The 72089-nt window shown below is 31.0% G+C and overlaps 5 protein-coding genes and 3 non-coding genes across 18 annotated transcripts; 5 read left to right on the plus strand and 3 right to left on the minus strand.

Moving 5' to 3' along the window:
• Positions 1 to 14961: 14961 nt before the first annotated feature.
• LOC137818956 (Terpenoid synthases superfamily protein) lies at positions 14962 to 24322 on the minus strand. 8 transcript variants are annotated; one of them, XM_068622647.2, is made up of 5 exons: positions 24194 to 24322; positions 22078 to 22197; positions 21220 to 21434; positions 19168 to 19344; positions 14962 to 16142 (listed from the first exon to the last, which is right to left on the minus strand). In XM_068622647.2, the coding sequence occupies exon 5, from the start codon at positions 16121 to 16123 to the stop codon at positions 15212 to 15214; it is 912 nt and encodes a 303-aa protein (XP_068478748.1). In that variant the 5' UTR covers positions 16124 to 16142; positions 19168 to 19344; positions 21220 to 21434; positions 22078 to 22197; positions 24194 to 24322; the 3' UTR covers positions 14962 to 15211. The 8 variants fall into 8 exon arrangements, with proteins under 8 accessions (XP_068478748.1, XP_068478764.1, XP_068478728.1 ...); XM_068622663.2 differs by lacking the exon at positions 21220 to 21434; XM_068622627.2 differs by lacking the exon at positions 19168 to 19344.
• A 3641-nt stretch (positions 24323 to 27963) lies between these two features.
• On the minus strand, positions 27964 to 28045 carry TRNAS-AGA (transfer RNA serine (anticodon AGA)). The gene has a single exon. It is a non-coding gene; the product is annotated as a tRNA-Ser (tRNA).
• Positions 28046 to 33020: 4975 nt separating this feature from the next.
• TRNAS-AGA (transfer RNA serine (anticodon AGA)) lies at positions 33021 to 33102 on the plus strand. Its single transcript has one exon. It is a non-coding gene; the product is annotated as a tRNA-Ser (tRNA).
• Positions 33103 to 35539: 2437 nt separating this feature from the next.
• TRNAS-AGA (transfer RNA serine (anticodon AGA)) lies at positions 35540 to 35621 on the plus strand. The gene has a single exon. It is a non-coding gene; the product is annotated as a tRNA-Ser (tRNA).
• A 4639-nt stretch (positions 35622 to 40260) lies between these two features.
• Positions 40261 to 45076, plus strand: LOC137822378 (uncharacterized). Of its 3 annotated transcripts, none has more exons than XM_068627266.2 (3): positions 40261 to 40429; positions 43007 to 43126; positions 44105 to 45076. In XM_068627266.2, exon 3 carries the CDS (start codon positions 44107 to 44109, stop codon positions 44821 to 44823), a length of 717 nt encoding a protein of 238 aa, XP_068483367.2. In that variant the 5' UTR covers positions 40261 to 40429; positions 43007 to 43126; positions 44105 to 44106; the 3' UTR covers positions 44824 to 45076. The 3 variants fall into 3 exon arrangements, with proteins under 3 accessions (XP_068483367.2, XP_090153682.1, XP_090153681.1); XM_090297556.1 differs by lacking the exon at positions 40261 to 40429 and adding an exon at positions 40476 to 40581; XM_090297555.1 differs by lacking the exon at positions 40261 to 40429 and adding an exon at positions 40588 to 42556.
• Positions 45077 to 51981: 6905 nt separating this feature from the next.
• Positions 51982 to 55082, plus strand: LOC137831539 (putative exonuclease domain-containing protein At3g15140). Of its 2 annotated transcripts, none has more exons than XM_090296890.1 (6): positions 51982 to 52254; positions 53218 to 53454; positions 53797 to 53877; positions 54249 to 54365; positions 54485 to 54608; positions 54774 to 55082. In XM_090296890.1, the coding sequence occupies exons 3-6, from the start codon at positions 53816 to 53818 to the stop codon at positions 54972 to 54974; spliced, it is 504 nt and encodes a 167-aa protein (XP_090153016.1). In that variant the 5' UTR covers positions 51982 to 52254; positions 53218 to 53454; positions 53797 to 53815; the 3' UTR covers positions 54975 to 55082. The 2 variants fall into 2 exon arrangements, with proteins under 2 accessions (XP_090153016.1, XP_068495362.1); XM_068639261.1 differs by having other exon boundaries at positions 51987 to 52254; positions 53218 to 53420.
• A 1017-nt stretch (positions 55083 to 56099) lies between these two features.
• LOC137808398 (uncharacterized) lies at positions 56100 to 56906 on the plus strand. The gene has a single exon (XM_068609480.2). It carries the CDS (start codon positions 56100 to 56102, stop codon positions 56904 to 56906), a length of 807 nt encoding a protein of 268 aa, XP_068465581.2.
• A 7190-nt stretch (positions 56907 to 64096) lies between these two features.
• On the minus strand, positions 64097 to 65237 carry HB52 (homeobox protein 52). The gene has a single exon (XM_068629903.2). The coding sequence runs from the start codon at positions 65061 to 65063 to the stop codon at positions 64347 to 64349; it is 717 nt and encodes a 238-aa protein (XP_068486004.1). The 5' UTR covers positions 65064 to 65237; the 3' UTR covers positions 64097 to 64346.
• Positions 65238 to 72089: the final 6852 nt, after the last annotated feature.

The raw sequence follows: 72089 nt of genomic DNA on the forward strand, positions 1-72089 counted from the left end.
TTCAACTTTGTTCCAAACATAACATGAAAGCAAAAAGTACAAAGCTTTAAGTTGAGCCATTGAAACTTGTGTCTTTGTAGATGAGAACCAAATGTATTGATCCTCGTATCAATTGTGTTTTTACAAGGTCGAATATCTTCTAAAGAGACTCTTCAAGCTTTCAAATTATATTCCAATTATAAGTTTAGGGTCAAATTCATTACATTTTTTCTTGTAATTCTTCTATTTATAGTTTTACCTTAGATTCTTTTCTGTTAATTTCCTTGAAATTAATTTGGTGTGTTGAGAGGGTGACTAGGTATAATATTCTGAATTTTGATCCACGAATTTGGTGTGTTGAGGTGTGTCATCAATTGTTGTTGTTCCGTTTCAAACTGTTACTTACATTTACAAATATAAATGTCTATTTACAAAACTTTTAGGCAAAATATGTAATAAAATTGTTAATTTGACATACGCTTATGTGTTTGAGATGTAATTATTATTAGTGAAGTCAGATATTTTAATATAATGATATAAACTTTAATTTCAAAGAAGAGTAAGTAATTAAAATTATTTAAGCTTCAGTAATCTAAATATTTAAGATGGGGTGTTTTGCGCAAAGAGTAACATTTTTTCACTTAATCAATTGCTTTTTTTTAATATTTGTGAAGGCAAATTAAATTAAAATTTTCTCTTAGAAAAGTGCTTCTAATTGAATTTATCCTTAATTTCTTGGTAGTTATGTTTAGTTAGGCCTTTTATTAAGAATGTTAACGATTGAATCCTTAACGGAATCAAACCTTTTACAATTCAACCTAAGTTTTTAAGAAAGATTTTCAATTACTGATTTTTCTTTTAGTTTATTTTATAAATAAAGTGGGTCTAAATAGTATCTAAGATTGACAATAATAATTGTTGTTGGTGTTGATCGCTCTTTTCATGATCACTATCTCGCGTTCGGTCGTTCCTCTTTCGTGCTTCAGTTATTCAGTTCTTTCACTTTTTCAGGCTTCAACCCTTCAACTCCTTAACACTCGATCGAGAGTAAACTTGCAGAAGGTTCTCCAACGATCAGTGAGTACTCTATATTGAGAGTGTGTGATGTAAAACTGATAAAGGTGTACCTTACTCCTTTGTAGAAAGCTTATTTATAGTATTTGATAATGAGTTATTTGATTTATGGGTCATATTTGATGCATATCTTGTATATATCAGTGTTAGTTGATTTTCGAGGTGTTACGAGATTTATAGGGAGGTTACCCTGATTTATAAAATGTTTCCTTACTTGTCATTTATTATCAATTTGTTCTTTAATGTGGTTTATCACCCGATCGGTCGGTCAATGATGTTAAGTGACGTGGTTCATTCGACCTTGACCGATACACTCACTAATTATCTAAATGAAAATATGAATAAAAAAAGAAAAAATATATAATCAAACAAAATCAATTAAACTAAATAAGCAAAGATGAACTAAATAAGCTTTGTTCCTACGATTGTCGCCGTTGTTCACTACCCCGTCGTCCACAAATATGAAAATGAAATTAAAGACTTTTTTTGTTAATGTTGTTCAGGAATGAAAACGAAATTAAAGTTTGAGTTTAATAATTGATTGAATATGGCTGAAAATTTTGGAGAATTAAATAATAAAAGTTTATGTAATTAATAAAAGGATATGGAATTAATAAAAAAAAATGCGAACGACGGACAATCGTAAGAATAGAGCAGAGCGTTGACGGCGACGGTGGAACGCTAACGGCGATAATAGAGTGCAGTGCCGATGGTGGAACGCTAACTGCAACGGTGGTGGAGGGTGGAGTACAACGGTGGCAAATTGAAAGAGAGGGAAAACCAATTTAGTTTTTCTGGATTTGGGGAAAACTGTGAGTGGAGCACACCGTGGGATACATAGTGAAAATTTTGTTAAATAGGTAGACTATGCGTCGATGCATAGTTTATATAAAACTTAATTAATCAAAAACTAAATTAAAATTTTAAAAATTTAATTCATTTTATTTTAAAAAATATTTTAAATTTATACAACAAATAAATGAATTTAATGTATAAAAAGAAATGCATTTAATTTATAGAAAATAAAATTAATTAATTTTAAAATATATTTAATTTATACAACAAAAAATTCCTTTAATTTATAAAAAAAAAAATTTAATTTATATAACAAAAGTAAATACATAATTAAATTGATATCACGAATATAATAAATCCTATTATTGAAATTGATTATGAAATTCTCTTTTAGTCTTTATAATCGAGTTCTTAGTTCAACTTTTATCTTATTAATTGCAATAAAAAACACAAGTACATATGCTTCCACCCCAAAATGTCAATGGGTTAGGGTTATGAACTTATAATCCAAAATCTAATGATCAACTTTATTTCATGATTCTAAATCATTTTATACCAAACTCAATCAAAATGGAGGTATATATATTATATTTATTAAGAACTAAGTCTACTAAAATTACCATGTCAAAGACTTATTATTCATGCAATGAGAATTGTTTTACATAGTACAACATTTATGTTCTTTAATACGAGGTCAATGGCATACAATAAAATAACCTAACTCTATGAATCTGTTATTTAGTGCATTAGGAAAGTCTATTAACACACATATATGAAATATTTCACATGAGTCATCTCATGACTCAAAACTTACTATATTATTATGTGTTTCAGTTGGAAAACATAAATTTCTTTTGGAGATCATATTCAATAACAATAACAATTACATTTATAGAATTAAGAATTAAGAATAAGTTACTTACTCACACACTTAGTCTTAATATATATGTTTCTATCATAAATATTCTCGATAAATCTTTAAAATGATCTTATGTTTTATTTATAACAAATAACATCTTTTAAATCACAATGTATATCAAAGTAAAATCACCCGTTCGTTAACCATTACACAAATATGATATTCAAATTTATTTAAGTTATCAATATAAAGTTTTATCTCACTTTTTATTTTCTTAACTTTACTTTCAAATTTTAAGATAAATTGATTTTGTATTTTAAATACATCCATTACATTTTACATTTATTAATTAGTTCATGTTAAATTCATATTCATAAATTTATGTATATTTTACATAATATTTACAAAATTTAAATATGTATTTTTTTAACTCAATTATTATTTTTCCACATCCTTCAATTCTTTGTAAGATAATTTCTTTAAATATTTTTTAAATTAAAAACTTAATCAATTTAATAAATTTAATTTAACCAATTTATATCAAAATCTAAATACTTATTATAATATTATAAACTAAATTAAAATAATTAATTTTAAAAAAAATTAAAGTATTTTATATAACATTTATAAAATTTAAATACATTTTTTCTTTTACTCAATTATTATTTTTTAACATTTTTTCAATTCTTTTTAATTTTTACTTGCGTTGCGTCGGACAGTCCACGAAAAATTACTTTGCGGCTAATTGACCGTTTAATTACACTATTTTCATAAATATTGTTTAAAGGATTTTGTATATCAAGTTATGAGATAAATTTAGTTTTTCACTCAACTACTATTTTTTAATCAAGTAGTAGGACTCGAAACCAAGCCCCCAAATTAATATTCCAAGGAAACTGCAACACTCAGGATTTGAACTCAAGTCATTCCAGTGACCCAGGGTAGCATTAACCACTAGACTAGAGAAATTCTCTGATTATACTATCATTTTTATTATACTTATTATTAATATAATTTATACATATTAATATAATTATTATTAATAATAATAAAATAAATTATACTTATTAAATTATTATTAACATTATTATTAATATTATTAAAATCAATTTAATAAATTTAATTTAACTAATTTATATCATAATTTCAAAAATAAAATAGTTATGACAATATATAAATAAAATAAATTTAAAATAAATAATATTTAAAATAAACAAATATTTTATATAACATTTAAATAATTTAAATATATATTTTATTTTACTAAATTAATTTTAAATCAAACGCTTATTTAATTTAATAAATCTAATTTAATTAATTTATATTCAAAATTGATAAATTAAATAATTTATTATAACATTAAAGAAATAATTCTAAAATAAATATAATAAAGAATTCAAAATTAAAATATTTATTATACATTAAAAATATTTAAATTTTAAAATTCTAAACATGCGTGCGCTATAGCAGACGCATATGCGTGGGTTCTGTGGGCAACGCAAAACGGACGCATATGCGTGGGCCGCGGCCGACGCAAAATTTTAAAAAAAAAAAATAAAATTAAATCAATATATGCGTCCGTTTTGCGTCTAATGTAAATCTTGCGTGGACTTTTACTCATTTTGACCGACGAGAATAGCGTCCACAAATGACCCACGCAAAAATTTGGAAGCTAAATCAAGTTTTTCTTGAAGTGAGTATTATAATAAGTCAACAATCGAATTCTGACAGAATTATGACATTATAAGTTTTTATTATTAAGTTTTTACTGTCTCATATATAAATAGTGACTAATAACTATACCTATAAAAATACAATTATGACAAAAAAAATTTAAAATTTATTCACTTTTAATATTATTGTGCTTGCAAATATTTATTACTATATATTAATTTTATCTGAAGCAAAACAATTTATGTGCATCTAAAACATTTTTATGATTGTAATGAATTTCATTTTTAATTTTTACTATTTAGTTTATTTCATTTAAGTTTTTTATTAGTAAAACGTGTTCCATTTTAGTTTTTCTAAAATACTTTTTCTTTACAATTATTTTTTCACAATCAAGCCACATGTTGTTCTTTAAAGTATAGTTGCTTTTAACGAACATTATTTTGCTTAAGCATCTTATTATTTATTTTGTGACGACTCTTCATTATGTGTAATTTGCGATAGATTACTATGCACACGTTCTTAAACATTTTTATGAAGAAAAAAAGACTTTGGAACCATATATTTGGTGTCACAAATGATGACGAAGTGATATATGTTCCGTCAAAAAAATTTGTTAGAATTTTTTCAATAATGTATGAAGTCATTTTAAAGAGAGAAAAGAAGAGGAATGTGAGAAAATAGAAAACTTTAGAAATTATTAAAAAAACAAATGAAAGAAAGGTCAGTTTTAATGATTATTTTTAAGGGGATATATAAATCGGAAGAAAATAAATGAAGTTAATTACTTTACGTGTACTATATTAAAAAATAAAATAAAATATGTTCTAAAAAAATTTTATTTATAAAAAATTATAGGACAGATTCTCCGACCACATCATTTCGAACTACTTTCAACATGCATAAGTGAAAAATACCAAAATACTCTTAATGAAATGAAAATTAGGATTTGGGTAAAATGTGCACCCAATCCAACAACCTTCATTCTTCTTTGGTAAGTGAGGGGTGCGAAAGTTTACAGACTTAAACAAAGAGCAGTCCAAGCAAATTCATTGTTCTTGTGACTGAGCCAGCAGCGGAATCTTACAGACACCACAGCGAAAACAGCGTTGAGGCACCGCGGCAATAGAAACAAAGTCACCGGAGAAGGAGACATATCGCAGAAGGTGAATCGGAGTTAAGAGTGAGACGGTTCCTCCACCACCACACCAACAACACCTCCTCTGCACCTAGAACACCAACTTCCTTTGCACCTCAACCCTCATAAAGAAGACAATGGCAGAATGGGACTTTAAAAGCTTTGTTGATGCACATCCAAATTGATACGGTGGAGGGAGCAATTGCCAAATTATAGATATGGATTACAGATTCTAAATAAGTAAACATATATGCAAATTTAAAAGTCCATCTAAATATGTGTATAGCAAACTATAGAGAATGTGTTTATGAGTATAAATTTTGTTTTGTACATGTATTTGAAACGTATTATTGGAGGCTTCTACTTCTTAAACGGAACCGAACTAAACTCAGTTTTCTTCAATAGTCCTGCGACGATTAGGCACCACATAGAAGCCTATTGCGGCGTAAGGTATGGCATAACACCTACCACACAGAATTAAAACCAGAAGAATAGTGATAAAAAACACACTCAAAGCAATGTTTGAACCACAGAACCATCTTCTACCATCTCCATTGTTCATTGCCAAGGATCGGGTTAGGAACGGTTCGCAGGGTGAGCTTGAACTCATAGTTGAACTGGTGCTTAAAGTGGTTGAAGTTGAAGATGACATTGAAGTTGTCGTAAATCCAAGTGAACCAGAAGAATACGAAGAAAACTTTGATGATGAGTTGGTTGAACTTTCTCTGGGAAAACCATCCCTTTTTGCTTTCCTCTTGCGGTTCAACTTCTTCGCCTGCAAGAACATTAGATGTGCCAGAAACGTGTTTATTAACTAACAAATATCAACATTATGTTAACGGAAATGCTGCTAACAACATTTTTTCTAACATTCACTAATGGATGATCAAGGTTTTAGATTATAGCGTGGTCACAATTTGTGGTTTTGACAAAATCTTGATGCAGGAAACTATGGATGAATACGACCAATGCTAATCCAAAAACCTTAGAGTTCGCAGTAGAAATTGCACTTGCAGATCGTTTTTGGAAACCTAATGGATCATCTATGAAGAACATAATAATAGCAACAAAATTTGTGTTTCATTATTTTCCTTCTCAGAACCGAAAAAACCATTAAATCAAATTATGCAGTTTGTCAAAAGCTTTTTCTATTTCAGAAACTACGTATGAAATTATGCAAAAATGATTGTAAGAAATGGAAGGAATGAAAAAAGACGAACCAACGAGGTGTGATTCAGAGCCGCCACAAGAGCACGACGAAGAGAGTTGTCACTGTTAGTATTACTATTATTATTATCTGTGTCCGTCTTTTTGTGGTGACTCGCGTTTCCTTCGCCACCCTTGACCACCGTGAAAGCAGACGTGATCACGGTCGGAAAGACTTTCTTCTCCGGCACGGCAATGTAAGTGAGAATCGGAACGGGTTTTTTGGGTTCCCGCGAAACGACGGCGCTGGGATTGAAACATCGGAAGAATCGACACATACGGAGCTTGGATTTCCTCTTTGGGGACTCCATGTTCGAAAGAGAAGCCTTGGAAGAGAGGTTTGAGACAACGTTGGCGGTTAGAGAAACCGTGTGGTTTTAGCGTTTAGGATTGAACGGTTGGAGGAGAAACAAAAGGTTGTTTGGGTTGGTGTGGTGGCCATTGTTAAAAAATGTGAACGAGAAGTAAAACAAGAATTGGAAATGGGAAAATCTGATACGATACAACGTTGGAAAATTTATGCGAAATGTTGTGTTGCTTGGTTTCTATAAATTACTACGCATTTGTGTGTGGTGGTGGCGTTCATGGTTCCCCTTCAAAAGCTCTCAAAAGAGTTTTCAAAATGAAACCGAAGGAGGGTGATTAGAGAGAATCTGAGTTTTAGTATATAAAAGGACAAATCATATTTCACATTTGGCATGTTAGAATCAGGGAGATATTGTTTTTCCAAATTAAAATGTACCAAAATTGGAGCACAGAAAATCTATATGATTAGAAATGCCCTAAAAATTGCTATTTGGATTTTCCCACTTTATAGGAAAAACATTCTGTCTTTTAGATTCTGTCTGATGATTACTATTTTTGTTATTTTGAGGGAAAAATTAATATTTAACCTAGTCAAGACTAGTTGAAGTTATTCAGCAAATAGAAAATAATTTACAAAGAAGGCTTTGTTTACAAAAGGACATAAACAAATACGAAATTACACATTTTCTAATCATAAATCATTAAAAAATATTAAATAGAAACTAATATTAGAAAGAAAAAATAATTAATTATTATATTAACTAAATTAAAAAATTATTTTAAAGAAATTTTAATTATTAATAAATAATTTTTAAATTGATATCTAATTAGATATTTAAAATTTGTAAATTGATATTTAACTTAATATCTAATTTAATCAATATAATAACAAATTATTTTTATTATTTAAAATTAATTTCTATTTAATAATTTTCTTGCACTAAATAATTTCATCTTAAATTTAGTAATTATAAATAAAATGCACAAACATAAGTTGAATAAATTCAAAATTAAAGAAATTTAAACAAATAAAAAAATCTTTCCCAATTTGAAATTTAAGAATAATTCCATCTTAAATTTAATAATTATAAATAAAATGCACAAACATAAGTTGAATAAATTCAAAATTAAAGAAATTTAAACAAATAAGAAAATCTTTCCCAATTTGAAATTTAAATCTCTTAAATGGTAAATCTACAAGAAAATAATTAAATAAAAATAATTTTAAAAACAAAAGATAATTAATTATTATATTAACTAAATTAAATATTATTTTATAAATTACAAATTTATTTATATTTAAAGTATAATTTCTATTATTACTAAAAAAAATATAAACTAGTATATAAATTGATATCAAGTTTTAATTATCACATAATAATATAAACTACTTTAAATATTAATAATTTTTTATTTTATAAAATAATATTTAATATAGTAACTAATATTTTTTATTTCTAAAATTAATTTTCATTTAATAATTTTTTATGGTATATTTTATAGAAGTATGTACATATTCTTCTTGAATAAAATATTAACCTATAAAAAAATATCAACCAGTTCCAAAATCAAATGAGCAATCACAAATTTCATAACTAATTAAGGCAATGTAATACAAATTATAAACACATAATATCATTTTTAGGCAAAGAATATAATCTCTATATTTATTCATTTTTGACAAATCAAGGTCGTTCCTGAGGTATTCAAAAGGTGCCCTGGAACTAAACCCATATATATAGGAAGGGCCCCAGAAAGTATTACTTTTGATATTTTAAAATTTACATTTAAAGAGTATTAATTTTGATATTTACATTTAATTTAATTGTAGTTTCAAAACTTTTAGTTTTCCACTCAAATTAAACTCCCAATTAATAAATTTTTAATTTAATCAAAACTAAGAATTCTAACAATCGCATAGAAGGTTTCCCTTTTGCATTTTATTAGAAGAATATAGTTTAAGAGTATCCACGCACACCAAACATAAATACACCTTTTTCAAAATTCTCCTTCCGTAACTCTCTATTTTAGGGTGAACCATTGGAACACAAGAAAAAAAAAATCAAATTTTCTTTATCTCTTCTAAAAATTCCAATTAATCAATCTCTTGAAATATAATATCACTACTAATATCCAGTCTAAGTGATCTCATTCAGATGTATATTAAGATTTTAAATTAAAATATAAATAAATGTTTATGTTATTTTAGTGATATAAATGAATGTATTTTGTCTTTTTTAGTGGTGTGAAAGTATTACTACTCTAACATTAACAGAAAGAATATTTTGACACTCCTAAAAAGATCCTCTTACCTTACTTGAAACATTACAAAATTTATAATGGATTTCAAATTCCAAGGTAAATGACATGTGTTAAGAGGGTCTTATACCTCTGGAGTCAAGACAGTAAAGAAGGAAGGAGAACTCCTAGAATCATTAACCACTTATGTCACTCAACTTTCAATACCAAAGGAAGATAAACAATTATTAAAAAGAATTTGTTGATATATTTGAAGAACCCACTCAATTACTTCCTTCGTTACCAAGAGGAATAATTATTAAAAGAATTTGTTGATATATTTGAATAACCCACTCAATTAACTCCATTCAAGAGAGATATGATCATAAAATACCACTGGTGAAAGGTACAAATCTAGTAAATAAAAGGCTTTACAGCTATGCCAAAAATCCAAAGGATGTTATTGATAATTTCATACAAAAATATTTGAAATTTGATGTATTGCAGGGTGTCAATTTTTTTGGTAGCGTAGGATAGGTGCATCGAGTCACAATCAAATTGTGATGTTTGGACTACTACAACCTTAAGAAGAAAGTGTTGTGTTTTGACTATACACTATAACTTTTTGCTTAGTGATAAACAATCAATCTAACAATTGGTATTAGAGTCAAAGTCACAAATTTGATTCCTGTGGGACAATTATTGAGGGACATTGTTGAAAGTTGCATCAATTGTCCCGTATAGATTAGGTAGTCAAGTCACAATCAAAGAGTTTAATTCCTAGTAGGGAAATTGTTGCAAGATGCAACAATTGTTCATGGCGTAGACTAGGCGTGTTGAGTCATAATCGAATCGTGGTGCTCAGACTGTTACACTCTTAAGCAGAAAGAGTTGTGCTCTAACTATCCACTATAGATTTTGTCCTAGTAGTAAGTGTTCGATCCAACATGGTGTAATTCAACATAGTAGTAGCTCGTATGCAAGCTCAATAGTTTTGGTGATCAAGAAAGATAAATCTTGGAGAATATATGTAGACTACAAGGAGTTGAATAAAAATACTATGAAGAACAAGTTCCTAATTCCCTTGGTGGATGACTTACAAGGATTTGCAATATTCTCCAAAATAGACCTTCGGTTTGGTTACAACCTTGTGAGAATAGATACTACAAATTTGTATGAAACAAGTTTTAGAACTAATGGAAGGAATTATTAGTATTTTATAATGTTGTTTGGCCTTACGCGTGCTACATTCAAAAGTCATGAATATTGTGTTCAAACAATTCTTAAGGAAGTTTTTACTAGTTTCTTTGAAGATATTCACATATACAATATAAATTTAAAGGAGCATTTGAATAATCTCAAGTTGGTTCTTCTTACATTTAAGAGTAACTATTTGTTGGCTAAAAAGATAAAAATGTTAATTTATTGTGAATAAGGTGGAGTACCTAGGTCATTTTATTTTAAGAGATGGAGTAGCCACTAATCCTGATAAAATTGCAATTATTGTTAAGTGGCCTTTACATTATAATCTTAAATAACTTAGAGGATTATTTGGTCTAGCTAGGTACTATAGAAGAATTTTGAGGGGATATGGGGTTATAGTTATGCCTTTAACTCACATGCTAAAGAACAAAAAATTTATATTGATTCTCATAACACAAGTGGCATTCCAAAAGGTCAAGCAATCATTGAATAACACCCCACTCCTTGCACTTCAATATTTTCCCAAAACCTATGTTGTGGAAGCAGATGCATCAAGAGAGGGAATTGAAGTTGATTTGATGCAAGAACATGATCTTAATGCTTACATCAATCTTTGTCGACATACGAGAAAGAGTTATTAGTTGTGGTTTTTGTGGTGCAATGGTAGAGACGTTATCTTTTAATAGACATTTTATCGTCAAAACTAATCACTATAGCCTCAAATATATTTTGAATCAAATGATGATGACAAAATTCCAACAAATATGGTTATTTAAATTGGTAGAGTTTGATTTTGCAATTGAATACAAAAAGGTAGAAGACAATGTAACAATTGACACATTGTCCAAGGCAGGGCCAGTTGAGTCTAAGGGAATGGTTAGTTAGCAATTGTAATATGAGTTTTTTGATAAGATTAAAAAATCATGGGATGATGATGGGAGCTTGCAAAATTTTATAAAAGAAGTGTTCAAATAATTTTGATTCGCATAAACATTATAGATGGCAGAATAGGGAGTTGCGGGAAAAAGGAAATTGGTAGTAGGAATTGGTAATACACTAAGGAAAGACTTGTTGTTTTGGTTACAGACATCTGCCACAAAATGACATTTGGGAATCATTGCATCATTGGAAAGAATGAAATTGGTAATCTATTGGAACAGTTTGAGTAGCAATGTTAGGAGATTTATTAAACAATGTTTAGTGAGTCAACAATGTAGATACAATATTGTTGTTACTGTTGGTTATATGTAAACTTTTATTTGAGCAGTTTATTTTATAATTACTATTAGAAAACCATTCCAATTCGTTTTAAAAATTATCTTGGTTATAAGAAATTTTTAATTGATTGGAAGATGTTTTTGAAATGGTAAAATTTTCTTATCTGAGTCTCGAATTATAGAGAGTAATTGAATCAATTAGATATTCTGATGGAAATCGAACTTAGCTCTATGCTTTTGAGTTTGAATTATGACTAGTGCAAATCATTTAACGACGTTTATAGATGTCGGTTCAAGCAGGAGCATTGTCTAATAAAACGCAGTGACAATTTTGAAATTAACATGATTATATACACTACGCTTCAAGGTAAAACCTTTCTCTGTTGTTTAAATTTTTGTCATAGATACAATTGTTCATATGAACCATAGTCTATAAGCTTGACATAGACTACAGGTTTGGACAAAACATAGTCTATTGTTTAAATTTTTTGCATAGACTACGGTTATTAGGTAAAACTGTTGTCTATGTGTTGTTTATTGTGTCTCATTACGCGTTCATTTTTGTTCTCTTTCTCGTGTATCCTTCTTTTATGCATCGTTGTTATTTTGTTTTCTCTTACTTCCCTATCCTCGCCTTGCATTGCCCCCCTCCCTTTATATTATTATATTTTTTTTCCAGTAATTTATTTCATGACTATATTAATTTATATGTTTTTTTATTTTTTTTGGTAGTTATTATTAATTAATATTGGATTTGATGTAAAGTTATTATTTTTCATGAGGTTATTATATTTTAAATTAATATTTTAGTTTAAATTGTTAAATTGGAATTGTTAGGCTAAAATTATTAATTAGTTATATTTTAAAACTATTTTTTTTCATTTTCTGTTAAAATTTCAACATAAAAAATCAGTTCATTTATTGAAATAATTAACTAATTTTGCTTTATAGAAAAGAGAAAAGAAAACAAATCATTTTTAAATCCTTTTAAAAACCTTAAGTATTATTCAATCGGTTGTCACGATAAATTAACCTATTGAAAAATTTGTTGTAGTCACCAGAGTTGAACAAAAGATTTTTCAAATGATTTAAAACATGAAACAACTAGCTAAAATTAACACAAATTTGAAAAAAAAGTTGTCAAAGAGATTTTAAATCATATGAATTTGAATCATAACTAAGTGAAAATTAACAACTCAAAATCTACCTACCTACACACACAACAACAAATTCTTCGAGCTGGATTTGAAAATCATCAAAACAACCTTATTCAACAATCTCCCCCTATTTGATGAAGATAAATCCCTGGTTGTTTGTTTAGTAGATTTTGATCATAAAAGATCCTGCAAAATAGAAAGATATACCATGCAATGCACACAATGCAAGTATAACCGGTTATCCACACAGATTTATGAAAAACTATAAAGAACTACAATTTCTGCATAACCACATTATGTAGCAAAAACTTTAAAAATCAAAAAATTGTTTAGACAGTTAAAACAACTCAATAGTGCATAAACGTAAAATAAATTACAACCAAGCAACAAAAAGACTTCTCCCCCTTATGTCTTCACAAATAGACAAAGAGAAGACTTTTCAAGAAAGATTTTGAAAATCAAGGATCCCCAATTCATTATGTAAGGGACTAAACCTTTCAAGAGGTAGAGGTTTGGTGAAGATATCAACAAGTTGTTTCTTAGTTTCACTTAGTTATGATTGCACTTTTATTATCACATAGGAGAGGCACATTGTTCAGCTTTAATCCAAAGTCTTCTAATTATTTTTTGATCTACAAGATTTGTGAGCAGCTGCCAACAACAATGTATTAAACTTTTGTAGTGGAAAGAGTCCGAGAGTGACAACTAATGCGTGGGATAACATATTATGAGTGGTCCGATAACGGCCCGATAGCGGGTGGCACGATAGGCCCAACAAACACTCGCTATGATAGGTTTTAAATGGCTCTGATACTATATTACAAAGTGGACTTTAAGCCTAACTCAACATCATTAAATCGGCTCATTAGGTGAGGTTTGCACCCACTTATATACAATGAAATGTATTAATCTCTAGTCGATGTGAGATCTCCAACAAAGAGCTACATATGCTTGTCTTTTGTTGTGTCAAGAAGATGACATGTTCCACTTGTACTTTTCCTATCAAGCTTGCATCTTGCTAAATCTGAATCAAAGTATCCAACAAGATTTATAGGAGAGAAGGGGATACCATAAACCAACACTGGTTGTGCCTTTGATGTATTTGAAGCAATGAAACATCAGATTGAATAAAACAAACTAATAATAATAATAATATGAAAAAATAAACTATTAAATAAAAAAAAAGTATTGATTCTGCAATATTTTGTAAGCATTGAGTAAATTATACCTCTTTCTTTAGTGTTTTATATCTTTATATACTCGTACATCTTTCTTTGTTTATTATAAACAACCTTTTTTTTTCAAATAAACATAATTTTAACATCTTGTCACTTTATTTAATATGTATCACTCAAATATTTGTAAATTTCTATTTTTCAAAAAATACTAAAATTTCACAAATTAAAAAATCTAATAACCAATTAATATTGTAAAAAAGTATAATAGCTCACTTGTAATTAATTTCTCAAAAGACTTCAAGGACTCATTTTTTATTCTAGTGTGGTGGTTGCTTTTGTTTTTCAATTACTAATCATTAAAGCAACATCAAACATCCATGGTAGTTTGAACCCAAAATCGATTCTATTGGTTAAACCTAATTTTAAGCCGGTTTAGTGACATAATCACCACGTTAAGTACATTTCTGATCTAAATAGTAACTTGACTTAGTAATGTATCTAACTATTGGTTCACTCTGTTCAATCAAGCTTTACAACACTACAACGAAGTTTACCATGCTACTATTATGTCAAGTAAGAAATAGTAAAAAAAGTTCTTGAAATTAAACTCTTACTGATACAATGTAATAAATAAAATGTACATTATTTTATATTTTATTACATATTTAATGACATATTTATTGATTTAATTAATGAGCAATCTTCCTCAATACAATCACTTTTTCTCAAAACCTGAGTTACCTTGTACATAAACCAATATGATTATATTCCATTATTATTCATCATTATCACTATGTCCAGAACACATGAAAGACCAACATAATGTATAATTGATAAATAACTTTGCTATCAAAACAAATTACCAGGAGTTCGATCTTCAAGCATGTTTAAATAGATTTGAGTTGGTCCTTATTTTCTGATCAAAGAACAAAACGTGTTATAAAAGAAGTCATTTTAAAGTATTTTATTACCACTTTAAAGAAAATAGACTAACGAGAAAAAAAAAGTATCTTAACTTGTGCAGCAACTCAAATTACATTTTAAAATTAATTGTAAATAACCTTTCCGTAAAGAAAGGATGCACAGACAGATTTTTATTCTGTGCAGAATGAAAGGTCATAAACAAAAACTCAATCAAGAAACAGGGGAAAAAGAATCCGCAGATGCATTGACTAAAGCTAGGTAAGTTTTTAGTATTTCCTTCTCCATGAAGTCCACTTGAGTTTGAGATGGTACCACAAAGGTGGCATTCCCAGCACCCCTCCTGTTAGTCTTGGATCAAACACATCAAATTGAACCTTTCTTAAGGAATCCAAGAGAACCTGAGAAGGCACTGCTGGAAGGAGCACTGGAAGAGCTTCAGCAGGCACACTTGCAGCTAACTTCCGAGCCTTTTCTAAGTGTGCATGGGCTACTGATGCCATGTCATAAACGGCATTACATAGGCCCTCACGAGAATCCACCCATCTCTCTTCCCCACCTCCCTGCTTAACTATTAACCCATGTTTGGATGCTATTGCAGTTGGGATGTAAGAAAAATGTCGGTTGCGAGATGCATGATAGGGCAGTGATTTGAGGAGCAAGAGTATGCCACTGGCCTTGCCGATATGTGAGGCTGCATGATCAGCTGCAGTAGACTTTATATCACCTGCTTGAAGTGTCAGGTACAGCATAGTTGATACAGTGTCCTCCGCGTATTTCTCCAACTCTCCAATAGTTTCTGGCATATCAGTAACCTCTCTTCTTGCATCATTGATCCGAGCCTCAACGGATCGTTTCAACCATATCTTGCTGAGTTTGGTCTCAGCTATCACAGATGACAGGGCCAGTGCTGTTGGGTGTTCAATCAATTTATTGGCGAACATTTTATCTATGGCTTCCTGCCACCAGACAAGACGCATTAGGCCAATCCTGGGATCTGAAGCAATATCCATAGCTCTAGCTGTTTCAACATTCAAGGCACGGAGAGCAAATGCAGCCTTCCGCATGGACGGAGGCAGCTCAAGAAGGCAAAGATAGTGATGATAATCATAACTTCGCACTTGCTGTACACAATGGGAGAAAGCAGACCTTAAGTTACTAGACGCCGAACCACCATTCATTTAATCTTCACTTGGGGGCCTGCAGATGAAAGTTACATCTATCACAATAAAATTTGCAACAAAGAAATCATAGCGTACCTGGAAAAAATATTATGTTAGTATGTATAAACAGATGTGTAACAATATATATGTTAAAAGTTAGTTGAGGATTGGTCTTTGACTATTTGTCCCTTGAAATTATAACCAATAGTTTAATCCTGCAGATATGTTAAGACCGAATTGTTATGTCTGATCCCTGATGAGTACTTTTTTTTCAGGTATTTTTGTATATAAAGTTAACCGTCAATTCGGATTCATCAAAAGCCTAATCATATAACTCATCTTTGCATCTTCTTTAATCCTTCATTGTAAAGCCAGACACCGCTTGGTTTTGTTACTTTTTGTCAGATTTAATATGCATGGATTAGGACCTGTCTGAGCATTGGACTTAAGCCCAATAACATGCTAAAGGCCAAAAAGAAAAAAGGGGGGAAAAGCACAACAATGCAGTGATTGTCCCTCATTATTAATCATCCAGGTAATTCTACAAGTCAATTCAATTTGTGATCCAGTCTGTAACAATCATGATGTGAAGTAATGACGTGTTGAAATCACCTATAAGTGTATTTTCATCAAATCGCAAGGATTCTGACCTCGTTATAGATACTGCATTATATCAACACTGGAAGATTTGAAGCAAAGTGGTGATCCAAAACAAGTATTTTTTTCTTGCTTTGACGCTACAGCATAGTGAATAAGAACTAGAACTAAGATTACTTAGAAAGGCATCTTATGACTTTTCATTGTTGGTTGACCTTGCATACATCTGCAGTTATGCTCAGATGTTGTAAATTTGCATTACTTGAGCTTTTTTTCTTGCAATATTGTATTCAGGACGTAATTGTATGTCTATACTATATATTTGCTAGATCCAAAAAACGCTATAGTGGGTCAGGATATAGCAGAATGGCTGCTGTTAAATTTTGTATGCATAATAAATTATTTATATTGTATATAGGTATAAAATCTAAAAACCAACAAAATTCCTGACATATTCAAAATTAACAAATTTATGGCTCGGTCAAAATACAAAATGCTGGATGTGGTGGAAAACAGAAATAGGGAAGCCAGAAACAGAAGCCTTATGTGGAAGGGAAGGGAACAGAGGAGAAGCTCCCAGTAAAACTGCTGGAGAATGGTGGGGATACTGGATGAGCTTCGAAATTCAGAGGGTGGTTGCACTTAAAAACAGAGACGGGAGATCAGGGGCAAGAGAGTTTGTAGCTACCCATTAGAATTGTGTCACTAAAAAATGGTGCCGTTTTAGCTGCAATTTCGGCCACAATGGCCATCATTCCAGAACCCCAGGCAACACTTCTGTAGGACCAAGGGCCACTGCACACCACTATGCTGTGTTAGCACTGCTATAGTGCACAAATAATAACTTGGCTAGGTCTAACAGTATTCTGTTCTGTATTGTCTTTAACAGAAAATTCTGAAAACGGGACTATGTTAATTTTTCTTATAGTGTGCTTCACTTCCCAAAAAAATCTAGCCACTGATGAATATCAGGTCAGTTGACACAAAATAAATCATGCAGGTGAAATCCGATCGGTTGGTACAAAATAAATAAATAACAAAAGTGTACCCAAATGAAAAAGCCTGCGTTGGTATATAAGTCACTGATGAAGCAATAAATATGGAATAAGTAAACGGCCTCCAGGTCCTTTGCATATAACATATAGCATAAAAAAGAAGAAAGTCAAGATAGTCAGCACTATATAAAATGTCCCAACCCTGTGCATCTAATACTCTCCCATTCCCATTTAGTACCCTATATTAAGATATCTCATGTCAACTAGGAATATAGACAAAAGACATTCCTTGTAAGACTTGGATAATGCTCCCCCTTGAGTTAGCCTTTTGGGCTTAAGCCCAATTCGTTTCTAATATGGCTTTAGAGTCTATCTAATCTTAATGTTGGCCCAACGGAAGATATATAGTCTTAGCATGACAAGAATGTGTTAAGATGTCCTACAATGAATAGAAATATCACCAAAATACTTATAGAACTACGACAATTCTACCTGATACCTAATGTCGAACACCATATTATAGCTACAAAGATTGGTACAGTAAAATCTATTCTCAGGTTTCCTAAACAATCTAATGTCCACAAACCGTCTAGTAGAAGACATGTATCTTTTATTAGTAGTGGAGAAGCAAAAAACACTGTTCACGTCTTTTCTCCTTGTGTTTACGTGCGTTTCTTGGAAGTTAATTATGGTTATGTTGTATATATAGGAAACTGTATTAACAAATTAAGTGACAGAGAGTTGTGAGTTCAACTGATACAATGTGAGTGAGTTGAGCGAGAGTTCAACCAGAGTTCATTGATAGAGAAACTTCGAGTTGTACTTTTTGTGTAATAGTGAATTTTGTCATGGCCGTAGATTGAAGATCATTAGTGCTTCAATCAAACCACGATAATTTGTGTGTTGATCTTCTTGCTTTACATTTACCTTCTACCGATCATTTGTGATTCTTATCTATTATTGGCTTTGTATTTTATGTAATAGACGGTCTTACAATAATTCAATTTCACTAAAATAAAGGAATGCCTGGATTGACAGAGTGAAGCATAAAAGAAGACCTAATGTTAGCCTCCAAATTAATAGTTCATTGTCCAAGCTGCCCCACATAAATAAGTCTAGATGTTATGACATGATATACCACTAAGTAGTTATGCATAGAAATGGAATTGACTAAAAAGTAAAATTTACTATCCACCACTGTGATACTTGCATAAAACCAATATTAACTAAAGCCAACAAAACTCTATTTCAATCTATAGTTTCTTTAAAATCTGAAACCATTAGTATGAAAGAGTGGGGGAATTTGCAAACTTAGTTAAAAACCTACAAGAAAATATATTTGAAAATGCCACGGAATTGAATTTTTTTTCTGATAGAAAAAAAATCATAAGAGAATTGCACAAGCTCTCCAGTACCTCAATAAGAGAACACAAATTAACCATCTTATCATATGACACATTTAGAAAATACCTGAAACCTGCCCTAATATCATCATAGTTTATTCACCAGGACGTCCTCAACCCCATTGTCATTTACCAATCTTAAAAATGGAAATCTAACATATCTGAAACTCCAAGTCACACCATAACCATAAGATCGCTTTTGTGGTACACCATTTTAAGACAGCATGCTTCGCTAACTTGAGATCTAAAAAAGAAACAAACTAGAATTGTAATTCACTTTCAAAAAATATCAAAAAACCTTTCATGATTAAAAAAAACGTTCAAGCTATATTCCCAGCCTTCTGTGTGGAAGATAACTGAAAGAAACTAGAATTGTAATTCACTTTCAAAAAATATCAAAAACCTTTCATGATTAAAAAAAACCTTCAAGCTATATTCTCAGCCTTTTGTGTGGAAGATAACTGAAAGAAACTAATAGAGGACTTTGTATGCTTTTAATTTCCACAGGTCAGATTTGAATTAACCTCTGTAGCTGGATAAAATAACTTTATTTCTTTAATTTGGCAGACTTTTAAAACTTGTACAAAATTTAATCATGGTACTAAAACCATCTTCTCCTACTTTGCAATTGCATACCTAATTCACAAAACATGATTATTATCTATTACTTCATACAGAAATAGGATTTAAAAGTGAATGAATGGTTCCCAATTCTTTAAATAACTCAAGGGTTTACGACACAGTAAAACATCTCAACACCAAAGCATGGTTATTAACAATTACCTTCAGACATTCATTTTATGAAAAGTAATTGTTTGCACTAAATTATCTTACATGTCCTACTTGACTGTACCAATGTACTACAAGTAGTAAGGCGTTTCATCAAAGTTCTTACTTGGGCTAATAACCATTGATAACAGTGTCTGTCAAATTTTTCAACAAGAACTCACACAACCCCAACATTATTGTTCCCAACTAGATCAGCACTGTCCAACCATTCCAATAAAACCCATCAAGTTCATGACCCATTCCCAAAAACGGCGGCCATTCTCATCCCCATCCAACACTTCCAACCCTGTCTTGATGGTTGATGGTGTCCAATGACATAGAAATCAAAGCAGACATGCTGCTAGTCATTGTTGCACACTTGCTCCCTGAACTACCATCACTGTCTTAGAATCTGGCCTCAATTCACTCTCACCTTTCTTCCCCAGGTACCACCCAAGCCCAATCCATTCTGTGTACCACAGAATATGAAACCCACCACCACACAGCATAGGAAGGTGCATAGGTCAAAATCAATATCCCAAAACCCCAATGAAACTCCCTAGCACCATCATTCTTGATAATTTTCCTAAAGGCATCAATCCACTGACATATCGAGGTGATGAATTGGACTTAGACACACATCAACCTCTGACTCACACATCAACACCGGTCCACACGTGTTGAGCTGCCATGGCTGCCCTTAACCCAGTAGCAGAACTAGCAGCAGTGGCAGCAGTAGGTTCAACCACCCCAAACTTAAGGGTAGCAGTGCCTACCTATTGCACAATCAGAGAACCTAGAAAACTAACTTGAGGGTTCTGTTTATAATATATTTTGATTCTGAAGATACTTAACTAATTGACTGGATAACAGTTTAATCAAGGATCACCATTTATCCAACTGGAAGTAATGTCGCACATGATTTGCGTATAACCCTATGGCTTTTTTCTCAAGAATTTTTAAAGGGTTTGATTGAGAAGCTAATTACAGTAAGCCAACAATGTTCATTTTTTTAATTGGAGATTCTTCCGTTATTTTTAATGGGAGAGGATCTGCTCCTGTGATCAATGACTGACACTCATCATGAAAACGGTATACAACAAGACTGAATTAGAGCCTACAGGCTTTAAACATCATTGAAATCCAAAGAGTCTTGATGTTTCACAGTTACCATGTTAAGAATTACTTACCCTTGTAGGATTTGAAACCACATAAGTTTGTGATAATAATATACTAAAATGGTTAAACTTCCAAATCTAAATGAAAGAATGCACATAAGATAAGTGGTAACAGAAAAAATATAACTGTATTACGATATATATTTTCAAAATATACACATAAGATGACTTACAATAACTTTGCACTGATCAAGCAGTAATCCCCGCCAGGAAAAGTAAAAGAGATAAGGGGTAAATTTTAGTCTTGTTTGTAGAAGAGATAAATTGGAGAGCCAAATGAAACTGTACATATGTGCCAAGTGAAATTCCATGTGTACCACTCTGTGTGCCAAGTCATCACCCACTTAACGCCAAGTCATCACCCACTTAACGCCATTAGAGAGATGATCTAACAGAAGGGACCACATTGAGTTATTTTTAAAAAAACTTGGGATCACATTGAAAAATTTAAAAAGTGAGGGACATAATTGACTTTTGCCTCTTAATATAGGGACGAAAAGACTAATTAAGCCTAAACTATATATATAGATATACATGTGATAAAAAGGAAACACACATATAATGAAAATCTTGTAATTCAAGAACATTGAACTAAACTTAAACTGAATAATCATATCCATAAGTTTACATGTCATAACCAAGGTATTTGAATTAGGATACGAAGTATGAACACGAAATCCTATTTTATGAATTGTGGGTTGAAACAAAACGTGAGTCGTAGTATTCATGATCAATAGTAGACATGACATATGTATATATATGTGTGTAGGTGTGTATATTTAAGACATGTAAAAGCTCAAATACATGATCAATAACTATTTATACTTGCACTCCAATTAACTATCTTTCAACAAAAAAACTCTAAGCTCGTACGATTCATGAAGATTGCACCCAATTAATTATTTAGACTAAACAGAAATAAAAAGTAACAACTGAGGACTCTTAAAACCTCAGGTGACACACTTAACCTTCTACATGTGAGTTTAAAAAAAAAACATGTAAATTTTGAAGGCAGTTTGCAAGGCCCATACCCAAATGTTGAACCCTAAACACCACCTTCTATCCCTGTATCAATTCACCAGATCCAACTTCTCCCACTTCAGACCAGAATACCCTCAATGAGTATGCAATGTGTACGTCACAACACAAACCTGCAACACATAAGAAAGCTGTAATTACCATTGTCATGGTCTTTGCAACATCACACTTTCATTTCCATTGAAACACCACAGTGCCAATATGATGGTATTCATTTGGAGATCACAATTCATGTCATACTTTATGGGTTTGTGTGATATCTTCAGACACAAAAACAATACTCATCACGATTCACACTGCCAAGTTTCCAAACTGTATGGAATCAGTAGTATCTAACTAATATTGTGCAATACTAACTACCGTGGTCATAACTAATAGGTCCAAAACAACTCAGAATCAGTCACACAACAAAAAACATAGGAAACTATATTAAAAGTGACAAAATTGGAGAATGTAAACAAAAATGTGACATTAGGGGGAACTGATGCGGAAATTACAAAACAGAGGAACAAAGTCAAGCCAAGAAAAAGAAAAACTTGCTGAGACAAAGAACGGTTGCTGGATACCTCAATTTAAGACTAAGAACAGAAGAAGAAGCTTAGCAGGATGAAGGAGTCCCGCAAGAATGACTGAAATCAGAAGAAATATTTATTTTTTCATCTTGAAAGGTAAAAAATCTGGGTTTCAAACTAAATGTAAAAGCTGACCCTGAAATGCAAAACACCACACTGTTGACAAACTACAGAACATACATTTTTTTCTCACAGAAGATTGCGAGATCTGGTGTGATATTAGAGGATTTTTCTCATGACTTTAACATCTTTAACTAGGAAGTTTAAAAGAGGACGGATGAGCAGAACACATATAAAACAGTTTTATAAAATCTGAAGGGAGAGAACTAAAAACAGAGGTCGTTGAATGTTTTAGCCAAAAAAATATCCAAACAATGGTGTTCCATGGGAGGTGGTAAAAATTGGTTTTTGAAGGCTATAATATGGAAGTTCAACTATAGTTGCAAGTAGCAGCTATTTTGGTGGTCACTACTGAATCCTAATGCAGTCCACGGCAGCTCCACTCCACTAAAGAGCATTATTGGCTACAACACATATAGCAATAAAAATAATGCAGAAAACACATCGTCAAATCAAAATTTCTAATTTCTGTTGAATTGAAAGAGTACAATATGAAACGGGATGAAATAATGAATTGAACAACCGCAAATTATACTCTTATTCAAACCCAGATCTCAAAAGAGTAGAGCAAGGTGAATCCTATTTATGATCAAAAATCTATCAAAGCTAGAAATAACATAGAACAAATTACACTAGTGACCTAAAAAATCAACCCTTCAGCAAACCCATTCAGAGCAAGGACTTAGATGTAACTATCAGCAGACAGAGAGATCAGAATTTCACTACCAAAACTAAATCTCAGGCCATCCAGATTAATGCTAAGTCGCTAAGCAACTCTGTTGAAAGGAAAACTACACACAATTTGTCAAAGAGTCGTTGCTATTCAGTGCCTTGTGTATTACTAAATCTGGTAACCAAACAGATGAAAAATAGAAGAAGATTTCCCCACCATTAAAAAATCAGAAGGGACTGTGATATCCCCTCAAGGCCTATGCTCATCCTTCTCCATTTTTTTCCTTATCCTTCACAATATCCAATACACGGTTGCTACAACAACACTTAAACATTACCGCAAGCACCTCCCTCCCCAAATTTGACTGCACTTAAGTATCGCAATTATTCTAATAATTTCCACGCGATAACAAATTTTATAACCAAAAATCATCACGCAAGAAAATGAAAAGTAAAGTTGAACATTTGAAATAAGCAAACAAGAACCCCACAATAAAAAAAGATAATTTAAATTCAATTCCAACATTTTTCTGTGATGAGAAGAAAAAAAACACTAAGGGCTATGAACTTGAAATCGATGATTACGTTCTCACCGACAACAACGAAGAAAGAACAAATTACGAACAAAAATTAGAACTCTACATCAAAATTTTCAAACAGAGATAAATAGATAAATAGAAATTGAAAACATAGAAAGAGAGAGAGAGAGAGAGAGAGAGAGAGAGAGAGGGGAAGGAAGAGAAACCTTTTTCAGGCGCAGAAAGAAACGACGTCGCAGCGGCAACCACCGTCTCTGCGTCTACGTAAATATGTTTATTCTTTTTAACTTTTGCTGAGATCAACACACAACTGTGGTGTAAAATTATAGCTACTGTTAACCATTTTAAGCGAAATTTATACCGTCAAAAATGAAGAATTATATTTTTAGTTCTTTATTTTTTATATCAAACTTAGGTTTGTGTCTATTAAGTAATCTATTATAATTTTAAAATGAGTCACGTATGTTTAATGTTAAAAAATTTATTAAATTGAATCAATAATTATTTTTAATAAAGGTGTAGGAATTTATAGGAAAATAAAATATATTGCTGTTGGTTTGTTGGTTTCAAAGTTGGAAATGATTTAGGTGATATCATTTTATCATATAACTCTTTCCAATCTAATTAAATAATAATAATTAGTGGAAACATGTTTTTTTTTCATATTTGTCCCTTAACCTTATCCACTAGCTATAGTTTAGTGTTCATTGTTAGATTTCTGACAAATTCAATTTTAATTTTAATTTAACATAATTAAGTTTTGAAGAAAAAAATGTTTATAATAAAACTAGTTCTTTTTAACCCTTGGGATGCACAGGACTTTTTATAGTAGAATTTCATAATTACTAATTATAAATAATTAATAACATATTTATCATCCTAATTTCCAAAATATTGATAAGAATTAGTAAAATGAGTAGTTAAAAATACATTATAGAGTTGGATATAGGAATATGAATTACTATTCAAATTTATTTGCAGAATTATTTGATATTGAGTTTGGAAGAGATTGAAGAAAAAAATTATGCAAGTAGATCATTGTATATTAATTGTAATAAATAAGAAAATATTGTTGATAATAAATAATTAAAGTTTTTACTTTGATAAAAAAATAAATGTAAATTTTGGTTAAAAAGTTACCGTAGTATAAGTTTGATACAGATGGATAAATTTGAATTATCACGCACTTCATGGATATAAATTTCATTAAATAGCAAGTTAATTATGATAAACGGATAAATGAGAAATAAACATAATACAATTTCAACAATATTTTTACATGATGACATATGTTTTTTACTTTAACTCTGATTATTAAGGGTTTCATAGAATCCGAGAAGATATTTATAATTTGGATCAAGAAATGTGTTCAAAAGGAGAAAGAGTGTTTATCTATGAAGAGTGATTTTTCTCTTTTTCTTTAAATGCAAATATTGAATGCGAAAATCACGTAAAATGATAGTATTTTTCTGTTTTGTTTTTATTTTTAGTTTTGTCATTCATGCAATAATATATAATAATACATTTTATTTTTATTATTTTTCCATTATATTATATGATATTTAATACTTTGTTCTATATATTTTCTCTTCTTTATAAATAAATTTGTACAATTCACACAACATATTATATTTTTCATTATAAAATGTATTCTAAAATATCTATATGGTTGTGTATCTACATTCAATGAATAGAAAAAACTTTCAAAATGTATAAAATAAATATAACGGTAGATTTGTATATGCTTAAATAATATTATTTTTATAGTTCTTTTCCATGTTTTGACAGTATTAAGTAATTCGGATTTTTTTAAAATAATTATTTAAAAGTATCGAAATAAATTATTCAATGGTACCGAAATTAATTTAAAATATTTTAATTAACTCAAATTTACACAAAAATACATCATATTTGATTATTTAAATATTTTTAAATACAAGGGTAAATTTGTAAACTTACATTTTATACCTTTCAAAAAAATTAAAAAACCTCTCACAACCATCATATCACTCACAAACTTCAATAATTTTTCTCACAAATCCACTCTAGTTATCATATCCCAATCTAAACACGGAGTCTCTCTTCACACTTTCCTCTCAAATTCTTACACACTTACTCCCTCGAATCCTCACACATCCCCTCCCCAATCCAAACACGACCTAAAGAGTTTTAAATATTTCTTTCTAAACCACTTTTTTTTTTTAACTCATTACTTTTCAATCTTCATCTCAAATAAGTATTTTCAATTATTTCTTTGCTTTTTACTCTAGAAACAATAAACAAAAAAGTTGACCATGTGTGCAAACTGGAAGCAGAAGGTAAAGTCAAACTTTTGAAAGTGATTGATATTGACTCTTATTGATTGTCATTGCAAAATACATAGTTATTAGAAATTGTCTTCTTTTAAATTTGAAAGATAATCTTAAGTCAGAAGGAACCAAATCTATTCTTGGGATAAATATTTTATCACTGATGTTTTTTCATGTGATAAATGTGGCAAAGATAACATGTTTTCCCAATTCTATAACTTGCAACCTTGTCACATTGCAAAGATCATTTGTTTGATCAATATTTCTTAAAAGCATAATTGGTACACCAACTTTCAACGTAAGTTGATGATTTGGTATCCCTAAACATTTAATTTCATTCAAGAATTCTGATGTAAATCATTCACCTTGAATTTCTTGGTCTTCATTTGATTGGAAAGGTGTGTCTGAACTTAAATAAGTTGTTTCTTCACCAATTATTAAAACTAAATTGAAATAATTGACTTTCTCTGTAGATTCAAATAGGGACAAAGAAATGCTCCGTAATCAAAAAATGCAAGAGACATAGTATTATGCAAAATTTGAGGATACACAAACTCAACCAATGATAGTAAAGGTGATTCACTATTTTCAAGTAAAAGATCTTGTAGTATATGAATAATTTCCTCATCATTTTTGTTTAACTCCATATATTTATCTCCAATTTTTATAATCTAATCAACAAATTTTTTGATATCTTTTGCACTTTTATTACATTTTGCAGTATTTAATCTCATATTCTGTGAAAGTTTTACATCTTTACAATTTTGCCATAAATCAAAATAGTTTATTGCTGACTTCACAACATTATATCTAGATCCCTCTTTGACAACATGCAATTTTTTTCTAAAATAACCTTCCAAAACAATAACTTTATCACCAAATGGTTTTTGACCATTGACTTCATTTTCAATTTTGATAATATCTCTCAAGGTTCTATCAAAAGCTTCAAAGCATAATCTATTCTTCATTGTTGTTTCATCCCATTAATCAACTTTGTTTCCATCAAAGCCTAGCATGAAGACTATTTTAAGCTATGTTGCAAATTGATTCCTCATTTATTATTAATGGTACACAAAATGTAGAATGGGTTGTCGTTCTTCCAGGAAATAATAAAGAAACAATTCTACTTGAAGTTACATTCAAAACAATTATTCCCTTAGATATAATAGTAGTTGACAATGTTCTTCACATAAATTTCTTTCCTGTGTCACCATAACCATATAAAAAACTAATCCTCCTACTTGTGAAAGAACTGTTGTCGCAATCACAACAGTGATGCGTGTTATTTTTCCATGTTGCTTATTATAGTTCATCTCATTAACAATAAATCTATTTTAAAACAATAATGAATTTTGGAAAATTAGGTTGTGGTAGACAAACATAATCTTTTAAGGACCTACCATTTGACATCAATAACTCTTGAAGTTGTAGAAGATAAAGATTATGTAATCCAAAATATCTCCAATTTAAAGACCTAAAAAAATAAAATTCATGATATAATCATTTAAATTATATGGTTAAAATATGAAACATTTATAAATTAAATACTTGGAAAATTTGGCATGCTTCTTTGGTTGTATGAATGAATTCTTGTTCTTTAAAAAATAGGAAAAAGATGCAAATTAATATTATAATTAATTAATGGTGTCTTAAAGTAAAATGAAAGACGTGAACAGCAGGATTCAAACCTGCGTGGGCAAAGCCCACATGATTTCTAGTCATGCCCGATAACCACTCCGGCACGTCCACATGATGATGTTAAATTTTGTATTCAACGCAATTCGAACTTTAAACCAATAATTATATGCATAATTACAAGAATTCCTTTGGATCGCAACATTAAACATATATGCATAATACATTTAATATATTAATTATTATTTTATAAAAAAATTAAATATATTGTTATTGTTGTTTTATTTTCAATAACAATATTTGCAATTTTAATACTCAACTTTTATAATTATGGTTAATTTAAATTTTAAAGTAAAATTTAATTAATATAATTAAATTCAAAAATAAAATTTAGAATTAGTATGTGGTTTAATTAAGTAATATTTTTCTTTTCGAAAAAATATACTTTTAATATTAATTTTTTTATTAAAAATAACCAATTAAGATAAATGTTTATAATTTATTTAATGTTAATTTTAAATTATTATTTTAAATTATTTTAACATAATTTATTTTTTAATACATCATAACAAATATTTTATTACTTGAAAAAATAATAAAATATGTTTCATATTTTTAAGAGTTACTAGTTAAATTATATTAAAAATTATATGCAATGTGAAAAAAGATATTATTGTTCTTTTATGTTTTCTTTTTTACACAATAGAAATCAATATATTGTGATTTTATTTAATAATATTTTAATATATTTTGTCACTGATTATACTTTGTATATAAAATTAAAAAATTATAAGTAATATGTATATATATATATATATATATTTATGTTTTAGTGCAAAAGAGACTAAGAGAACTCCTACTGACTGAACAATTGGCTTCTTTGCTTCTGTCAATGGAAGATATGTTCAAAATGGGTAAGAAATGGAATGAGTTTTGGAGTGTTGTAGGAGAATGGTGCGAGTAAGGAGGTTAGACCAACCTTCTAGCTATCTTTTAGACTTCTACGCTAAAGAGTGAGAGCAAGATAAAAGAGAAAGAAATTCTGAAACCAAACAAACAGAAATTCATTACACAATACACAATTTAAGTCTAAGAATTACATAAAAGAAACTTTCTATTTATAGAACTAAAGGGACTATTAGAGATTTAAAAAACTCTTCATTCATGGAGTCACATGTGGCACCTCAAAAACTTTCCATTGGTGAATTGCCATGTTGTGACAATCCATGTCTTGAACATCAAAAGTTACTTAGGATGTGATTAGGTAGATCATTATTGGTACACTAATAAATTATTTGAGGGAAGAAGGAGTTAAAACAAAGGAGTACAAAAGTCTATAACCACTAGACCAAAGACATTTAGTGATCAACTTATGATTATTACTCTTCTTATTATGTTACTGTTACTATTACTATTAACCCCATAAAACCGGCTCATGAATCTCCAACACACCCCTTCACGCCGAGAGTGACAACAACTCGTACGTGGGATAACATATTATGGGTGGTGGCCTGATAAACCCAACAAATACTCGCTAGGATAGGCTCGAAAATGGCTCTGATACCATATTAAGAAATGGACTTTAAGTCTAACTCAACCCCATAAAACCAGCTCATGAGGTTGAGGTTTGCACCCACTTATATACAATGAAAGACTCTAATCTCTAGTCGGATTGGGATCTCCAACAATGAGCGTGAAAATTGAAAGAGAGAAATATACATACATTATTGAGGGAATAAAAGCTTAGTATAATCACCGATTTTGTGACCGATTTGTGATTGATTTGGTGATCGATTTTGCTACTAGTTTTCTGTGATCGGTTTTGTGACTAATTTTATGTGACTGATTTTGTTATCCATTTTGTGACAATTTTTTTGCGACTAGAAATGTATTCACTATTTCGATCATTAAATCATAAAAATAAAATTTGGTTACTATTATTGATCATATTTTTTTATCACTAGTAGTGATCACATTTTTCGGTCACTATTCAACAATTTTCTAGTAGTGAATTACAAATATTTTTCTCGGGAATATCGACAATTTATTGATCCACAAAGAGAGATATATACTCACTGCTCAACATTGGCAATGTTGAGCATGGTAGGATGCTATTATAAACTACTTAAATATTAACCTATTTGGTAACTTCCTTAGAACTTAGCATGGTCCCTGCCTCTCATCCTATAGTGTATCAAACTATGACTCTCCAAACATAAAGACTCATAAATTAGCATGGTCTTAACTCAATGTAATGAATTTTATGAGTCTTTCTCAATTGATATATTCTTTAAGACTTTTAAGAACCACATAACATGATAACTATTAAGATACATCATATTTCTCTTGCCAATAATCTATAGACATCATTCAAATAGATACAAAAAATATAAAAATAGTAATATAGTATATAGGTAACTTCCTTTTATCCAAACTCATTAAATAAAAATAATAAGGCTTAATTGCACTTTAGTTATATTAAGGACCAAAAATCAATTTCATCCCTTAGATTTTAAAAAGTTAAATGTCACTCCAACTTTTTTTAAAAAGTTCAATTTGGTCCCTACATTTTTAAAAGAGTTTAATGTGGTCCAATTTTTTAAAATAATTCAATGTGGTAGTCCCAACTTTGCTTAAATTGATTCAATGTGATAACATATATAATTCAACGTGCACTGACAAATTTGCTAAGATAAATCTATTTTAATAAGGACAACCTAACAGAAAGAACCATATTGAATCATTTTAAAAAATATTGAGACCATATTAAATTACTTAAAATTTTGGGATTGAATTTACTTTTGATCCTTAATATACACACTAAAAAGGTAATGAAACAAAATAATAATTACTTTTACTTTATTTTTATTATTACTTTACATATTTCGTTGAATTATAAAAAAAATTATATTTCAAATAACATGAAATAAAATAAAATAAGAATTAAAGCGAGAACTTTAAATAATTATATATGAATCAATATATTATAGGAATATAAAATAAAAAAATATAAACTAATAAATAGAATTAGTGCCTAACTGAAGATAAATTAAATGACATAAATATAAATAAATAATAAACATGATTTATGTGTAACTAAGAATAATTAAATAACATAAATATGAATAAATAAATAATAAATAGATTCATGTGTAACTAAAAATAATTAAATGATATAAATATAAATAAATAATAAACAAGACTCATGGTTAACTGAAGTTAAATTAAATGACATAAATATACATAAATAAATAACACTTCTGCATAACATGAGATAAATTAAATTATATAAATATAAATAAATAAAATAATTAAATAGGATCAATGCGTTAGAGATAAATTAAATGACTAAAAAAATAAACGTGACCAACACGTAACACGTAACACGTAACTAGAGATAAATTAAAAAATATATATAAATGTAGATAAATAAATAAATAAAACTAGTTGATATAAGTGAAGATAAATTAAATGACATAAATATAAATAAATGAAGAGTACGTAATTGAGAATTAAATTAAATGATATATAAAAGAAAAAGAGAAGGTAAAATAATATATAATTCAAAATAATTAAAAGGTTAATGAAATACATGTAAGTTTATTAAAATTAATATAAAAAAAAAATTAACCTGACTCCTCTTAGCTTTGATTAAAATATTTAAAATCCTTTTTCTCCAAATCTCTTTTCTCTCTCATTTTCTTTCTCTTTTCTCTCTCTTCTCTCTCGCATCTTATATTTCTTTCATTCTCACATTCTCTTGCACCTATTCATACGTTTATTTTATTTTGTAAAAGTCATATTAATTTTTTTTAAAAGTCATTATTACATTCATTAAATGTAATCTTACCTTCTTATCTTATCTTTTATATTTTTTTATTTATTATATTTATATTTTTTCTTATCTATTAGAATATGCTTATAAATAATTAAATATATACTTGTGTACTTAATTAATTAATTTTTTATTTTGTTTTCTATTATTTTACAGTATGGATGTTAAATTTGTTGAAATATAAGGAATAAGCTAAGTTGAATAGGAGAGTGAATTGACTTAGAAGATTTTTTTTGAAGTAATTTGTTTAATTCAAATTTAATGAAATTTTTAATCGATTATTTTGAAAAACAACCTATTAAGTTTTAAGCAAGATACACAGTTAGAAAGATTTAAAAAATTGTTTAACCAAAAAAAATTTACTAAAATTAATTTCAACCGAAAAGAAATACTGTCAAAAAAATTTAAACATGTTAAAATAAGAAACAACTAATTAAAATTTTTAAAACATTTTTCAACACAAAACAACAAGCACAATCAAATATAACAACAATACAAAGAAAAATAATTTTACAGCTTATATGAAAAATACAAAATTTTAGAAAAATATTCTCAATGCTTTAATGAAACAATTGATTGTATTATTAAGACCAATGTATTTTATATCAACACTGAAATATTTTGGCTTCAACCAGATGATACATTTTTTTTTAAAAGCAATTTCTCAAAAAAAAAAAAAAAACTTGACTCCTAAAACTCTCTTTAGATGTAAAAATTGAAAGTATATGTCGCCTTATTATGATACAATGCAATTTTTTTTTTTGTATAATGAATTCAATGTAGATTTGTTAAAAATATGTAATTTAGTAAAATCATTTTGTTGAAAAACTCGGAGTAACGTGTAATTAAAGTAAAAAATAAATTTTAAAACACATTCTAATTCTAAAATTTATTTTTTACTTTAATTATATTAATTAAATTTTACTTTAAAATTTAAATTAACCATAATTATTAAAGATGAGTATTAAGATTGCAAATATTGTTATTGAAAATAAAACTATAATAACAATATATTTAAAAATTTATAAAAGTAATAATTAATATATTAAATGTATTATGCATATATTTTTAACGTTCCAATCCAAAAGAAGTTTTCTTATCTTACAAATCTTGTTGCTTTTGTTTTATAATTGATTCTGAGCAAATAATTTTATCCTTTTATTTGACTGTAAAAAGCCTCGTTCTCAATGTCGTTCCTTTTATAGTTATTGGTTTTCAAATGGAAAATTTATTGAGTACAAATCTTAACATCATGTGGACGTGCCGGAGTGGTTATCGGGCATGACTAGAAATCATGTGGGCTCTGCCCGCGCAGGTTCGAATCCTGCCGTTCACGCTTTTTCTTTTTACTTCTAAATACAATTTATTTAATTATATTATAAATGTTTACGTAAAACTATGAAGGTCTGAAATATCAGATAAAAGAAACAACCTACCTACCTATTTAGTTCTAAAACCATAATTTTATTTTCATTTTTCTGTTTTTCTCTTTTTTTATACCACATATATTCTTCATTTTTATTCTTTTCTCGTATTTTTCTTTTTTTAAAGCTACTTTTCAAAAAAAAATTCTATGAAAAAAAATCAAAATTCAAAAAGATTAGACTCTTTTAATATATTTTGCCACAAAACATTTAAGACCAAAACTTTATTGAACTAAAACCTCAAAATTAATTAGAAATCTCAATAGAGTTACCCAAAATGTTTAAACTTTCATGCAAAAGTTAAAAACAAGAAAATTACAAAAAGAAAATAAAAAAATATATATTTAGAATGTGTTGTGTGACATTTTTTCCTCCCCTGAAGCTCTATTTAAAAGTCTCATTTCTTTATGGATTTCAAATCCATATTTTGTCTCATAATGTTTTACAATTCTCCTTAATATAATGTTTTATTTCTTTGTTACAAATTGTCTTCTAGATATCTTATTTCCAAATTTATTCCAGCTTTTGATATTTTGTATCCAATATTGTCTCTGAAACATGAATTGGATTTTCTTTAATTTAGTCCAACACAATTAAATTTGTTGTAAGAGATATTGGAAAAAAAAAATTAAAGAACATTTTCTCTAAGTAAGAGTTGGAGAGGACTATTTTTGTAGAATATCTTTACAAAAATATCTAACCCAGTTCCATATTCATTGTTACAGATTTCAAGAATTCAATTATTCTCCAATTGTAAATTTGCAAAATTGAAACTAGTAAAGAAAAGCAAAAGACTGAAATGCAAGAGAATGATAAAGTAAAAGAAATCTAATGGACATAAACTAAATTTCATAAAACTATTCAAACATTACTGTAAAAAAAATTTAAACATGTTAAAACAAGAAACAACTAATTAAATTTTTTAAAACATTTTTCAACACACAAAACAAGCACAATCAAATATAACAACAATACAGAGAAAAATAATTTTAGAGTTTATATGGAAAATACAAATTTTAGAAAAATATTATCAATGCTTTAATGAATACAAATAAGACCAATGTATTTTACAACAACAGTGAAATATCTTTGGATAAAAATTTTGCTCCAAAAAACCTCAAATATTTTTCAAAAGCAATTTCTCAAAAAAAACTTGATTCACTAAAACTCTCTTTAGATGTAAAAGTTGAAAGTGTATGTGTCACCTTATTATTATGATACAATGCAAACTTCTTTTTTTTTTTATAGAGAATTAAGAATGTAGATTTGTTAAAAATATGTAGTATAGTAAAATCAATTTGTTGAAAACTCGGAATAACATGTTGATTTTACTCAAAGCAATATAATTAAAATAAAAAATAAATTTTAGAACACATACTAATTCTAATTTTTTTTACTTTAATTATATTAATTAAATTTTCTTTAAAATTTAAATTAACCATAATTATTAAAGATGAGTATTAAAATTGTAAATATTGTTATTGAAAATAAAACTATAATAACAATATATTTAAAAATTTATAAAATTTATAATTATATATTAAATGTATTATGCACATACTTTTAATGTTCCAATCCCAAAGAAGTTTTCTTGTCTTACAAATCTTGTTCCTTTTGTTTTATAATTGATTCTGAGCAAATGGTTTTATCCTTTTATTTGACTATTTGTATTGGTCCTTATTCTAAGTATTGGTCCTTTAATAACAATTAATTTTTGTATCATCAAGTGGATGTGCCGGATCGGAGTGGTTATCGGGCATGACTAGAAATCATGTGCGCTCTGCCGTGCAGGTTCAAATCCTGCCGTTCACGTTTTTTTGCTTTTACTCCTAAACATAATTAATTAATTATATTATAAATGTTCTATAAAGTTTGATATGACACTTTGTGAAAATAATAGATTTTGCATTTACTTTGCATTTACTCTTCCCATTTCAGTTTATGAAGAGATTCCATTGAAGTTATAATTCCACCATAATAAATTCTTAGTAAAGTATTCTTCTTACGTAGGACCAATTTAGTGTTTATTTAGAAGTGCAAAAAGTTGATGAAGAAAAATGAGTTATAAATAATTTTACATATCATTTTAAAAATTATTTTAATTTTTTTTATTAATAATAAAAATTATTTTAAATACAAATATTTTTTTAGTCTTTAAACTAATATTTAATTTAATCAATATAATCATTAGTTATTTTTTTTTCTCTAACAACAATTAAAAATCATAATATTTTAGGTGTAAATATTATTCATATCTTAATTTATCACTAATATATGTTCCTCTTTCTCCAAAACAAATTATTATAATTTGTTTAGCAAAATAACGAACAATAAAACTTACACCATCAAGTGGACGTGCCGGAGTGGTTATCGGGCATGACTAGAAATCATGTGGGCTTTGCCCGCGCAGGTTCGAATCCTGTCGTTCACGTTTTTCATTTTACTTTAAAACACCATTAATTAATTATAATATTAATTTGCATCTTTTTCCTATTAATTATTAGCAGGTCCAACTTCATCTTCATGTGTGCCGTTGAGGCTATTGCACCCTCGTGAGGAACCACGTCTTCCAAGTCAGAGCTCGTGAAGCAAAGAGCGGGCTCTAGTGGATGGTCAGATCTCCTCGCCTCTAGGGACATCAATGTTCGCGCATATCGCTTACACTTGGACTGGTGTCTCATGCACTTGGTCCCTGAGGGCAACTTCTCCCTTTGGCTCTTCCTGATCAACCTCAAGGTACTCCTTCAGGAACCTTTCCTTCACCAAGCTCACCAATTGCTGAATAGTCCTATCGCGATTCCTTGTTCGAAAGCAGTGACTATCATATCTTCGTCATGGCTATGGTGTCTTACTGTAAGTGATGGGTTGATGCCTCTTCCATCAGTAAGTGCCCAAAATCTATTCAAGTAATCCTTCAACGACTCTCCCTCCCTCTGTCTTGACCTAATTGATAGAGAACTGTGTAGAACATGGGAGCTTTGATGTTTCAAATCTATGTTGAAGGTTGAAGCTGTGCTGCTTTTGGTTTGTGCTTAGTCTAGGTTGTTTAGATTTCTTGTAAAGATCATTCCTAGTCCCTTGCACAAGCTAGTTCAATCCTTTTTAAAGAGAAAAGTGTTTTTGTAAGCAAATAGAAAACACAACTGGTTAAAACCACGAAATAATCGATTGTTTGTCACTTAGCTTGATTGAAGGTTTTAAAACTGTTTTTGACTTGGTTAAATATTTGTCTAACCAATTCAAACGGTTAAAACAACTTTTCAACCGGTTGATTGTCACATTTCATAACATTAGTTGGATTATAATTGTTTTGGCTCATGATTGACTGCCTAGAACGACTAGTTTTAAGATCTATAAGTATGACTTTTCTTTGGATTTCAAAAACAACAAGTCAACACATTTACAGTGAGATTGAATTTGTTTTTTGAAGAGAGATTCAAATCAAGTTTTGCAAGATTGCTAAAATAGTTGTGCACTGGTTCAAGGTCTGATCTTAGGAGCTCTATGATTCTTGTAAATCCAGGTGTAATCTGTTCATTTTTTATTCTTGTATTTGTTCTTTATAAAACTTGTGAAGTGTGTGAAAACTTGTAAGGTCAGAGGGTGTTCCGACTAAGGTTGTGTGTAAGGCAAAGAGGGTGAGTGGTTCTTGTGGTATCAAAATCACCTCTTTGTGGATTGTGTGTATTGTAATCTGTGATTGGTTACTAGTGGGACCCAATGGTTGTTCTGGAAACTGGATGTAGCTCAAGGTTAAGTGAACCAGTATAAATTGGTTGAGTAATTTCTCTCTCTCTCTCTCACTCCTTATAAAATGTTTGATTTAATTATGTTTTTGTTGCTGCCATAAACAACCGATTAAAACGAAGTTTCAACCGATTGAAATTCTGCAAACAGTTTCTTTTACATTGTGTTGATTGACTTCCTTGATTGCTTCTTTTGTGTTTGTTGACAAAGCTTAATTCTTATTCAATCTTTTCGAAAATCTTTTGACAAACAATTCACCCCTCCCCTCTTGTTTAACCCATTAATTCTAACAAACTGTTCTCTAAACAGTCTGAAGAACTACGCAAAAGAGGTGATGTGGCCATCGGGAAGCCCATTAAACCATTGTAGGGTTGTACCTGTGAATGTGCTCATGAACATCTTACACTGAATAGCATTTGTTCCTTCGGAAACAATCATTTGGGCATGATGTAATGCGGTGACATTAACTCATCCATGATCGCTTGCGAAAATGGCTTGGGACGATCTCTCAAGGGCTAATTCAAACCTCGCTCCCTTGTAGAAAGTTGGTCACGTTGATGTAGATTCCTATGCAAGTCCTCGTTGGTCTTGCGCAATTCCTTATTGGCTACTCGGGAAGCCTCTATCTCTGCCATCAGCTGATCTTGCAGAAGCACTTACTCAACCCAGGCTTCTGCTCGTAGTCTCTCTTGTTGCGACTTTAGCTTCTTGCTGGATCCGTTTCTGCTCTTGTTTGTCGAGGGTCGATCATCCCTGGACCCAATACCAAAGCGTTCAACATATAAAATTAAAACAACACTATATTCGAAACATAATACATTATAAAACACATTACAAATTGCCTAGGGTCGATCATCCCCGGACCCAATACCAATACCTTCAACATAATCCAATATATTTCAAATACAAATAAAACTAATCATTTATATAAATAATTGTGAAATAAATTAATAATTAAATTTAAAATTAACATGTTTGAAAATAAAAAAACTAACCTAGAGCATGAACTGATGAGCTGTGGCGACAGTAATGAAAGCAATGTGGCAGCAACAAAATTATCTATATAAATAATTAAAACTAAATTAATAATTAAAATTAAAACTACAATTAAAATTACTAATTAAAAATAAAATTACAATATTTGAAAAGATAAGTCATTCAGGGAAAGATTGTTTTGAATGTAAGTTCAAGTTGAATTGCTTCTCTATTATTTTTTTTGGAAGAAAGAGAACACATTTTACATTTTGCATGCCATTAATAATAAATGAGGTTGCGACATAGCTTAAAGAAGTCTTAGTGCTAGGATTTTGATGGAAACAAAGTTGATTAATGGGGTGAAACATTAATGAAGAATAAATTATGCTTTAAAGTTTTTGATAGAACCTTGAGAGATATTATAAAAATTGAAAAAGAAATCAATGGTAAAAAATCATTTGGTGGTAAAGTTATTGTTTTAGGAGGCGATTTTAGAAAATTCCACATGTTGTCAAAAAGAGATCTAGATATAATGTTGTGAAGTCAATAATAAACTATTCTAATTTATGGCAAAATTGTAAAGTTTTAAAATTTTCACAGAATATGAGATTAAATACTGCCAAATGTAATGAAAGTGCAAAAGATATGAAAGAATTTGTTGATTAGATTCTAAAAATTGGAGATGGAGATATGGAGTTAAACAAAAGTGGTGATCAAATTATTCATATACTACAAGATCTTTTCACAGTGGATAGTCTTTACTATCATTGGTTGAGTTTGTGTATTTTTAATTTTTGCATAATACGATATCTTTTTGCATTTTTTATTATTACGGAGCATTTGTCCATATTTGAATCTATAAGTCAAGTCAATTATTTCATTTTAATTTTAATAATTGGTGAAGAAAAAACTTATTTAAATTCAAACCTACCTTACCGATCAAATAAAAACCAAAAAATTCAAGATAAATGGTTTATATAAGAATTCTCGAATGAAATTAAATGTTTAGATCAAATCATGGAGTTAAGTTAAAAGTTCATGGATTAAGTTAAAAGTTGGTGTATCAATTATGCTTTTAAAAAATATTAATGAAGCAAATGATTTTTGCAAGGTGACAAAATTGAAGTTATAGAATTGGGAAAATGTGTTATCTTTGTCATTGTTACCATAGGAAAAAATCTTGGTGGTAAGATATTTATCCAATAATATATTTGATTTCTTTTCATTCAAGTCTCTCTTTCAAATTTTAAAGAAGGCCATCTTTAATAACTATGTATTTTGCAATAACAAGAATTAAGATCAATTGCTTTAAAAAATTTAACTTTACCTTTTGAGTCCAGTTCGTACACATAATCAACTTTGTGTTTATTGTTTAGTAAAAAGCAAAAAATAATATTAAAAATACTTATCTTAAATGAAAATTGAAAGGTAAAATATTGGAAATTTCACATCGACTAGAGATTAGAGCCTTTTATAATATATAAATGGGTGCAAACCTCACCTCATTGAGCCGGTTTTATGAGGTTAAATAATGTTTAAAGTCTATTTATTAACATAAAAAGTTAAAAAAAAAGTGATTTACAAATAAATATTTAAAAATCTTTAAAGTGAAAGACAATATAACATTCGATATTAGATGTCATGTATAAATGTTGTTGCAATTGTAGTATGTTTTTATTTATTTATTATAATTAACTTCGTAATTGGTTATTCAATTAAATGTTTATTATCAACAATGTTTTCTTATTTATTACAATTAATATACAATGATTACTTGCACAGTTTTTTTTTCCCTTTAATCTCTTCTAAACTCAATATACTGCATAAAATGATTCTGCAAATAAAATTTGAATGGTAATTCATATTCTTACATCCAACTTTATTATGTATTTTTAACTACTCAGTTTACTAATTCTTATCAATATTTTGGATATTAAATTGGGATGATAAATAATGTTATTATTTATTTATAATTAGTAATTATTAAATTCTACTATAAAAAGTCCTGTGCATCCCAAGGATTAAAAAAAACTAGTTTTATTATACACATTTTTTCTTCAAAACTTAATCATGTAAATTAAAATTGAATTTGTGAAATCTCAGAATGGAAAGAGTTATATGACAAAATGATATCACCTAAATCATTTCCAACTTTGAAACCAACAAACCAACAGCAATATATTTTATTTTCCTATAAATTCCTACACCTTTATTAAAAATAATTATTGATTCAATTTAATAAATTTTTTAACATTAAACATACGTGACTCATTTTAAAATTATAATAGATTACTTAATAGACACAAACCTAAGTTTGATATAAAAAATAAAGAACTAAAAATATAATTCTTCATTTTTGACGGTATAAATTTCGCTTAAAATGGTTAACAGTAGCTATAATTTTACACCACAGTTGTGTGTTGATCTCAGCAAAAGTTAAAAAGAATAAACATATTTACGTAGACGCAGAGACGGTGGTTGCCGCTGCGACGTCGTTTCTTTCTGCGCCTGAAAAAGGTTTCTCTTCCTTCCCCTCTCTCTCTCTCTCTCTCTCTCTCTCTCTCTCTTTCTATGTTTTCAATTTCTATTTATCTATTTATCTCTGTTTGAAAATTTTGATGTAGAGTTCTAATTTTTGTTCGTAATTTGTTCTTTCTTCGTTGTTGTCGGTGAGAACGTAATCATCGATTTCAAGTTCATAGCCCTTAGTGTTTTTTTTCTTCTCATCACAGAAAAATGTTGGAATTGAATTTAAATTATCTTTTTTTATTGTGGGGTTCTTGTTTGCTTATTTCAAATGTTCAACTTTACTTTTCATTTTCTTGCGTGATGATTTTTGGTTATAAAATTTGTTATCGCGTGGAAATTATTAGAATAATTGCGATACTTAAGTGCAGTCAAATTTGGGGAGGGAGGTGCTTGCGGTAATGTTTAAGTGTTGTTGTAGCAACCGTGTATTGGATATTGTGAAGGATAAGGAAAAAAATGGAGAAGGATGAGCATAGGCCTTGAGGGGATATCACAGTCCCTTCTGATTTTTTAATGGTGGGGAAATCTTCTTCTATTTTTCATCTGTTTGGTTACCAGATTTAGTAATACACAAGGCACTGAATAGCAACGACTCTTTGACAAATTGTGTGTAGTTTTCCTTTCAACAGAGTTGCTTAGCGACTTAGCATTAATCTGGATGGCCTGAGATTTAGTTTTGGTAGTGAAATTCTGATCTCTCTGTCTGCTGATAGTTACATCTAAGTCCTTGCTCTGAATGGGTTTGCTGAAGGGTTGATTTTTTAGGTCACTAGTGTAATTTGTTCTATGTTATTTCTAGCTTTGATAGATTTTTGATCATAAATAGGATTCACCTTGCTCTACTCTTTTGAGATCTGGGTTTGAATAAGAGTATAATTTGCGGTTGTTCAATTCATTATTTCATCCCGTTTCATATTGTACTCTTTCAATTCAACAGAAATTAGAAATTTTGATTTGACGATGTGTTTTCTGCATTATTTTTATTGCTATATGTGTTGTAGCCAATAATGCTCTTTAGTGGAGTGGAGCTGCCGTGGACTGCATTAGGATTCAGTAGTGACCACCAAAATAGCTGCTACTTGCAACTATAGTTGAACTTCCATATTATAGCCTTCAAAAACCAATTTTTACCACCTCCCATGGAACACCATTGTTTGGATATTTTTTTGGCTAAAACATTCAACGAAAGTTTACCTCTGTTTTTAGTTCTCTCCCTTCAGATTTTATAAAACTGTTTTATATGTGTTCTGCTCATCCGTCCTCTTTTAAACTTCCTAGTTCACATGTTATTTTTATCTAGTTTGTTATTCTTTTCATTCATTTCACCATCATCTTTCAATTTTTGACTTCATTCCTCTGTTCTTTTTGGTCCTAAATAGATGACGATTGTGAGTGTAAATTGTGAGTTACTATAATCATACATTTCTTTAATTTGGGTGATTTGTTCATTATTTATATGTGTAAGTTTGTATTATATACTTCCCGTCCCTTATATATAAGAAATAAATGGAGATTTTTTGTCATAATTATAAGAAACATAGACCTGCTTTCTAATGTATTCATTGCTATTTTTTCTGTATCTTTAATTTATTGAGACCTCCCCGCATTTCTTGTGAAAGTGGATGCATCAATCGGTTTATTAACCATATAAGCTATACTCATTGGTTGAAACAATATAACTTGCATAGTTGAAAATATTATTTCTTGAATTGTGAGTAATATCCTTAAATATAATGATCACTTAAACCATTTAATTCCATGGATATTTATGGAATAAAATTTAAATTTATAACGTTATTACTAAAATAAAAGTCAAATCAAAGATGTTAATCATGAGAAAAAACCTCTAATTGTGTATCGCACCAGATCTTGCAATCTTCTGTGAGAAAAAATAGTGGTTTGTCAACAGTGTTGTGTTTTGCATTTCGGGGTCAGCTTTTATATTTTAGTTTGAAACCCAGATTTCTTGACCTTGCAAAGGTATATTTCTTCTGATTTCAGTCATTCTTGCATGACTCCTTCATCCCTAGGATTTGTTCTTCCCCTATTCCTGCTAAGCTTCTTCTCCTGTTCTGAATCTTAAATTGAGGTATCCAGCAACCGTTCTTTGCCTCAGTAAGTCTTTGTTTTTCTTGGCTTGACCTCGTTCCTCTGTTTCGTATTTTTCGCATCTGTTCCCCCTAATGTACATTTTTGTTTTTCATTCTCCAATTTTTGTCACTTTTAATATAGTTTCCTATGTTTTTTATTAAGTGATTGATTATGAGTTGTTTTGGACGTATTAGTTATGACCACGATAGTTAGTTTTGCACAGTAATAGTTATTATGATACTACTGATTCCATACAGTTTGGAAGCTTGGCACTGTGAATCGTGATGATGAGTATTGTTTTTGTGTCTGAATTGTTCGATGTATCACACAAATCACTAAAATATGACATGAATTGTGATCTCCAAATGAATCGCATCATTTTGGCACTGTGGTGTTTGAATGGAAATGAAAGTGTGATGCTGATGATGTTGCAGAGACCATGAAAATGGCAATTACAGCTTCCTTATGTGTCAGGTTTGTGTTGTGCCGTATGCATTGCATACTCGTTGAGGGTATTCCAGTCTGAAGTGGGAGAAGTTGGATCTGGTGAGTTGATATAGGGATAGAAGGTGGCGTTTAGGGTTCAACATTCAGGTATGGGCCTTTCAAACTGCCATCAAAATTTACATGGCTTTTTTTTTAAACTCACATGTAGAAGGTTATGTGTGTCACCTTAGGTTTTAAGAGTCCTCTATTATTAGTTTTTATTTTTGTTTATTTTAAATAGTTAATTGGGAATCTTCATGAATTGTACATAGCTTAGAGTTTTTTTTTTTTGTCGAAAGATAGTTAATTGGACTGCAAGTATAAACAGTTATTGATCATGAATTTGAGCTTTTACATGTCTTTCATACACACATATACATATATCATGTTTACTATTGATCATGAATAATACGACTCACGATATGGTTTGATACACAATTCATAAAATAGTCTTTCCTGTTCACTCTTCGTATCCTGATTCAATTACCTTGGTTATGACATGTAAACTTATGAATATAAATATTCAGTTTAAGTTTAGTTCAATGTTCATTTAGAAGATTTTCATTATCTGTGGGTGTTTCCTTTTTATCGCATGTATATCTTTATATATAATTTTATATCTTTTTGGAAGATCTTGTGCAGTCATGGAACTTTTTCTTTTGTTTGTGCGTAAATCTATGAAGATCAACAAATTGAATTTTATTTTATCTTTCAACTGGAAAAGTGCTACAATGCTCGTTCAGTCAATAGAAAACCAACATCTAGACATTTCGATGTTAGTTTGTAGCACCCATCGGGTTTATCAATTTTGGAAGTGATATGAGGTTGTTTGTTCCTGGATTTCCTTGCCTGATTGCATTGGTGAATGCAACAATGGACATGGAACAAGAATTTTTTTTTCATATCTTTCTAGTCACGAGATGCTATTTCATGTCAATTACTATTCATAACTTTAAAAGCATGATCTTGATTGCCATATTTATGAAAGAAGTTACTATATTGTGTTTCATTGATTCAGTTTCATCCACACACGGCCCTACTCTTTCTTTCTTCTTTTTGCTTACATCTATTTCTATGAACTTGTAGCAATGGATGTCGAAGATGCAGAGAGTGAAGTTTCACTTTCTTCTGCTATTCTCAATTCAATAGCATCCCGGCAGAATCTTGTTCTTTCTCAAGAAGATCTTGCTTGGGCTGATTCCTGCCTAGTTAAAGATTCTGGTATTTCAGAAACTGATTGGGTCCCTTTGAGAAGTGCTTTATTAGAAATTATCAGTTCCGATTCTCAATTTTTCAGAAAAGACACAGAAATTCCTCCCCACTGTATTAGTTCTGAAAGTATTACTGTGGAACATAATCAGCAATCTTCAACTTCTGAGTCGTCTTCAACTTCTGAGTCGTCTTCAACATATAATGTTAACCCACTACGTGTAGCAGTAGAAACAAGCACTGATGAAATTCCAGATGATGAAACGGGTGCCAACTTGCCATCTTTCAATCCTTTTCTGCCAACTTATAATGAAAACCTGGAGGAGAAGAAAACAATTGATTTTGGACTTGATCTGGATTCTTCCTCTTATGAGATGGAGCAACTCGCTGACAATATCTTCAAAATTTGGGATTTAGATATTCCATCTGAGGAAGGTGAACTGGTTAACCAGTTGGAAAAAGCCCTATCAGATAATTCCTTTCAAACAGTGCCATCATCTTCTGATGACTCAGTGAAGTGGATGGACATGAAGGACAGCTCACTCGATGATCTTGTTGCTGAAATTGCTGACTTGTCATTAAATAGAAGTACTTAGTGTTCATTCAGTTTTACGTAGGTTTAAGATTGTTCTGTCAACTATGTTTACTTTCAAGTATTAGTATTAGTATTTAGAAGTTCGAAGCCTCTTTTGCTGCTATGTAGATTTTTTTTTTTCATTTGGAACAATGACGAGGCCATGAATTAATTATCTTTGCAACATAGGATTCTCATCTGTTCAAGAGAATTGTGTAAAGGGATTGAGAAACAAAGGAAAACACAGGACATACATGATTTTAGTGCTTATTTTATGCCCTTGTTTCTTACAGTGATGAAATCTGGACCGAATGATGGATAATATAGTTGTCGAAAAGTGTGAAAATGCATATAGACTACTGCTCTGTAATTGTCGTACGCATTGAATACCACGGATGTATCTAATTAAAGATAAAAAATACTTTTGGGTATATGTGTATTTCATGGAGTCTATAAAAAGCCCTTCTATCCTGGGATGGAATTTCATATACCAGTAAAAAAATAAATCAACTTTACAATAATCTTCACAAAATGCTTGGAGAATAAGTAAAAGAAATAGATCCTATAGTAGAGGGCAACACTGAACAAGTTGATTTATACTTGTTCATCACAAGCTTAAACTTTGTCTAATGTGTTGACCTTGTAGCTTGAATCTAAGGCTTCTTTAGACTGGTTAGGTCTTATGGAACTTGCGTCCAATGCTTCTATGAGAACATCTTCTTTTCTTTGTATCTTGTTTCCACGGCTTTAATACAACTTACAAGTTACATCTAATTTTTGCATTTGACCCTTCTTGTGATATTTGTCTATCTAGATCAATAGTTTTGTGCTATTTGCATCCGATCTTGTACATAGTTGACTCTTTTTCAAATTGTGTCTATGACTTTCCTCTAAGACTTAAGTTTGGCTATACAAACTTGTGGATTTGAACGATCTGCTAAACATTAGTTAACTCTGTTCGACAATCAAAACAGAGTATTATTTATTGTCAAAACATGATATGAAGAGGTCAATAACATATTTTAATTTTTAATTTATTTTCTTGTAATTTTTGTAATTTGTTGTAATTTAGAGACTTTTTAGAGAATTGTTTCTAATAGGATTTTATGTAGCTTATTAAATGAAATCTACTTAGTAGACCTTGGGTCTTAGGTTTATACGGTAAAGTATTGTTGGCTTTTGCTTATTGCACCCAATCAATTCTAACCTGCACTCTATCACTTTTTTGAAATTTCAGAATTGTCTTTCATTCCGGAATTAAAAATCCAGAATTGAAACATACAATTTGAAAAACGAAAATACATTCTAACATCCTCCACCTTTTTAAAAAAGTAAAAAAGGTATTTTTGTCATTTTGCTTCAATAATATGGTGGAGGTTCAAATTTAATGGATGCAGAAAGAAAAAAAACCATGATTGTTTTGTAGACTCATGTTTATAATATACACTTTTGAGAAATTGTAGCTTAGCTTTGATGGAAGAAATTTTCCGTAAAAGGTGATTTTTTCTCGACTTATTAATATTCATTATGACGTCTTTCTTTAGACTCTTTCTTCCTACACCTCCATACCTTCTTGTACCACCCCATATTAAATGTAAAAATATCATTTTATCTTTTTTTTACCACCTCCAAACATAATCCGGAAGATGTTTTTGGATCCGGAAGTGTTCTTGAGATTTATAAAATCCAGAACTTTTTTTTTGGATTTGAAATAAGCCCATGGATTATGTAATCTGGAAATATTCTGGATTACATAATCCGAAAGTCAATCTCATATTTAGAAAAAAACTTTCGGAATATGTAATCCAAAATCTAATCACACATCTGAAAAAAAAGTCTTCTGAATTACATAATTCAGAAGCTAATCTTATGTATAGAAAAGATTTTCGGATTATATAATCCGAAAACTAATCACAAAAGTCTTCCAGATTATGTAATCCGGAATATTAAAAAAGGGTAATTTTGGAATACATAAAGACACAAGAAGGTATGGAGGTGCAGGAAGAAGCAGCCCTTTCTTTATTTCTAATCAGTCTTTATTTTCTATTTTTCTTATTTGATCCGTGAAAATTGTCCAAAACTATCCATAATACTGAGTTCAATCCTTATATTTTGATCATCACTGTTTCGATCCTACATTTTCGTAATGAATTAAATAATTGAATTTCGTGTGGTAAATTTTGTGGTCACTTTTTTATGCTTACCGTAATCACATGTTCAAGCATGTACGATGCCTAGATAAAATACATTGTGAAGTTTGGTTTCTCAGGAATTGAAGTGAATTGAAGCGGCAAGCACTGCATTCATTGTTCATCGGTGCCTTTCATTGATAAAGCCGAGAAGAATTCCACCTAATGAATTGAATCTATGAGTTGCAAGTTGATTGGAACTAATAATGATTCATGATTCAACTGAATAGAAGGTTGATGTTGAGAAGTCGAGATCGTTCTTGGTTTCGGCCTCTTGATACCACAATAGGTTAATCAACTATCCATGATTCAAACATTATCAATAAAGAATGAAGAGTAAATACTTCTTGGACTTAGATTAGAACTAGTTGGGTTTACATAGTTCTACCACAATCTTTCTTACGAGTTTAAATCTATCATTATAAATAGGTAAACACTTCAAAGATAAAGGTAATAAAATTCTAACTCTTATATAAGTACCAAATTTTATACTCGGACTCGAATTGATTTGACCATCAAAGTGTAATTGTTGGTACTCCTAATTTGAGGACTGAATGATTGAGGAACTGAGACAACATTGACCGAAAGACCAAGAGACTGTGATACTGAAGATCAAAAGAGAAGACATCAAGCATAAGAAATATCCGGTTCTACAAGAACATTTTAGCGTCCATTGTGGGATCAAAGACTACCTTACGGGACTACATGATAACCATCTCCGGGAACAATAAACGCACTTCGGAAGTAGAAAATCATTAAGAAGACCCGCTGATGATTATGTTGGAAATGAGAAAGGAATTAGAGACCCTTATGAGGAAAAACACGGAAGATGGATGCCCTAAGAGCCAAGAATAGCCAAATGAAGCAGAAGTTGGAAAGTAGCAGCACGATGTCGTTGTTGAGTAAGGAACCTAAAGACACCACATTGAGAACCCAAGAAGTCGACAATTCTCGTTACATCCATACCAAAACACTTCTGTCAACTAGTAGTTTGGGTACTTCATTCCGATGAAACCCCTTCATTGAGGCTATAATGGAGGTCGTCCTCCTTGAAAACTAGAAAACCCTTGCATTGTACAAGTACGATGGTACTACTAACCCTGATGAACACATTGATTCATATTTCATGCAAGTCAGTCTATACACAACGGATGATGCACTCTTTTAGAGTTTTCGTGTCGTCCTTGAAAGGAGCCGCATTGAGTTGGTTCACGTGCATCCCGTCTCAATCCATTGATTATTTTGACGTAAGTACATAATTATCTTGAATAAATTCACTATTTCTTTCTTTGACGATTGCCTGGAAAGAGCAGTCTAAGTTATGAAGTTTAGGGTGCACTTCACAATGAGCAGTCTCCATCACTTAATGTCAATCATGTTAGTAAACATCAAGTAAAAGAAAGCAGAGTCACTGCGAGCCTTCATGGAAATGTTTGGGAAGGTTGCTCTCAGTATACGAAACCTCAATCCTGAGGTTGTCATACATCACATGGTAACTGTACTTAAATTGGGACCTTTCTCGTTTAACCTGTGTGAAAAGCCAACTGTGAACATAAATGAGTTGTGACCAAGAGCGGTGAAGTTTATGCAACTTGAGGAATTGAAGGGGTTCCACAACAAAGTCAGGTTGTCGGAGGATCCGACAAAATTGCAAGTTTATGAAAAGGCTCGCCATAGACCACCACTGCCGCTAAGGAGAGTCAAGGAGATTCCTCGCCCACACCACTTCCACAATATACGTCACTCAATGCGAACTGAGCATGAGTGCTTGAAGAAGAACTAAATGTCGACTTGTTGTCAGCATCGAGAAAGGCCCAAACCCATCTAATGAGTATCAGTCTAAACACTACCGCTACCATCGTAACTATGACCATAACAGAGAAGAGTGTGTAGCACTCAAGGACAAGATTGAGGAACTAGTGTAGGTTGATCACCTATGCTAGTTTTTCAAAGAAAATATGAGGAAACCTGTCGATAATGGAGGATCAGCAGGGACCGAGAAGATGGTAAAAAACGTTTGTGCCGAGAAGGGATAAAAGTCGAGATAGGAATTGTGACACACCATTGAGAGGTTTTATTAGTATTATATCACGTGGCTTCGCTAGTGGAGGAACAACTTACTCTTCCTATAATAGACACTTACGAAAATTCAGTTTGTAAACGTTGTAGTCGGAAGGCCTCGAATGAGCCTACCAGCAATAACTTTCATGGATGACGATTTCAAAGGCATTGACCCCAAATACTATGATCCCATGGTTACTATAGTCGAGGTGGCGAACTTTGACGTAATTGAAGACACTTGTTTATTAGGGGATTTTGGTCAACATATTGTACTAAAAGACATTTTAGCGACTAGGATTGTCAATAAAAGCCATAATTCCCTATGATGAGCAAATTGTTGGATTCTCGGGAGAGCAGGTGGACACCAAGGGATACATTGACTTGTACATGAAGTTTGGCGAAGGGAACCAAAGATATAAAACAATCAAGGTGAGGTACTCATAGTGGATGCAAACACTTCGTACAACATCCTCCTCTAGAGACCGTCACTAAACAAGTTAGAAGCCATAGTCTTAACCCAACATCTCGCCAAGTTTCCTTCGGAGCATGGAAATGTTGTAATGTTGCATGTGGAACAAAAGACTACATGAGAATGTTATGTCGCGAGCCTAAAGTTGTTCCCTAAGGACCTAAAAGAGATCACAAACACTATGTGAATCAGGTCCTCGCGATGATCAACCTAGACACGAGATTTGATGATTGTGACATAATGAAACCCAAGGAAGAAGCAACCACATGGCAAGTGAGGAAAAAGGCCAAGATACCCGATTAGGGGCAAGCCTGACTAAAGCCGAGAAAGGGGCGTTCATGACAATGTTGTAAAAAAACCATGATTTATTTTTATGGTTGGTAGTCGACATGCTGGGTATCGACCCTCATATAATTTCACATTGACTATCTGTGTGCAAAGAAGAAAAAACCATTTCACAAAAGAAGAAGAGGTTAGAGGAAGAGAGACTACTCACAACGGATAAGGAGGTCAAGAAACTCCTTCAAGCTAGTTTTGTCCAAGAGGTCCAATACACCACATGGTTGGAAAACATGGTCTTTGTCAATAAAAATAATGGTAAATGGTGCATGAGTACTGACTATACTAACCTCAACAAGCCTACCCCAAAGAATCCTACCATCTGATTGTGTTGAATTTGTTAAAAGATGTAAAAGTTGCCAAGAAAACAGACACTTAATACACCAACTCCCTCATGATCCCCGAGAGATTAGTCCCCCCTAACCTTTTGCACTATGAGAAATGGATATAGTAGGACTTTTCCCCCAACTCCGAGACAAAGAAAAATCTTGCTCGTGGTTGTAGACTATTTTACCAAGTGAATAATGGTCGAACCCCTTGCAAAAATCACAACTAAGCAGATCCAAAATTTCGTATGAAAGAGCATAATTTTCAGGTTCGAGATCCCGCATTCGTTCATCATGGACAATGAGAAACAATTTACTGACTGAAAATTCAGTGAGTTCTACGACAACCTTGACATTAAGCATAAGACGAGCTCAGTCAAACACTCTCAAACAAATAGCAGGTTGAGACCGCAAACAAGTTAATCTGGATCGAATTAAAAAAGCACCTGGGGTGGCCAAGGGAAGGTGGGTTGAAGAGCTCTTAGAAGCACTATGGGCACTAATATCGCACTCGACGACCGAAAAGACACCATACAACTTGATTTATGACACTAACACCATGTTGTCAGTAGAAGTCGCGAGCCGACTATATGAAGGAATTTTACGGATCTTAACCTTAACAATGAATGTATGTGAACTGAGTTAAACCTCTCATAGGAGTTACGAATAAGGCTAAGATATGAGAAAAAGCATGCAAGCGGAGAGCAGCTCGACGGTATAAAGCTAAAATCAAGCCAAGGGCATTTCAAACAGGAGATCTAGTATAAAAGATGAAAGACAAGGCTTGGAAAGACTCAAAAGGGAAATTTTCAACAAACTAGGAAGAGCCCTTCCGGATGCAAGAAAGCTTACACAATGAAGCCTACCAGATAGAGCATTTGGATCGGCGGAACATACCGAGAACGTGGAATACAACTCCCTTAAAATTTTGCTATAGCTAGATGATGTAATAGGTGTATTCTTTACCATCTACATTTTTTCCCAATGGGGGTTTTTGTCCAGGAAAGTTTCACGAGGCACCACTAGGGATGAAATTTTCTTTCCTATCTCACTGATTTTACAACAACTTTTACCGTGGATTTACTAGAATATCATGATTTTAACAATATTTTGATTCTATTACTCCTAAGAATTATAGTCTACACAAATACTTATGTGATTTTGTTGTCAATTACTCATACTAATATTGATTCTAATACTGATCCTGTGATCTTGGTTGAGTTATTTCACATCAAAATCTTAATTTTTTTTTAATCCTTTTAAGTCTGACCTGAATCCAGAATTCACCCTATGGATAATCGGAGAATATCTTATAACCCAAACTCAGTTATGAGTCACCAGTCATCGTCTAAGTTACGACAATACAATTATTTTAATTATAATTAATTATTAATAAAAATGATATTTTTTTATAACTGTTTTTATGTTTTTTAGCATTTTATCTTTAAAACTCATAATTATTTCCACTTATTAAAATCATAATTTAATTATTTTTTTAAAAGTAAGTTTGAAAATTAAACTTTCACTTCATTTAGCAATATGCACATTTGTTTTAAAAAAAATTAAAAACAAGAAAAATACGAAACTAACATGTATTTTTCTGTAGTTTAATAAATAACTTTTTTTTATATAAAATAAGAAACAAATAATTATTTCTTATAAATTTTATTATAATTATAATTTATATAATTTTATTTATTTATTTATTTCATTATCATAAAAAATTGTGTACATATATTCCGTATTTCCACTAGTAAAAAGTATATACGTATATAAAGTATACATTAAGAGTATATTGTATAAGAGAAAAATATTTAGTTTGAAAGCAAACTGAGTGAAGAGCTATGGCGCTTCTGAGAGGATGTTTGGCAAAGATGTTGTCACACCGTAATCCTATGTTTTTCTCCCTCTCTCCTCTTATTCTGCACCCTACCAACCTTTCACTTCCTCGAACGCATTCTTTCACACTATCTGCTTCTTTCTCCAATTCCGAGACCCCTTCTTTCCACGACCCTCACTCTCGCTGGAAACCCATATGCTTGTACCATTGCCAGGGAAAATGCACCAAGGTTATAACTCTTTTATGACCCATCAACTTTTTACCTCATTTCGGTTTCTGAGTAGTCTTTCTCCTGTTCAAATTTTAAAGCTTTGCAAAATTCTGGGAGACCCTTTTGGTTTGCATGCTATGTGTTTGATCAATTGTTTCAATGGTAAATGATGACATGGCACAGTAACGTAGTTCATCACCGCCTTATTATCTATAGAGAGAATATATGTAATAAGAAAATTATTTTTGAATAAAAGTGAGGGAAGGGGAGTGGATATGAATTAGACACCATATGTTGATTTTAGAAAAATTATTTAATAATCAATCGTGTTAGAGTAGCTATTTTTAGAGTTTGTTAATTAGTTAATCTATGAATTGTTGTTGTGGCTGAAGGAGAGGTTAATGACTTCAATTGTAAGACTATGTTTCTGTATCTCATTCTCTATTAATTAAGATCCTCAAAACTTTTTCGTGTTTACAGTTTCCTGCACCTTTTGTTCTTCGAACTCATTGGAGTTCCTGGGTTCCTATTACTTGAGTTAATGTATTACATCGTCAATTAAAAAAGTTAGATAACTTTGTGATTTATGGTTAAAATTCACTCATCTCTCGTAGTATGAAAAATTCTTGATGGACAAATGAATGTTTTTATAAAGTATGAACATGCAGAAGTATATCATATCCATGCCTTTGTTCATTTTTTCCGTTCCATTTATGATTTTGATTAGGTCCAAATCATGTGCTCAGAGGGGAAACCTGGTGTCGTTACATTATTCTTTCTGTTTTTGAAGTTTTGATGTGAACCAAGCTGTGTGGGAAGATAGCTAGTTAAGTCATTTAATTGTAGGTTTGGAAGATGATATTGTTACATAGGAATCAGCTTCATCTTTTTGTCATGTCATGTTAAATTAAATGTATTGTGTAATCATGACCTGACAGCGGAATAAATGGTTTTATTGTTTTCTTTTCTTCAAATTTGCAGATGGATGATCCTATCCACCTTGAGACGTTTAATCATGATTGCTCCAGTGACCTTCAAGTGGACATTGCTGAGTTGAACAAAATACGTCCTCAGAATCTAGACTATTTCCTTGTGCTTGATTTAGAGGGTAGGGTTGAGATTCTTGAGTTTCCAGTTCTAATGATTAGTGCCAAAACATTGCAAGTTGAAGACATATTCCACAGGTTTTGATCTGCCACTTTATACCATATCTAACAGGTGCAGTGTTCAGTGATTGCCTGAGATATTCTATTTTACTTTTGCTAATACTGTTTTACTTTTTGTTCTTTTCTATAGTTCTAAAAAGAATATAATTTGCATTCTTAGACTATAATGTTTTTGAGGGTTCAATATCAAATTATACAAAGATATAATTAGGATGTTAGTTTTTTTAATAGTTTATACCTTTAATGCAACAAGATGGCTTGTGAGTTATAATCTTATATGATATTAATATTTTTGATAGGTTAGTCTCTCTTGAATTTAAAAAATATAATTTATAAATGAAGATTATTATTTTTTGTTATCTTACAATTTACTTTTGCGTTGATCCTTTAACAGGTTTGTGAGACCCTCAAAAATGGGTGAACGGAGAATAAACGAATACATTGAGAACAAATATGGGAAGTTTGGAGTTCACAAGTATGCAGCTTAATCTGCCTTTACTAATCTACCTGATTTATACTTCTGATCCACATGCAATCTTCTGTTTTCATTTTTGTTGTCACATACAATATAAAAAACAATTATATCCTCCAATTCCCCTTCTTCATGTAGTTATTTAATAAATTGATGCTATTAGTTATAGTAATTTTTAAGGTTTATGCTTTTAGTAACATTTGTAGAGCTTTATGATTTGAAAATATCCTATAATGAACAATGAGTTAGACTGGTGAAAAGCTAGCTACTAGCCATTACAACGAAAATCATTTTATTGTATCAGTTACCAAGGGAATATTACCTACTTCTGCTACCTACAGTCCCACTATAGCCATACTGATTTTTTTTTTCAGAGTTTGGCATGATACAGCAATACCATTTACGGAGGTTATTCAACAATTTGGAGTTTGGTTGACGCGGAATCGGTTGTGGATGGGTGCAGAACTTACTTCTGCAGCATTTGTAACATGGTTTAACTTCTATAACTCTTTTGTTTTATTTCTAATGATGCATTAGTTTCCTGCCCTGTATATCTAGAACTTGAATAACAGAATTTGTTCTTCTAAATCAAAATCTTTTGCTTTTGCAGTGGGAATTGGGATTTGAAAACTAAGGCCCTTCAGCAATGTGAAGTGTCGAAGATAAAGCTTCCTCCATATTTTATGGAGTGGGTTAATCTCAAAGATGTCTATTTGAACTTTTATAATAGGAGGGTGAGTTCTCTAAATGTTCAGAATTGGCAGATGACTACAATAGAATTTATTCATTTTTGCATCATGCAAACAAAACTCGGATGAATTCAATTTTTTTCTTTACATTCATTTTTATTAATCCTAATATATAACTTATTGTGTGCTTCTCTTTATAACGGGTAACAGGCCACAGGAATGGTTACAATGATGAAGGAACTGCAAATACCATTGAAGGGAAATCATCATCTTGGCATTGATGACACTGTGAACATAGCAAGAGTATTGCAACGCTTGCTTCTTGACGGTGCACTCATCCAGGTCACTGCAAAGAGGAATCCCAATTCTCCTCAAAAAGTCAATTTTCTTTTCAAGAACCGTATTGGATAGTGTCCTTTTCAATGACCTATGTAACTTTATTTAATACTTTTAATCATGGAATTGACTCAATGTTCAGATTATGGACTATAATTTCATAACTCTTGTTCATTCCTACAACCCAGTTAGATAAAAGTTGAACTAGAAAAAGATTGTAGAAGCTAGAGGAGTATAATTTCTATAATTGGATTCATTGGTATTCCGGTTATTGCTAGATTTTAGTGATTGGGACCTTTTAGATAATAACAGTTATTTTTAGATAATAGTAAACGTTCTGGTTCTAGGGAAGTTTTGGGTACTCACATCGAGACTATGAACTTTCTGGGTGTCTATTGAGATGCTGAGTTTCTACACTTGACCCAAAAACTGAGGTTTAACCAGTTTGGATTTATTCCGAGACATAGTGGGTGGGATAAAATATTCTATTTTGGTATTATTAAAATAATTAATGAAAAATTTAATTAATTTGATCCAGTTAATAAAAAATGAATCGAATTCATGCATTAATACCATTTTTATAAATGGATATGCAATTCATCCATTAAATATAATATTTCTTTAGAAACTAAGAAGTACATTCTTGAAAAAAAGTCAATTAAATGTTATAAACACTAATTTAAGCATATTTTTGAAAAAAAGTTAAATTTAAGAAAAACATAATTATGAAAAAGTTGATTGGGTTAATTTTGGTAGAATGATTTATTAGCTTTTGAGAAATAATGAACTATCTATAAAATTAAATGAATAATTTGATTCTATATGTCTTTCTTATGGATTGAATAATTTTTCTCGTCATGGACAACAAGGATAATATAAATATAAATTGTTTTATATGCCCTGCTTCTCAATTTTGTTAATATGGGTGTATAAAACTTTTCCCAGCGCAGGGTTCGAGGGCCTGAAACACATAAATTAAAATGAGCTAAGTACTACATAAATTAAAATGGCCCCGAAACGGCTAGTAGTCAGGTAGGGTTGAAATATCAATCGTGGTGGTGGAGGGATCTAGCAAAAGTGTGTGGTGAAGGGAACCAACAAGAAGGATGGTTTCGTAAAGCGATAGGGTGGAAAATTGGTGATGGGAGTATTATTAGGCTGTGGGAGGACGTGTGGCTACAAAACAGTAGTCTAAAATCCATGTTTCCGAGACTATTCTCCTTGTCCAATGATCAAGGCAAGACGGTAGGAGAGGTAGGAATATGGGAGGAAGGGAGGTGGAGATTTAAGCCGCTGTGGAGAAGGGAGAGGTTCGAATGGGAAGCAAGATTGGAGGAAGAGCTGTTGTCAATACTGGATACGGGTAACATACGCCAGGACACCCAGGACCGCCTAGTTTGGAGGGAGGATCCTGAAGGGGCTTTCTCGGTTAAGTCTGCTTATCAAATCCTGACGAAACAAACGGCTTATGTCCCTGTAGATGGTGTTTACCGTGCTCTATGGCAAGCGAAAGCCATGCCTAAAGCGCTCATCACCGCCTGGAGAGTCATTCTAGATAGAATCCCAACCATTGCCAACCTTATTAGGAGAGGTGTCCTAGTGGGTTCGCCGATCTGTGTCATGTGTAACCAACTACAAGAAACATCCCAACACCTGTTCTTAGAGTGCACGGTAGCACAAAGAGTATGGTATGGCTGCTACCGCTGTATTGGTATTGTGGGGGCCCAAAGCAACATGATTGGGAATCATTTGGAAAACTTCTACCTAACCCACTTATCTAATGAGCAGAACAAGGTGTGGAGAGGTGTGTGGGTGGCGATCATTAGGAGCATCTGGGAGCAGCGAAATCAGGTTGTCTTTAGAGGTGGGGTTCCGGACGCGGAAGAAATCCTTCAAAAAGCCCAACTGCTTTCCTGGTTGTGGTTGAAATACAAGGCAACCGGTTTTCTATATGCTTTTTCAGATTGGTTATTGAATCCAAATCACTGCTTTCCTGCAGCCACTTAACTGAGTACAATTGCATATTTTTTGAAAGGGTGATGGCATGCTAGTGGAAGCTTATGTATTCAGCTGGTGGTTCAACACATCCGGTTTAGCTGCAGAAGTGGTTTCGGTGTATGCAGGCCTTGGGTTGTTCGCGTGAAGATGTGGCAGGGCGTGAGTCCACTTGCACCAAGAAACCTCAGGAGTTTGGATGCCTTTTTGCTAGAAGTCGTCGTACTCTTAAGGGCAGGTGGGCTAGACGGTCTGGTGGGAACCTGGTGAGGAAGGCCACAGTTTCAAGGAATAGAGGCTGTTGTAATGGAGTCTGTCAAGGTCTTTTGATGCAATGGAGCTTATCATGGTTGGAAGGTTTTACTATGGGGGCAAGACTTGGTTATGTAACTCTTCACCAGCGGTAGCAGTATAGAGATTGGGGAATATGGCCTGTCAAAGGCCACCTTGCTGCAGCAGAGGATATCGATGGAGCAACAGGAAAACTGTGTTGGCTAATTTTTTTCTGTTAAGTTTTGCAGGTACAGACTCTATCTAAATGTTGAAGGAAGTAGTACGTGAGTATGATGACGCGTTGCAACTGCCATGAATCACCTTTTCTGGAGATCCTTAAGTGGTTGCCACGTGTGTGGAGGAGGGAGCAAACACCTAAAAGGCGGAGCCTTATGGAGAACACGTAAGAAGAGGCTGGAATGGATGAAGGAAAGCTCAATGGGCTGGGTAGTGCTGGCCACTTTTCTTTTTTCCTGTTTTTGGAATAATGTACCCCAATCTTGTTTATACATTGGTAGCCTGAGGCCAGTAGCATGGTGGGTAGGCAAACTTTTGAGGTTGGGGGTTTTTACTAGTACAAACCTGCTCCCTACTATGCTCAGGTGTGTTGCTGATGTCCTCCTCTAATGGATCTGTAAAGGGTTGGGACACCCCTTAAGTGTCCCCTCATAATTTTATTAATTCATTGCTGTTCAAAAAAAAAAAACTACTTTATATGATATTGTAGTGCGAACTAATTTGCCTTTTTTATTTTCTTTAGATCAACTAGGATTTTATTTTGAGATTTGCAATACTTTTTGTTGGTTTTAAAAAAACAATATCTAATAAGATCTTATTTAATTTTTTCCTGAAATGAGAAAACACACATTAAGATCATAAGTACATTTTTCTGGCTCAATAATTTAATTTTTACTTAATTTTTTAAAATTATTAATTAAATAGTTTTTAATTGTTTAAAATTTAAAATATGAAATGAAAATATTGGTAATTGATGTTTTTAATTAATAAATGTAATGACAATGAAAATGCAAACATTAATTTCTATTTTTAACTAAAAAAACACAAATGTTGATTATACATACACAAATCGTTTTAATGTATATTATTATTAAAACATTTTTAAATATCTACCTCCAAGTCTCATTTTCGTCTATTTTTGAAGACTTCTTGTATGCACATACCATCTGGAGGAGCTTATATTGGACCAGTGACAAACACCATGAATATAAGGGTCGAAGAAGAAGTTAAGAACACTCTTTTCCTTTGGAGTCTAGATCATTATAATTCTCCTCCCCTTTCAAGTCTAGTAAAAAATTGTAGATACATGTATGGTTATAGGTATTATTATTTTTTTAATTTGTTGAAGCATAAGTGAGCCTCGATTGGGCCTCCAATTGGGTCTCAATTGGACCTTGATTAGATGGTCAAAACTCTATATTGTTAAGTCAAAATCTAGTCACCCTCAATTAGGCCTTGATTGAAGCTCAAAACCCTAGTTTTTTTAACTCAAAATTCGGTCACCCTACTCCTTCAATACTAGCGTACATTTTAGCCTAATTTTACCTTGTTTTACTTGAGGTGGGACTCCTCATGTGCATCCTTGTGTTGCATTTTAAATCCCACATCCCACAGATCATAGAGAAAAAATGACTTATGCGTCTATAAATAAGATCCCTTTCCCCTCATGACTTATGCGTCTATCAATAAGATCCCTTACCCCTCTTGTGCATTCACCTTGAATTGAATATGATTTGAGTTGCAAAATGAATACATTATTCTTGTTCTTTGATGTCACCAAAATGGGAGTAATCTTTTTCTAGGCTCTTCACCAAGGATCCTTCCTTGGAAGAGAAGCCAAGTTTTGAGTTCTCTCTTGAGACTTTGTAAAGTTTTGAATAATTTTCAAGCCTTCCAATGTCCCATGAAGACGCTTCCATCAATTTGGCATCATGAGCCGAATTTAAAGGTCTTGAAGAGATAAGTTCTCCATCTCTTTTCTTCTTTTTGTATTGATTTCGGTCTTGTGTGAATGTTTTGTGTCTACGATAATTTCATGCTTATATCATGTCAATTTCATGTTTAATTGATTCAAATGCTTAGTTCAAAATTTTCTTGAATCAATGTCATGGCTAAGTTTCCTATTGCATGCTTTGCCATTTTAGTTTGATTTAAGTTTTGTACCTTAGCTCTATTTTTCTTAATTTAGAGTTATATTTAGTTCTTAACATGTTCATAAACTCCTTAGAGTAGTCCTAAACTTTTTACATGCTTTTCTTGCTTAAAACATACTAGCCGAATCTTATATGCCTAGTTTTGTTGTAATGATTTCTTCTTTTGCTATTAGCTCATTAGAAATTTTTTTAAACAATTTTCTTAAGTTCTTAGGTGTAGGTCGAGAGCCACTAATAACTTTTCTAGTTTTCTAAAGTTGAATTACTTGTTTGAACATAATGCATGCACTTGTTGATTGTTAGGAGGGAATTTGACCTATCTTGGGAGTTGTTTGTGAAAATTGAGTGCATAAAAAGAAAAATTGTGGCGTCTTAATAAGAAAAATATAAAAAAATATAAGAATTGAAAATATATAGGGAAGGATGAGAGTTATGAGCGAAAAAAAATTGCAAAAAAAGCTCAAGACAACTCACAACACTCTTAAATGCATGATTTAGCTCTTTTAGAGAATTGTATGACCTAAATTGCATGAAAAGTATCTTTGAGTGATCTTTTTCTTTTCATTTCCTCATGATCCATTCTTTAGGTTTCTTTTGAGTTCTTTCTTTATAAAATTGCCTTATTTGTTGGTTGTTTTCTTTAAAATTCATTTGTTTTTTGTCCTCAAATCTATCCTTTGATGTTGTTCATTTTAAATTGAGCCTTTTCAATTTTTGTTTCTCTTTAAGTGCTTGAAATTGTTTGAAATTTTTATTAATTTTTTTTAAGAAACTCACCTCTTCCTAAGGTATTCTTATTGGTGTTGGTGGAAGAGCTAGTAGAAGACTATTCTTGGAGGTGAATTTGAAAGGAAAAGAAGAACATCATTTGAGTGCTAAAACCTTGATAGGAAACATCATCAAGAGCTGGACCAAAATCAAGAAAGCAAAACATAAAACAAGTACAAAAACTTAGCTAAGCTTGCTCTTTCTTTACTTTTGTCATGAAGTTTTGTGTATCTTGTAATTTCATTCTTTTCTTTGGTGTCTTGGGAAAATGCCTCTGGTGCAATCCAATCTCCTTAGCTATTTTTTTTTAATATATAAAAAGCTTTCATGTTAGGCATCACTATGCTACTTGACATCTCAGCTAGGCTGACACCTCAAGTAACAACAATCATTTGCCATCACGTGAAAAAAATATTATTAAAAAAAAAAGAAACAGAAAAAGAATACAAAAATATGGTGGAACTAGACCAAAACCCATATGTTAACAAAAACGATACATAGGTAGACTATACCTATTAATAAAGAATTCTAAGAACAGACTAGATGGAAGCCTATTATACCAATGAAAATATTCTCTATGAATAAATCCTAAATTAGTCAACTTATCAGGACACGCATTCCCTTCACGAAAAATATGAGTAACCTTAAATCTGATTTTTCCACAGTAATTAAGACAAGTATTCCATCGATTATGAAGCATCCAAGGAACATTTTTCCTAGTAGTAAACGCAGCACAAACCAAGGCAGAGTCACATTCCAACCAGACATTAGTTAGTCCCAACTTTTGAGCTTCCTCCAAAGCATATATAACTCCATAAAATTCAGCAACCAAAGCAGGGTAGTGTCACCTAGGTCAAGGCTAATTCAGAGTCATCAGTATAATCTTGAACTTTGCCAATTTGCGTCACTTGTATCAAAGAAGAGGATCATCATATGCATGTAGAAAGCGCAATGTAATGTCAGATATATATTTCTCTAGTTTCTCTTGCATTTCTGCATTGGACCTCATTAATCTTTTTTTTGTAAAAGAGCATTTCACCTCTTCAATACTAAGTTGACTTCTTGTTGTAGCTGTCATGGTAGCCCAACACCTAAAATCTGATACTGATTGAGATGAAACTTATCCAAGGTGAATACAGAACCCAATGGACAGGGGACCTAAAAGTTTGAAATAATTCCCAGTGTTCAAGGATATGCATAACAGGAATTGAAAGACCGTGATAGAGATAAAATATTTTTGTGGTAATTTGTCCCTTCAAAAATGCCACCAACACATATAAGCAGTGGACAGTTACAAAACACACAAAGGTAGAAAAAGAAAAAGTTGTTCTATTCATCCACAACTACTAAAGCTATTAATCACCAAAAAGCTATCATGAATTCAAACTATTGAAATTATTATGAAACAGATTCTCTAACATCTCATTGTCTTAAAAGAGTAAAAAATATCTTATAAAGGATTTACCTCTCTACGAAATTGTCTTATATCATTGAGAAGGAAATAAGATTTAGGGCTAGACCTTTAAACCACTAAGAACCACTAAGAAAAACCACGGTGTTAGGGCCTTCAAAAATAAAATTACACAACACACAACTCAACCAATATAACACAGAAAGAAATCGAGATTGGTGCCGAACCTAGGATTAAGTCTTCAACTCGCAAAGACTCGCAAAGATTGAAAACAGAAGGAAATTCGAAACTCACGGTCTGCACGTTATCACGTTCGCGTTCTCATGGTGGCACGACTACTCCATCACTGTTGAGTACGAAGGTTCTCACGGTCACACTGTTGAATAGCCTGCTCAAGCGCTCACACTCGAAAATGCTCAAGCTTGTATTCAATTTTGAATTGAATTACTTTTAATTTTCCAAACAAAATCTTCTCCACTTTCACCCTTTGAATTAAAAGGATTTAAGAAAGACTTTGACTTCAATGAGCTTTGAAGATAATGATTATACCATATTTCCCTTTCAGATGATGTCTCAACACCATTCCATTTATGGTCTTCTCCTAAATCAAAACCACTATTTTCAAGTAAAACACATGAACCAAAAGGGGCTTTTAATTTGAATTGTAATTCATTCACCTTTTCTTTTTGTGCCAAAAGCAACAAATGGAGTTCTTCAACTTGATTGGCTCTACTTTCCTTGTCTTTCTCCATATCAACATATTTTTCTTCCAATTTTGTAAACCTTTTTTCCAGGTTATCAAATTTTGCTTCAACACTCTCCAATAATTGTCCCATACTGAGAATATTACTCTTCAAGTCAAGTACATAAATTTCTGTGACATTTTCTTTGGATTTAAAGGCCATGTGCTCCTCCTCCATTGGATTGAGAGCACAACTTTTTCCCTTCATTTCAACTTTAAACAGATCTCTGCCATCAACATCTTTGATTAAGCAATGTTTATTTTCAAACATCACTTTATAGCCTTTTTCCAACAATTGACCAACACTAAAAAGATTTTGATCAATCTCTGGCACAAAAAGAACATCTGTAATGATTTTTATACCTTTATAGCTTGTGATAGCTATTGTGCCTTTTCCTTTTACTGCAAGGTGTTCACCATTTCCAATCCTCACCCTTTTAATATCAGTAGTTCTCAATTCCTTGAAGAGTTCCTTGTCACGTGTCATGTGGTTGGTGCAGCCACTGTCAATTAGCCAAGATGCACTTGAAATATTTCTACAAAAACCAGTTGCAATGAAAAGTACATCCTCCTCCTCATTTGCAATTTGAGCATCTACATCTTGTTGCTCACTTTGGTTTCTACAAATGATTGTTTCATGCCCAAGTTGATTGCACTTGTTGCACTTAGCATCAGGTCTTCTCCAACACTTAAACGGTGAATGACCTAACTTGTTGCAATGCTTACAAGGAGGATAATTTCTACCTTTGTTTCTCCAACCACCTTCATGTTTGACTAGTAAGGCTCCTTCTACTGCTCCATCTTGTCTCATGGCTCTTCTTTGTTCTTGTGCTTGTAAAGCATTTAAGAGCTCTGCAAGAGAAATCTTTGATAGGTCCTTTGTGTTCTTCAGGGTTGTTATGGTGGCTTCAAACCTCTCTGGAATTGTTACAAGCAATTTTTCCACAATTCTTGAATCTTTGAACACAGATCCAAGCAACCTCACTTTGTTAGCAATGCTTAGAAGTCTGTCCGAGTACTCTTTTCCGGATTCCGACTCCTTCATTCTCTGCAATTCAAACTCTCTGATTAGATTCAGGGTTTGCATTCCATGAATCCTCTCATCACCTTCATATTCTGCCTTGAGGTAATCCCAGATTTCTTTTGCTGACTTCAAGGACATTATCCTTGTGAATACCATAGGAGATACAACTGCAAATAGACATGCTTTTGCCTTTGATTTCTTCATCTTTTTTTCCTTCTGTGATTTTATTTGTGCCACCGTAGGGTTTTCTGGAAGGGAACTGAATTTCATAGTCCTCTTCTACAGCTTCCCATAAATCCAATGCTTCTAGGTAGGTCTCCATACGAACATTCCACATTTGATAATTGTCTCCATCAAAGACAGGTGGTGCCATTGCTGAAAAATTTGATCCTCCTCCTATTGGTGCACTCTACTAACCTCACAGATCCCTCAAGAAAATAGCTCTGATACCAATTGTTGATGTTGAGGGAATAAAACAGAGCAAGATATTTGTGAACAGAGAATATAAATTTTATTTCACTCCTACTTTCAAATAAGAATACAATCTCTCTAAATAGTCTTACAATAGACTTCTCAAATTCTACCTTCTTTATCATAAAACCTATACTATAATTTACATTTAAATCATAGTATAAATGACATTTAAAACTAGACTATTCAAATGCTAAAATAAAACTGATGACGACTGACGACTTTGAGTTTAATGCTAACAGTAACGATCAATCAAACATTTGTTGAATAAATGGTTTAATTAATTTAAAACTTTTTCTTCTTGTCTTCTAATGATATTACATCTCTTCCCATCACTACTGAATAACAGACATTTACAAAAAACAGCTGAGAAGTCACCAAAAGCAAGGCAGAGAGAGGGTTATCAAATTGCTTTTCTATTCAGTTTTTTCGCTTGAAAAGGCACTCTCCTTCTCCATTGTCAGTGTGACACTGGACATGGATTTTATACAATATTTTTGGACTTAACAAAAGTAAATTAACGAATTCTAATACTTTTTTGGGACACAAAAAAAATGTACAAACCACCAAAAGTTTGTTATATATATTAATTTTATGCCCTTTTCTCATTCAAGCTTGACCCATAATTTGCACCCATGAAGTAAGCATAGAGCTCCTCAACCTGCATAACCTCACCACTTTGCCAACACTCATGATGACGAGTTTCATCATCAAGTACCATCCCTGAACTCCCTCCCTCTTCAAAAGAAGTTGAAAACTCACCACAAGAACCATTATTATTATTATTATTATAGTTGTTACTGTTATTGTTACTAGTATTACTGTGTTCTCCACCTTTGCCTACATCTCCAACCAGCATCATCTCTTGAGCTTTCTTGAGCTCAGCTTTGAGCCTTTCCACATCTTTCTCCAGCTGCTTCTTCTCAGCCATCACATTCTCCAGCTTTGCCTGAAGAACACCATGGTCCACCTCAAGGCTCTGAGTCTTCCAGCGTGCCCTTTTGTTCTGGTACCAAATGGCAACTTGTCTTGGAGGAACACCAAGTTGGTTTGCAAGGTGGAATTTCTGCTCCGGTTCAAGCTTCATGTTGGAACCAAAGCATTTCTCAAGAATGCTAACCTGCTCCTCAGTTAGCCTCTTCTTGTTGTGTCTTGCTCTATGGTGACCATGTTCCTGGTTCTTGAATGAGAAGATGAGATCCCCCATTTGGGTGGAGCCACTGATTGATTCAAACTTTGGAACAATGAGTTTGGTTGTGTGTGAACAAAGGATGAGTGTGTTTCTCATAAGGGAAAGTTGGGTGCTCATTGTTTTATAAGGCTTTTTCTTGGCTTCAGACACATCAAGAGCCCCACTCACAGAGGGCTTTTAGTCTTTGTAAATACTACGTTATGGCTGGCTATAACATGAATTGTCTACATGCATATGTAGGATTAAAACCACTTGTCCCGTTTCTTGTTCCCTTGTTTTTTCCTCTCATGAAAAGAGACATGCCATGATTAATAGTTTTCTTCATTCAACTGTGTTTATGTTACGTTAGTTGACATCTACAGAGAACATACACATATATTGTGATAAAGAACAATGCTAATGTTTGTGAAGTGAAAGTGTATGTTTCATGGTAATCCACTAAAAGAAGAGAAAAAAAAAATGAAAATAGGTGATTTGATCATACATGTACTAGTAATTCATGTGGCTATCTTTGAATATGTAGCATAATCTTTTGTGGCGTGAATGTACATATTTAGAAAAAAAAATTAATGGTGTTCGCCCCTTTTTGAGTTCAAAAAAAGCAAAGATAAATAAAAAAGAATTAAGATGATAAATGATAGGGTGGTGGGGTGAAGAAAAAGAAATATTCAAAAAAACTGGTAATTATAAGTGCTACTAAAGAAAAAAAAATACACACACATAATTTGTCTCTTTCACGTATACAAGCTAAATATATTTCTTTCCTTTCATATTGTACTGATCAAGTTATATCGATTATAATCTTGGATTTTTTTTGGAAGGATTAAGGATGTTTGGTCAATATTGGGTTATTCATTTTAGGATTGTAGTATTTTAAGAATTTTTTTTATAAGGATCGGAATATTAGTATAAGAAAATCCTTAAATAAAAATTAATTTTAGAGACAAAAATAATTAAGTACTATAGTGACAAAATTGAAAACCATTTTGGAGACTAAAATAATTTTTGATTTCTAAATTAATTTCTATTATTGCTAAATGGTTTCTAAATTAATATCTAATTAGCTATCAAGGTTTTAACTACCAATTATTTAGATTCTAAATTTGGTAGCAAAAATCTTGGTAGCCAATTTGATACCAATTTAGAAACCATTTAACAATAATAGAAATCAATTTAGAAATATAGATTGTTTTAGTCTCCAAAATGGTCTCTAAATTAGTCATTATAATAACTAATTATTTTTTATCTCTAAAATTAGTTTCTAATAATGATTTTGTTGTCTTTTGTTGAAGTGCTTTTTTAATTGATTTAATTCTAAACATAATTTGTTCTCTTTCTTGTTCTTTCCATACTGATTATAACTTCATGTTGGAGATCCCACATCGACTAGAGATTAGAGCCTTTCATTGTATATAAGTGGGTGCAAACCTCACCTCATTGAGCCGGTTTTATGGGGTTGAGTTAGGCTTAAAGTCTACCTCGTAACATGGTATCAGAGCCATTTTGAGCCTATCCTAGCGAGTATTTGTTGGGCCTATCGTGTCACCCGTTATCGGGCCGCTATCGGACCATCCATAATATATAGTCCCACGCACGAGTTGGTAGTCACCTCGTAACACTTCATTTTTCATGTTTCATTAATATTCTCTTCTAATTTTAAATTAAAAATCAAAACATATTGAAACCTGAAACGGATTCGTCCATATGAAAAGATTGCATGAGACAAGGCTAGAAATATTGATTTATTTTGATTAAGTTGTGATACAGACATAGATAATCTAACTTTAATTGGAAAGATCCGAATGATCAAGTATATAGTGTTTAATGTTAAGTGAATTATGAGTGGGTGTGTCGTTTGGAAGGTGACAACATATTCCCCACCCATGCATAAAAGACCTCTGGGTGAGGCCTAAGTTCATGCATTCTTGGATCTCACATTGATTTATATAGGTCGGATATCTCACATCGATTAAAAATAAAAATATTTTATTGTATATAAGTGGGTGCAAATCTCATTTTATAAGTCGATTTTATGAGATTGGGTTAGGTTTAAAGTACACTTCATAACACATAAAAGTTAAACTATTTGAGGCAATGATGAAGTTGCAACCCTTCACTGAATCTGTTTGAAGAAGTGGATGGCTCATAGCCTTCAGTGAATCCCAAGTGCATGAACTTAGTTCTTGCCCTCAACCAAGTCAACATGCCATGCCAATGCCAGTTGCATTGATAGTGAAAGTGAAAATAATAACTTTCAAAGGGCTTTATTACAGATTTTAGAACAGTATATCTTGTCTGTCGGTGTGCTCAGTAACCTTATCCTGTTACACTTTTACAACTCGATAGAATAAAGTTTTGTGATACTTTAACAGGAAAAAATAATTATTTTACCATCGTTTTTAAAAATAAAATATTATATTATAATAAATAATATTTTTTTTGTGTTAAATAGATGAAACTGATTACAGGATATCATTACTAACTCCTTATTTTCTTCTTCTTAAAATACTTAAAAATAAGTATTCAATACGTGTGTCGACACGGTTACATTATTTAAGAGGACTTTCTGGATACACTATTTAAGAAAACTGTCTGAATTTTGTATATTGGTTTTTATTAATAAAACTCAATTTTAGAAAAAAAATAACTAGTTATTAAACATCAAGAAAATTATTGAATAAAAATCAATTTTAGAAAAAAAATAATTAGTTATTATATTAACTAAATTAGAGACAATTTTAAAAACTGATTTTTTTTTAATTTCTAAATTAGTTTTTATTATTGATAAATAGTTTTTAAATTGGTATCTAATTAGCTACCAAGATTTTTGCTAACAAATTTAGAATCTAAATAATTGGTAGTTAAAACATTAGTAGCTAATTAGACCAGTTTAGAAACTATTTATCAATAATAAAAATTAATTAAAAATCAATAATTTTTTTAGTCTCTAAAATAATTTTTAATTTAATTACTATAACAATTAATTATTATTATTATTTTATAAAATTGATTTTTATTTAATGATTGTTAAAATATACATATATGCAAGATACCAAATTGTGAGCTACTAGCTAGATTGGATATTTTGTTAGTTTAAGTCGAAAACCATATTGGTGAGAGAAAATGTTTTTTCCCTTCTTCTTCTCAGTTATATTTTGACATTGTTGAACACTGAAAAGACTACACTCTTCCACTAAAATCAGCCTCCATTGATTAGATGAGAGAGAAAAAGAAACACAAGGTTGAGGGTGAGAACACTAGCACAAAAGGGCTTGGGTTTCAATAACTATTATTCGGCAATTGCTTCTTGCACCAATGTTTTTAACCTGCACCGAGTGTTTTATGTGAAATGATACAATGTTATTTTAAGTTTTTAAATAGTAATGAGGTGTAGGGTAAAATGTATTTTTCGATTTGAATTTCCTGAATATATTTTTGGATTTAGATTTTGAAATATTTTTCGGATTTAGATTTCTAAAATGCATACTAACTAGATTTGAATTTTCCTATCACTTTTATGGATTTTTGTTTTTCAGAATGTTTTTTCTAAAATTTTTAGATTTTGGTATAATAGAATTTTATTTTTAAAACGCAAAAAATTTATTCCAATTTTTTTTAGAATGTATTTTTTTTTTCATTTTCGATTTTCAATTACAATAATCTTGAAATTTCCAAAATTAATTTATTGCAAGTTCAAAATTATTGGACATCGAAATCTATTATTTTATGGCAATTTCTTCCTACACCCTACATTTTTCTTCCTGCACCCTAGAATGTTATGCAAAGAACAAACTGTCATTATTATTTTTTAAAAGTCTTAAAATGTACTTGAACTGTATTTTTTTTTTCATTCTGGATAATGGAATCCGGAAAAATTTAGATTGGCACTTCCGGTAAAATTTTGGATCCACCAATCTGTAACAGAAATATGCATTCCGGATTCAGAAATCCATAATTAAAAAAAAAAGCATTCTGTATCCACCAATCCGTAACAGAATTAGGCTTCCAGATTCAGCAATCCAGAAATGAATAATTTATGCAAAATTTGTTTTCGGAACACCCCCTCATTCAGAAAAAAAAATGAATTAGTTATGAATTGATGAATCCATAGCACACTCCCAGATCCCGATTTTCGGTAATCACGGTGCCCTTTTTCAAATAAAAGGCCAAGGCCAGTTTCGTGACTTAGAAAATTGTAGAGGTGCAGGAAGAAGAAGCCTTATTTTATTAACCTTTACAACATTGTAGTGGGCTTACTGGGCCTTAATATTTAGAGCTTTTATTTATCTAAAACTGGTGGATATTCACATAGCATATTTACAATAGAGATATTTACATAACATAATATTTATTTTATATTGATATCTCTGAATTAAAAGTACATAATTAAAAGATAAAAACAGTAAAGTGCTTTATACAATTATATAACTATACATATCAATTTTATAGAATAAAATGTATATATAAAAAAAGCCCTTCCAAAAAGTAAAACTAAACAATTTAGGAAGTTGTATTAAAACTCAACATCTTCATACTTTAAACAAGTATATAATTTACTTCAGGACTTATCTCGAATACATAACATCAGGTGAGATTAATTTAAAGAATAATAAATTAAAATAAAGTAAAAGTAATAAAGAAATTATACATCAATTATAAATAAATAATTAAATTTAATTAAAAAATAATGTGTATATGTTTCTTAAAAAAGTATACATTTATAGTAACTTATTAAATATGTTTGTCTTAATTGCCTTAAACTTTTTATACATTTACTATAAGCTAAGAAATTTCAATTAATTATTGAAAGCAAATTTTTAAAATTTCGTAATTCTTAAAGTTACATTAATTTTGAAACTCTACTGATTTTCCATATTTTTAACATGTACTCCTTTATAAGTTTCCCATTTGATTTCAATAATTAATTCTACATATATAAATGTTTTTTTTAAACTAAATAATATTTAATTTTCATTATTTTTATGTTTTTCATTTTTAGAATACCTTTATTCCATGTTTTCATTCTTTTTAATATTTTTAATTTTTAATTATTTTTTCAGCATTACCCCCTCCTATTTTATTTAATACAAATATTATTGTTTTTTTATATTTTGGATTTTCAAATTTTTTATAGGTACAAACACTTCGTTCAAATATTTAAATTTATTATTAAACATAAATTTTTCTAAATTAATTGGTCATGTGTATGTTTCAATTTCGTAACTTTATGCTCTAAATTTTTCCTATGCTTAGCATTCACTAGTAGAAATTTTTTCATTTTGGTTTAATCATTAGGTATACGTAGCAAAATGTTTTCAAAAAATACATCAATGTATCATTGTCGTATTGTTTCCTTTTCCAATCTTTTAAGACATTTGTTTTCCCATTTTTCGTTATTTTACAACCACTTCTTTTAACTCTTCTCAAAATGCTTTCAAAATTAACTCCTAACATTTTATTTGTATTAAATTTAATTATTTTTTAATATATCATTAATTTCAAATTAAAATATTTCAATTTGCTTTTGAATATTTTCTTAAATCTTCATTTGTCATAAATTTACAATATTTTTACAACATCCATTTGTAGGTTATCCGCATTTTAGGCATTTTTCATTATAATGATTTTTCATTTAATTTGAATATTCCTTTTTTTGTTAAAATTTGGACGAGTTAGTAATTGTCTAAATAGACTAGACTATTTATTAATGAAATTTTTATAATATATAATATATCTCAAATTATTCCTTAAGTTATTCTGAATCTTTTAACGAGTGTTTTCTGGAACTTAGTGTGAAAATAAATTAAATATATAAGAAAAAAGGTTGAATTGTGTATTTAAAATTTTCAAAAAAATTTCGCAAAACTTCATCTGATATATGAGAATAGACAAAGTTTAATGTTAGATAGACACATTGTCGATCAATTTTCTAAAGAACCGTATTTGATGAAGAGTTATCAAATGCAGATTCAAGTTGATAGACGCATAGTCTAAAATACTATTTAAAGTTTGTTTTTGCTAATCTCTTTTTCTTAGATTAATTACATATTAATAACATGGAATTTAAAAAAGATAAGTTGAGAGAGATTTATATAATATATTTTTAGTGGTTTGTTTAATAACCCAAATTACATCTAATTATTGATCAACACGAACAAGATTTCACTAATGTAGACTAACGTTGATAGATTTGTGCCTTCTTTTAGAAAAAGAATTGTACTTAAAGCTTCTAAGGAACAAGAAATGTTGAAGAGTACTTCAAGGATTTGGAGACTACTATGATCAAGGTTGAGATTAATGAGTATAATAGCCACCATGGATGGTTTTTTTTTTGAATGGTCTTCATAGAAAAATCACCAATCCTTGGAACGATTGGTGCATCAAGCTACCAAGGTTGAAAAGGCTCTTGGAAAGACAAGACCAAATCAAAGTGGGAAGATAAAGGAAAATCCGGGAAGATGGCTAAGTTTTGTAATGCTCACTCTTATTCTAAAACCTAATTTTCTACTTTGAAAACACCTTTAAAATAAAGAACTATGTTTTTTAATGAGGGGGAGTTGTAAGGAAAAATTCTTCTAATTCTTCTTCTTTTATTTCTTCAACTACTACTTCTTCACCACTTATTAGTGAGGAGTATAATCCTCCAAGTGAGACTGATTTTTTGGTTGTGAGGCACCTTATGACTGAAATTTCTAAAGATTTTGATGAGACCCAAATAGAATTTGTTTCATATAAGTTTTTTCATGATTAACAAATTATGTATTCCTATCATTGATGGAGTTAGTTGTACGAATTTGGCAAGAGATTGGTGGAAAAACTTGATTTACTCACCACACCTTATACTAAACCATATAACTTACAATGTCTAAGTGAGAAGGGGGAGATAATTGTTAACAAACAAGTTCTTGACTCTTTTTGTGATGAAAAATATAAGAAGGAGGTCTTGTGTGATATGGTGCCAATAGAGGCTTGTCACATGCTTTGGAGAAGGCCATGAAAATTTGATAGAAAAGTTTACCATGATAGCCTAAGTAACAAATTATCCTTTGAGTACATGGGAAAGAAAGTGGTCTTGAAACCACTAATACCAAGAGAGATACATGAATACCAAATCAAAATGAAGAACAAAAGAGAGCAAGAAAA

This window comes from Phaseolus vulgaris, chromosome 11, assembly GCF_051622355.1.
Source record: "Phaseolus vulgaris cultivar YP4 chromosome 11, ASM5162235v1, whole genome shotgun sequence".
Classification (NCBI taxonomy): Eukaryota; Viridiplantae; Streptophyta; class Magnoliopsida; order Fabales; family Fabaceae; genus Phaseolus; species Phaseolus vulgaris.

Excerpts from the sequence above, each read along its gene's own strand:
- LOC137818956 (XM_068622653.2), bottom strand. The coding sequence starts at position 16,123 with ATGAATGGTGGTTCGGCGTCTAGTAACTTAAGGTCTGCTTTCTCCCAT.
- LOC137822378 (XM_068627266.2), top strand. The coding sequence starts at position 44,107 with ATGGATGTCGAAGATGCAGAGAGTGAAGTTTCACTTTCTTCTGCTATT.
- LOC137831539 (XM_068639261.1), top strand. The coding sequence starts at position 52,030 with ATGGCGCTTCTGAGAGGATGTTTGGCAAAGATGTTGTCACACCGTAAT. Across the intron at positions 53,421-53,796 it reads GTTGAAGACATATTCCACAG|GTTTGTGAGACCCTCAAAAA; the intron begins GTTTTGATCTGC and ends ATCCTTTAACAG. Across the intron at positions 54,609-54,773 it reads TGAACTTTTATAATAGGAGG|GCCACAGGAATGGTTACAAT; the intron begins GTGAGTTCTCTA and ends AACGGGTAACAG.
- LOC137808398 (XM_068609480.2), top strand. The coding sequence starts at position 56,100 with ATGTTTCCGAGACTATTCTCCTTGTCCAATGATCAAGGCAAGACGGTA.
- HB52 (XM_068629903.2), bottom strand. The coding sequence starts at position 65,063 with ATGAGCACCCAACTTTCCCTTATGAGAAACACACTCATCCTTTGTTCA.